General features: G+C 41.0%; 1 protein-coding gene across 5 annotated transcripts; it reads right to left on the reverse strand.

The window, feature by feature from the left end:
* Nucleotides 1-41,269: 41,269 nt before the first annotated feature.
* LOC107774589 (serine/threonine-protein kinase 52) lies at nt 41,270-46,379 on the reverse strand. Of its 5 annotated transcripts, none has more exons than XM_016594170.2 (7): nt 46,281-46,379; nt 45,126-45,543; nt 43,415-43,536; nt 43,069-43,274; nt 42,791-42,965; nt 42,460-42,594; nt 41,270-41,641 (listed from the first exon to the last, which is right to left on the reverse strand). In XM_016594170.2, the coding sequence occupies exons 2-7, from the start codon at nt 45,493-45,495 to the stop codon at nt 41,435-41,437; spliced, it is 1,215 nt and encodes a 404-aa protein (XP_016449656.1). In that variant the 5' UTR covers nt 45,496-45,543; nt 46,281-46,379; the 3' UTR covers nt 41,270-41,434. The 5 variants fall into 5 exon arrangements, with proteins under 5 accessions (XP_016449656.1, XP_016449660.1, XP_016449659.1 ...); XM_016594174.2 differs by having other exon boundaries at nt 46,093-46,307; XM_016594173.2 differs by having other exon boundaries at nt 46,017-46,296.
* Nucleotides 46,380-60,948: the final 14,569 nt, after the last annotated feature.

Here is a 60,948-nt window from a genome sequence, read left to right on the forward strand (position 1 = left end):
GGCGCCACCTCCAAATGCCACCAAAATCACACCCTATAGCCTCCTCACTCCCCTCTGTCCAAATCTCAACTTGGTTTTCTTCGAATCCCCCGGGAACTTCTCGAATCTTGATCTGAAGAGAATAACCCTAAATCCCAAAGTCCAAATCAACGGGCCCGTTTGAAGATTTAAGACCGTAATAGACGTTATTCATGTATTTTTGCATGGAAACACAAAGTTAGGGTCTATTCCGGTCAAGAAATCGAAGAGTCCTTCAAGGTTTATCAAGTCTGCTTCGGGCCGATTTTAGGTATCTTCCTTGTTTTTTTTATATTATTTAACTTTTCTTCTATTTTTCTGCTTCGTCTCCTCTTCTTGGATTATCTTAGTTGTACCGGAGTTTTGTTGTTCATGCATGGTTAATTTGGAATTTTTTCTTAATTAGTTAATTAGTTCGTCTAATAGTTTAGTTAATTCCCTTTACTTGTGTTAATTAGCAGTAATTTAGTTTAGATTTTTAATTATGAAAATTATTCTCGTACTTGGATTATGCTGCTTTTCAAAGGCTTATAGAATTTAGGGGTTTTAATGTATGATTTGGGCTTTTAGTTATTGCCGACCCATCTTGCAAATGTAGCCCGTTTAATTTGGTCTATATCCTTGGGTCAATTTGACCCGTTTGGATTTCTGAAGTAATTTACAGCAGGTTAAAGGGTAATTTAGGTAATTGGTTTAGGGAATCTTATGTAACAACCTTAGGAAGCTTCCAGGAAAGGGGTTTTGAGACTGGTTTTGAAATTCTGAAATTTGCATTAGGGGTATGGGAGCTAAAATCAAAATTGGAAAAGGGTTAAAATGCAAATCTTAATTCTTATAGGCTACCCTAATAGCTTGCCTATAAAGGCATCCTAACTTGACATTCAAGGCAGATTTTAAAAAAGGAGAAAAAGGGCTGAAAAGCACAAAGGGCTGGGGAATGATTCTGAAAATACCCTGAAATTTCTGTATCTCTTGGGGTGGGAATTGTTTCTGAATCTGCTCCCTAATCTTAAGTTTCAACTGGAATTTTAAAAGGCTTCAAAGAACTCTTGTTTTATCTGAGTAAAAATGGTTTAAAAGCTGAAATTGCTGGGTCTTTGGAAGCTGTTTGATTTGGTTTTACTGCTGATCTCTGCTGCTACACCTGCTAGCCTTGTATTGCTTTAAGCTGATTCTCAAGCATTTTGTTTATCTTTGTTGTAACCAGGTACTCATTCAACCTCAAATGACATGTTGAAATATGAATGAGAATGCTGATGGCACCATGTTTTGTGGCAATCTATTTCAGATTATTTGGTTTTGTATTTACGTGAGCATGTTGATTAACTTGTGTGTATTTTGATAGCTGATTCGAGTGGCTATAATACTCTACTGAAGCCACTAAGTGTTGTAGTTTTAATGCTGATTAGTAGTAAGTTCTGACTTTAGGATGCAGAAGATCGATTGTTCTTTGAGCATGAAGCGTGTTATGTTGCAATATAGGAAAGTCTCTTATTTGTTTTAAGCGAAATCAGCCAGTGACTGCTTTCTTTCCAAGGTCTGGAGCTGGGCAGTTCCAAGGTCATTGTTGATAAATGAAGTCTTTCTGAACTTTAAATTGTTTTCTTTATTGCTGAAAATTCGAATTGGTGACTCTAAATGGTGAAAACGACCTGCATATGAGTGGATAATAACCAAGAATCGTAACTTCATGTCAGTATGTATGTTAGCATCAAGAATGTGCTTTGCCTTGGCTCAAGGTCGTTGGCGTTTGTTTAAACTCTAAATCTTCTTAACAATGTAGTTTACTTCAGGTGTTAGTTTTAAATCTTAAAATTGGGCCGCTATCGTTGGCCCATTTGTGATGAGTTTCCCCTCCAGCAATTAGACCACCAATCTGGGCTCCATGTTGAACCCATCTGATTCTCGTGCTGGGCAGTCAGCTGATGGGCTCACGGCCAGCCTGAGCCCTCCCCAATCAAATATTGGTTTTGCTTGTTACTAGCTCATTGGCTATTAAAGTTTAGCTTAAACATTGGCTTAAAATAGTTAGAAATTCCCTCATGTCTTTTAATCAATTAATGATGCTCATTAATTAGTCTGGGGTAAGCTATATTATATGTTACAAGTGGCTGGCAGCCTTCATGAGTTAGTTCAAAACTTTTTTTACTACACCCCATAAAGGGTATAAGGATAAGGGAGTTTTTCCAATTAAAGGACAATCGAAATAGGATTTATTTTTTTAAAGATTTAGAGTCACCACTTGGGAGATTTATGGTGTCCCAAGTCACCGGTTCAAATTCCGAGTCGAGGAAAGGGTTGACTCTGCTTAACAGTTCACGAACCAGAAATCCGGGTAAGGAATTTTGTTAACCCGGGAGAAGGGGTTAGGCATTCCCGAATTCCGTGGTTCTAGCATGGTCGCTCAACTGTTATAATTGGCCTATTATCTGATTTTAGAACATTTTGTACCTATATGCATTTTAACTTTAAAACCGTTTTTAATTGATTTTTAAAAAAGATTGAATGTTGTTTAAAACGTGCCTTTGGATTGTGCCACATGAAATGCACCCGCGGTCCGGAACACATTTTATTCAATGTTTTTGAATTTGGGGTTGGTTCACATGAAATGCGCTCCCGAGTTTAGGAAGATAATATCATTAAAATACGCGCTTAAAGCAACTGGACGTTTCAACTTTGCGAGGTCCATGGAAATTTGCTAAATGGCGCGTCTTAAATTCTAAGGATTAAATCAAAATCAATTAAATGAGGGTCGTACATTTTACCATTTTTGTTTGTCACGGCGCATCTCGAATCATTTTATTAAAAAAAAAAAGTTTTGAACTAACTCATGAAGGCCGCTAGCCACTTGTAACATATAATATAGCTCACCCCAGACTAATTAATGTGCATCATTAATTGATTAAAGGACATGAGGGAATTTCTAACTATTTTAAGCCAATGTTTAAGCTAAACTTTAATAGCCAATGAGCTAGTAACAAGCAAAACCAATATTTGATTGGGGAGGGCTCAGGCTGGCCGTGAGCCCATTAGCTGACTGCCCAACACGAAAATCAGATGGGTTCAACATGGAGCCCAGATTGGTGGTCTAATTGTTAGAGGGAAAACTAATCACAAATGGGCCAACGATAGCGGCCCGATTTTAAGATTTAAAATTAACATCTGAAGTAAACTACATTGTTAAGAAGATTTAGAGTTTGAACAAACGCCAACGACCTTGAGCCAAGGCAAAGCACATTCTTGATGCTAACATACATACTGACATTAAGTTACGATTCTTGGTTATTATCAATTCATATGCAGGTCGTTTTCACCATTTAAAGTCACCAATTCGAATTTCCAGCAATAAAGAAAAAAATTTAAAGTTCAGAAAGACTTCATTTATCAACAATGGCCTTGGAACTACCCAGCACCAGACCTTGGAAAGAAAGCAGGCACTGGCTGATTTCACTTAAAACAAATAAGAGACTTTCCTATATTGCAACATAACACGCTTCATGCTCAAAGAACAATCGATCTTCTGCATCCTAAAGTGAGAACTTACTACTAAGCAGCATTAAAACTACAACACTTAGTGGCTTCAGTAGAGTATTATAGCCACTCGAATCAGCTATCAAAATAAACACAAGTTAATCAACATGCTCACATAAATACAGAACCAAATAATCTGAAATATATTGCTATAAAACATGGTGCCATCAACATTCTCATTCCTATTTCAACATGTCAGTTGAGGTCGAATGAGTACCCGGTTACAGCAAAGATAAACAAAAATCTTGAGAATCAACTTAGAGCAATACAAGGCTAACAGGTGTAGCAGCAGAGATCAACAGTAAAACCAAATCAAACAGCTTCCAAAGACCCAGCAATTTCAGCTTTTAAACCATTTTTATCCAGATAAATCAAGAGTTCTTTGAAGCCTTTTAAAATTCCAGTTGAAACTTAAGATTAGGGAGCAGATTCAGAACCAATTCCCACCCCAAGAGATACAGAAATTTCACGGTATTTTCAGAATCATTCCCCAGTCCTTTTTGCTTTTCAACCCTTTTTCTCCTTTTTTAAAATCTGCCTTGAATGTCAAGGTAGGATGCCTTTATAGGAAAGCTATTAGGGTAGCTCTGGCGACTCTGCTGGGGATCGAACCCAAAATCTCTGGTTCAGGGTTCAAGAATTCGAGCTTAGAATAATTGTTATAGTTGGCTTTATCCATTATCTGATTTTGTTACCTGATTTGAGCCTAATGTGCTAATTGATTGCTTTTACCGCATTGATATTTCGTGAACTGTATATAAATTGTTGCGAAATCCCTCTTCTCTCTAAGTCTTCTAAATCATGAAGAAGTGTGCACTTTGTGTGACTTCTTTTCTGTTAGAGTCATATTCCAAATTTAGAACGAGGTTCGGACAAGTTGCAAAGCCGGCGAAGCTTCTGTATTCCCGGTACGATGCCCCCCCCGGCTCGAGCTGTCCGCTCGGGTAAGCCAGGTCTAGAACAATAAACCCAGGTTTTAAATCTAGTATAACAAGACCTCATGTCGGATCCCTAGTAGGAACGTTTGTTGCATCATGTGCATTTGACTTTGGAGACTCAACACAGGGGTTGGGTCTGTCTAGGACAGGTGCACCCGAAACAAAAAGATTATCCTGATGCATCCTACTTGCTACTTGTGCATTTATTTGCTTCAGACTTGCATGCTGACCGACTTATGAATATTGGAAAGAGAAATAGCAGTATGAGGGTTGAAGAGAGTTAATCGCCTGTTCTGAAAAAAACCAATGTCCAAATAGTGCCGAAACTTTGCCGAATTTTCGAGAACATAAAAAGGGAAGAAAAAAAGGGGTTTTGTTTTCAAAATAGTTTGTTTTATTTACCAATGAAATGAAAAAAAAGAAGAAGAAGAAAAAAGTTGTTATTTTCAAAAATAGTTTTCTTTGCCAATGAAATGAAAAAAAGAAGAAGTCTTGTTTTCAAAAATAGTTTGTTTTGCTTGCCCGAACTATGCTAGTTTGATTCTCATTGGGTGTGAGATACGTAGGCAACCCCCATCGGGTCCAACTTCCTTTTGCGAAAGTAGCTAGGAAATTTTTTACTTTAATTTGAAAATAATCAGGGTGATGCCATTCTTGTCAGAAATAGCCGAATGTCCCTAAAAGGGCGCCGAAAGGCTATTTTTGCAAAAACGACCACTTTTGTCACTGTTAAAGGTTTTGGCTGGTTAGCTGGCACAGCCTTAAAATCTTTGTTTTTGAAGTGCTGAAAGGCCGTGTTGTCAAGGCCGGATATTTTGTGGAAATTTTGAAAATGGTCTTTTCTCTTAAGTCGAAATGAGTCATAGTTTTCTTTTGATTAAAATCACCTTAATAAATGTGCAGGATGAGCACAAATCAAAATGAACCTTTCTCAGTCCGTGAAGAGATCCCTTTGGAGCTACATATGTGGTGACATGATTTGGGGGACGACATCAGGAAAGTTGTGACAAAAGCACTCGGCGGTCTTATTGGGCTTTTGAAGGTCAAGCCCAGAAAAGACGTGATTGAGGCCTTGATGCCATTTTGGGGCCCAACACATAATGTGTTCCACTTTGCGGATTTCGAGTTAACTCCTACGCTAGAAGAGATAGCAGGCTATGCCGATTTCGAAGGGAATCTCAGAAGTCAATACCCGGTAGCACCAAGAACAGTGACCCCTCACAAATTTTTGGACTTGTTAAGCATCAGTCGGGACATCCGAGATGAAAATTTGGCCAAAGGATTTTTTACCTTCTACTTTCTGTACCGAAGATACGGGAATCCCCGTGGCTTCGAAACACCAGACACTGGTCTTACTCATGCTGGGAATTAAGACAAGTGGGAAGTTTGGAGAGGATTAGCTTTCATAGTGGCGTTCTTGGGTATTTTGGTTTGCCCAAGAAAAGACGGGAACATAGAGATGGGGCTAATAGGGATAGCTGACTTTATGATGAAAAAGGCAAATGGGACTATAGTGCCGATGATCTTGACAGAAATTTACCGAGCTCTTACTCATTGTCGAAAAAGAGCAAAGTTCTTTGAAGGGTGAAATATGCTGTTACAAATATGGATAGAGGAATACCTTTGCCACCGTCCCGGATACTTGAATTGCGGTATGAATGGCCTCTAGTGCATTGAAAAACATGAAAAACGAGTAGAGGGTTATGAGTTTCCAGATGGTACAGAAGCATGACATGCTCATCTGAGATCTTTGACCGCAAATAAGATCGAATGGACATTCGGTTGGCTTTCAGTCGACGAAGTAATCTATATGTCGGCTGAGGTGTGTTTTTTGCTATTAATGGGTCTTCGGAGTATCCAGCCTTATGCTCTGCACAGAGTCCTACGTCAGTTAGGCCGATACCATACTATCTCGCACAATGAGGATTTGAGTCAGCAAGTCATTGAGTTAATTCCAAAAGCGGCCTTCCCAGAAGAAAAAGTGCGTTGGGTTTGGCATCAGTGCATATTCTTAGGGCCCAACACTCAAGTACGAGACCTATCCAGAGGCGAGGTGGAGCCAAGTTATATTGCTTGGTATGGTAAAAGATCCTGAGTTCAACATGAGCCTGACAGGCCCGCAAAGAGACCCCATGTCCAACAATTCACCGACGGAGCTCAGGTGCAATGGGATTGGCTGACCAAAGAAAACGATTACAGGGCTACCATAAGCAAGTTGGAAAGGCAAGTCAGAGAACTGCAATTCGAGAATAGGTTGCAAGTGGTGACGGATAAAGGAGAAAAGAAAAAACTAGCCAAAGAAAATGAGGCCCTTCGAGCTCAAATTCAGAAATTGAAAGTAGCGGCAGAAAATTCAGTCCGAAGTGACAGAGATGAAAAAATCATAGCTAACCTGAGGCAGAAAGTAAATGACTACAGTTTTGATTTGAATAAAGTAGAAAGTGAATTAGCCAAGGGTCGAAAGCAATTGGCTAAAAACGCAGATGAACGAGTACGCTTGGTTAAGCAATTGAGAGAAAGGTACGATGATGAAGTCGCAGGGTTAAAGAAAAGGGTCATCGCCACGGAAAACAAAATGATCAAACAGGCCAAAGACTTCAAAGTTGAAAGGGAACATTGTTATACCACATTAGCGCAATTAGAAATAGATTTGCAACAACTTCAGGAGTAAAATAATACGGATGAGCAAACTTTGGAAGCCAAGGCCTAGCAGATTGGGTGTTTGTTACAAGAAAAGGGCGCCATAAGAGAGAGAATTAGAAGCATTGCCAACTACATCGTTATGAAGTGCCAGATTTGTGAGGATATGACCCACACTACCTTCTTTTCAGCAGTTATGACGTTTGTCAAACAGATAATGAATGACTTGGATCGACTTCAAAGGGAGCTTACATATAGTCCCGCGGTGAGACCGAATGATGTCCCGCAAGCACCAGGAGCATTGATGTATTCATGATTTTTTTAAGCGTCTGTCAGTCATGTTAAGCGTCTGTCAGTCATGTTGAGTTTTCCTTTCTGCTAGGGTCCGTCGAGTTGTTTTTGAGTCTGTGTTTTCGTGTGTTGGAGTATGAGGTCTATTTTCGGAGTCTGTATTTCATCTTTGCATCGCAATAGGTTAGTCTTTTGGAATTAATTTTGAGTTTGTGATAGAAGCATCCGTTGTTTTTTTTACTTTATTTTATGAAAACTGAAAATCCCAAAATGTTTTATTTTGCACTTATCTACAAGAACTACGCTTGGTCTGATTCATGCGGGGTCATGATACGTAAGCTATCTCCATAGGATTCAACCGTAACCAAATTAAAAAAAAGCCAAAAAAAGAGATAAGAAAAGAGGTAAAGAAATAAGAGGAAAAACAAGAGAGTAAAGAAGAGGAAAAAGCGGAAAAACAAGAAAGAAAAAGAGAAAATAAGAGAGAGTAAAAACAAAGAGAGAACAGAGGCCAGAATGAGAGGAAAGGAAAGAAAAGAAAAGAAAAGGGGATGCTTGCAATTAAAAGAAAAAAAAGGCCAGGATGACGCATGCAACCGACCAAATACATAATAGAGACGATTAACTGTTTAGGTGCATTCATGCCCAATGTGCGGTTACCAATCTGTTAAAGCCTAATCGCTAACAAGGTTGTTTGTTTGATGTATTAAGTCCAGGCAGGTGGTTAGTTGGTTGGCATTTTGGCAACTCACTCCTACAACACCTGATCGAAAGACAGGCTGAATATGGTCGACCAGGAACCGAAAACAAGTATTGTCGACCCATCGAAAGAGGTTGAAGAAATGGACGTTAATGCAATGAGGGAAGAAATGTATAAGCTGAAACAACAGATGGCTGAAATGTACAAAGCTTGGGCGAAGGGGCATCCACCACCGGCTTATCCCGCCAATCCTGCTTATATACCACCAGCAGCCCAACCTCTGGAGCCTCCCATTGTGAACTCATCTCCAGCCTTTCCCCTCTACCAACAATGTCGTGGCGCCACTTCCCATACTTCTCAAGATCCACCACCTAAACAAGTCTCATACCCTCCTCCACCAATTTCACCTGTTTTTGTGGCACCTCCATCTGCTACATTACACCGATCCTCCAGTGAACCTCTGTTCCAGACTCACGACAACCAGTATTATCCACGTGAACCCACATTCAAAGTTCTAGAACCATATCCTTACACTCCTCATCTTGATATCCCGGCAGAGACCGAGAAACCGCCCAAAAATCTCGAGCATGAAGAGATGATCAGAAAGGTCAAAAGCTTAGAGCAATCGTTCTGAGATATGAGGGGACTGGGAGGTAAAGTAAGTGTAGCCTATAAGGACTTATGTTTGTTCCCAGATGTTCAGTTGCCAGCAGGGTTCAAAATGCCCAAGTTTGATTTGTACGATGGGCATGGTGACCCGGTAGCACACTTAAGAGGATTCTGTAGCAAGATGAGAGGAGCAGGTGGAAGAGACAAATTGCTTATGGAATATTTCAGCCAAAGTTTGAGTGGGTCGGCGCTAGAATGGTACACCAGACAAGATCATAGCAGGTGGTACACATGGGACGATTTGGCCCAAGCCTTCGCCCGTCATTTTCAGTATAATCTTGAAATCATCCCAGACCGTCAGTCATTGACGAAGATTTTGAAGAAGCCCGGTGAGAGTTTCCGAGAATATGGGTTCCGTTGGAGAGATCAAGCAATGAGGGTTGACCCCCCGATGAAAGAGAGCGAGATGGTTGATTATTTCTTGCAGGCTTTGGAGCCCACTTATTTTGGTCATTTGGTGTCAGTAGTGGGCAAGTCCTTTAATGAAGTTGTGAAAATGGGAGGCATGGTTGAGGAGGGACTCAAGTCCAATAAGATCATGAGTTACTCATCAATCAAAGCAACCACCCAGGCCATTCAAAATGGTACTGGGGGTGTACTCGGAAAGAAGAAGAAAGAGGATGTTGCAACGATCGAGTTAGCAACTTGGGGTGGATCCAGGAACCTTCCACAGTTCTACAACCAGACTCGACCCTATCCCCAAACCTACCCCCACACTCCATATAGCCCGCCACAACATTACTACCCACCGCTAGACCCCCATTTTTCTGTCTATCACGCACAAACCTATACCCAACCTCCCTCTCACGCGCAATGGCGTGCGCTAGCTCCACAGAGTCCCTACCAAGCTCCACAAAGTAGCCATCCACCCCCAAAAGCCTACAAAAACCCTCCTGGAACAGGTTTTCAACCCAACCAAGCCTTTAGAATGAGAGGTTGTAGAAGCAGAAGACTTTCACTCCATTGGGAGAATCATATACCAGCCTATTCCACAGACTGAGACAGTTGGGTATGTTGAATCCGATCGAGGCCAAAATGCCGAATCCCCTTCCCAGAAATCTTGATCGCTCGGTGAGTTGTGAGTATTGTTCAGGGGCCCTGGGCCATGATACAGAGAAATGCTGGAAACTAAAAACAACTGTATAAGAGCTCATTGATACTCATCAGATCAAGGTTCAGGCCCCAGAAACACCAAATATCAACCAGAATCCGCTACCAGCTCACCATGAGACCCATATGATTGAGTTGATACACAAGGGAGGAGAGTCTAAGAAACCCTCGCAGATGGTGATGATGATCCGCTTTAGTGAAACCAGTTCAAAGGAAAAGGTAACTAATGGGAAATTAGTGGTCCAGTTGAAAGGGGTAGACAATAAGCCAGCTGTGGTAGCCGAGAAAGGGTCTTCAAGCACTGTTGCAGTGAAACCAAAGAAAGATAAAGTGGTGGTATCAGGGGTTACAAGTAAACCTGTTGTGATCGTGAAGGGTGCTCGCACAGAGCCTGTTATTATAAAACCAGTAACTTAGCTTCCAGTGATCAACAACAAGGCGGTCCCGTGGAATTATGAATGAATGACTGTAACTTACCAGGGGAAAAAGGTTAAAGAAAAAGTGTGTGAGACTCATGGTTTGACTCGATCGGGGAGATGCTTTGCCCCTGAAGAGTTGAGAAAAGCTAAGACCTCAAAAGATAATCCAGTGTTGGTGAAGAAAGCAGTAACTGAGGAAGAAGCAGAAGAATTTCTGTGAAAGATGAAAGCACAAGACTATTCCATTGTGGAACAGTTAAGGAAGACACCAGCTCAGATCTCGCTCTTGTCATTATTGATCCATTCAGACGAACACCGTCGTGCTTTGATGAAGATCTTGAACGAGGCTCACGTTCCTGACAAAATCTCAATAAACCACTTGGAAAAGATAGCTAACAAGATATTTGAGGTAAACCGATTCACTTTTTCCGATGATGAGTTACCCGTGGAGGGTACCGAGCACAATAGATCCCTTTATCTGATGGTGAAATGCGAAGACTCTATGGTTACTCGAGTACTGGTTGACAATGGGTCTAGCGCGAACATCTGTCCTCTCTCCACATTGAACAAGCTGCAAGTGGAGGATGAAAGAATTCACAAGAATAGTATTTGCATTCGGGGATTCGATGGTGGAGGGAAAGATTCAGTCAGGGACATAGTGCTTAAGCTCACAATAGGGCCAGTTGAATTTACTATGGAATTCCAGGTGCTCGATGTGGCTGTTTCATACAATCTGTTGTTGGGATGACCCTGGATCCATGCGGCCAAAGCAGTCCCGTCTACTCTACATCAAGTGGTCAAGTTTGAATGGGATCGACAGGAAATTTTTGTACACGATGAAGATAATTTGTGTGTGCCCAATGGTGCCATCGTTCCGTTCATAGAGGTTGACGATGACAAGGGACCATGGGTTTATCAGATTTTCGACACAGTATCGGTAGAGAAAATTCTGGAAGGAAAGTGCGTGCCAACTCCAAAGATGGATGTGGCATCAGTTATGGTAGCTGTTGAAATGTTGAAAAATGGTTTCGTACCGGGAAAGGGTTTAGGTGCATCTCTGCAAGGTATTGTGCAGGCAGTTTCTCTTCCAAAGAATCTGGATACCTTTGGTCTTGGGTTCAAGCCTATCGTTTCAGACATGAGAAGAGCTAGAAAAATGAAAAAGAAAGCATGGGGGTTGCTAAAGCCAATCCGACGTCTGTCTAGATCATTCGTCAGGCCGAGTATCAGAAAACAACTGCTGTCAAAGGTCCCTGGACCACTGATTGGTGCCGATGGAGATTTCGAGAAGGGGTTTGAAAGGTTATTCGTTGAGGTTAACATGGTTCAGGTTGGGGAAGGGTCCAGCAGGGCAGATGTGCAATTCGTGGGACCTCGTACAAAAGTCAACAACTGGGAAGCTACTCCTCTTCCTATCCGGAGGGAGTCTTTGTAGTGGGTTTTGATTTTCTTTTAGTTGTCTGGATTATTCTAGTGTCTATAATTCAGATATTATGTTCCCTCCAGTTGGATGTGTTAAAACCCTGTTATCTTTATATTCAATGAAATGCAATTGTTCCTTTTCCTTCATTTCTTCTAATTTTATTTTTGTTTTCTTCTTTGTACAGTTCTTTTTATGCTGATATCAATGACATGACATGCATGAGGAATCTTCGGCTCAGTTTTAAAAGCCAATCTAACTCTAAAATAATAATACGAGAAATCGAGTGTGATGACGAGTTGGAACTTGAGGAGGATGAGGCCTATGAAGAAATTAGTAAGGAACTAAGTCATTTTGAGGAAAAGCCTAAACCTAATTTGAACGATATAGAAGCAGTTAATCTAGGGGACCAAGAAAATGTCTGTAAAACTAAAATAAGTGTCCATTTGGAACCTTAACTCAGGGAAGATATAATTAAAGCACTGTTCGAATACAAAGACATTTTTGCATGGTCCTATGATGACATGCCGGGTCTAAGCACTGATTTAGTGGTTCACAAGTTGCTCACTGACCCGGCATTCCCTCCTGTCAAACAGAAGCTGAGAAAGTTCAAAACGGATATGAGTGTAAAGATCAAGGAAGAGGTCACCAAGCAGTTCGATGCCAAAGTCATTCGGGTTACCCGGTATCCCACCTAGTTAACTAATGTTGTGCCTGTACCGAAGAAGGATGGCAAGACCAGAGTGTGTGTTGACTATCGGGATCTCAACAAGGCAAGTTCAAAAGACAATTTCTCGTTGCCGAACATCCATATCTTGATTGATAATTGAGCCAAACATGAGATTGGTTCTTTTGTGGATTGTTACGCGGGTTATCATCAGATCTTAATGGACGAGGAAGATGCAGAAAAGACGACATTCATCACGCCGTGGGGAACGTACTGCTATCGGGTCATGCCATTTGGTTTGAAAAATGCTGGGGCAACCTCCATGAGGGCAATGACAATAATATTCCATGATATGATACACCAAGAAATCGAGGTGTACGTGGATGATGTGACCGTGAAGTCTAAAAAGTAGTCTGACCATGTTAGGGATCTGAAGAAGTTCTTCCGAAGGCTTTGCAGGTACAATCTCAAGCTTAATACTGCAAAGTGTGCTTTTGGGGTGCCGTCAGGAAAGTTGTTGGGATTCGTAGTCAGACGCCGAGGCATTGAATTGGACCCATTGAAAATCAAGGCCATCCAGGAATTGCCACCTCCGAAGAACAAGACCGAGGTGATGAGTTTGTTGGGGAGATTGAATTATATCAGCAGGTTCATTGCTCAGCTCACGACAACTTGTGAACCTATCTTCAAGCTATTAAAGAAAGACGTTGCGGTCAAGTGAACAGATGAATGTTAGGAGGCGTTTGATAAGATAAAGGGGTATTTGTCAAATCCACCCATGTTGGTCCCGCCAGAACTAGGGCGACCTTTGATTCTATATTTGACGGTATTGGACAATTCATTCGGCTGTGTATTGGGTCAACATGATAGCACTGGCAGGAAGGAGCAGGCCATATATTATCTCAGCAAGAAATTCACACCGTACGAGGTTAAGTACACTCATCTTGAGAGGACATGTTGCGCCCTAACCTAGGTGGCGCAGAAGCTGAAACATTATTTGTCATCTTACACTACCTATCTCATATCTCGTTTGGATCCATTGAAGTATATCTTTAAGAAGCCTATGCCCACAGGGAGGCTTGCAAAGTGGCATATCCTGCTCACAGAATTTGACATTGTCTATGTGACTCGAACTGCAATGAAAGCACAGGCCTTGGCGGACCATTTGGCCGAGAACCCGGTTGACGAAGATTACGAACCTTTGAAGACTTATTTCCCTGATGAAGAGGTGATGCACATTGATGATTTGGAACAAGTCGAGAAGCCTGGATGGAAACTTTTCTTTGATGGATCCGCAAACATGAAGGGCGTGGGGATAGGAGTAGTACTTATTTCTGAAACAGGGCAACACTACCCTGTTAAAGCTCAACTTCATTTTTATTGTACCAACAACATGGCTGAGTACGAGGCATGCATTCTGGGTTTGAGGTTAGCTGTGGATATGGGTGTCTAGGAAGTCTTGGTCTTGGGTGACTCGGACCTCCTGGTGCACCAGATTCAGGGAGAATAAGAAACACGGGATTTGAAACTCATACCGTATAGACAATGTTTGCATGATCTTTGTCAACAGTTTCAGTCGGTAGAATTCAAGCATATCCCAAGGATCCATAATGAAGTCGCTGATGCTTTGGCTACTCTGGCGTCAATGTTACATCATCCAGATAAGGCTTATGTGGACCCTTTTCAGATTCAGGTCCGTGATCAGCATGCTTACTGTAATATGGTGGAAGAAGAACTGGATGGGGAGCCATGGTTCCATGATATCAAAGAATACATTAGGATAGGGGTATATCCGGTACAGGCTACTGGTGATCAGAAAAGAACAATTCGACGATTGGCAAGTGGATTTTTCTTTAGTGGAGGGGTATTGTACAAAAGAACTCCAGATCTGGGATAGCTAAGATGCATAGATGCTAGACATGCCACAACTATCATGACTGAGGTACACTCCGGAGTTTGTGGACTGCATATGAGTGGGTACGTTCTGGCAAAGAAGATTCTCCGAGCAGGTTATTACTGGCTCACTATGGAACGAGATTGTATCAGTTTTGTGCGTAAATGTCATCAGTGCCAAGTGCATGGAGATTTGATTCATTCTGCACCATCTGAATTACATACAATGTCTGCACCATGGACTTTTGTTGCTTGGGGCATGGATGTCATTGGGCCAATCGAGCCATCAGCATCAAACGGACACAGATTTATTCTGGTAACCATCGATTATTTCACCAAGTGGGTTGAAGCGAAAACTTTCAAATCTGTGACCAAGAAAGCAGTGGTCGATTTTGTGCATTCAAATATCATCTGTCGGTTTGGGATTCTAAAGGTGATCATCACGGACAATGGTGCTAATCTCAACAGTCATCTGATGACAGAGACATGTTAGTAGTTTAATATTATACATTGCAATTCCACCCCATATCGCCCTAAAGTGAATGGAGCAGTCGAGGCAGCCAACAAGAATATAAAGAAGATACTTCGAAAAATGGTGGAAGATTCTAGGCAGTGGCACGAGAAGCTGCCATTTGCATTGCTGGACTATCGCACTACTATCCGTACTTCAGTAAGAGCCACCCCTTATTTGTTGGTATATGGCACGGAGACAGTAATACCCGTAGAAATGGAAATCACATCCCTTCGGATTGTCGCTGAGGCAGAAATTGATGACGTTGAATGGGTTAAAACCCGCTTGGAGCAATTAAGTCTGATTGATGAAAAGAGATTGGTAGCAGTGTGTCACGGCCAATTGTACCAACAGAGAATGGCGAGAGCATATAACAAGAAGGTACGTCCACAGAAGTTCGAAGTGGGTCAGTTAGTGTGAGACGTATCTTGCCTCATCAGGCTGAAGCAAAAGGAAAGTTCGCCCCAAACTGGCACGGGCTATTTGTTGTAACTAGAGTGTTGTCCAACGGCGCATTGTATTTGACAGATATAGAGGGCAAATGTGTAGAAATGGCTATCAATTCCGATGCAGTTAAAAGATATTATGTATGATTTCTTTCTTTGATTGTACTTGTTTGTATTTGGCATATTTTGAAGATTGAAATGACGAAGGCATTTTGTTCTGCTATCTAAACACTTTATCCCTTGTCATCCCTTTTGAGCCTTATTTATTTTCTTTCATACCCCTCTTTCGGGATCAACGACACAATTCAGAAACGCAAGTGCGGAGGATAAGTAAGTGAAAAGAAAAAGAAAGAATCAACAAGAAAGGAAAAGGAGAAAAAAAATGAAAAGAGAAAAGAAAGAGAAAGAAAAGAAAAGAAAAGAGAAAAGCAAAAAGAAAAAAAAAGGAAAGAAAAAAAGAAGAAGAACAACACGAGAAAAAAAAGAGAAAGAAAAGAAAGAGAGAAAATAAAAATCACAACAACAAAGTAATTTCTATGATATGAACTACGTTCGACCTGATTCCTTTTAAGGATACGTAGGCAGCCTCACGGTTCGGTCTCATCAAAATAAAAATCCAAAAATCCCCATGCAAGAAACTGGGGTAGAAGTTGTGGTTATTGTAAGAAACCTGATTCCGAAAGTTGTAATTTTAACCCATTTGTATTGTTTGAGCCTTTTATACCCTTTCTTTTTAACCCTGTCCAGAAGCCTACATTACGGTCCAAAGAAAGACCTTCTGACTAGTCTTTGAGAAATGCCAAGTCGAGCAGGTAAATGTAATTCATGTCAGGGGCAACACTCTGGTTCAAGCAGGAAAAATAAAAATGAGAGAGTCTTATTGGTGAAAACCTTCACATGCACCGTAAGGCGACGGGAGTTAAGAGAAATAAAATATGAGAGTCTTATTGATGAAAATCCTCACGGGCACCGTAAGGCTAAAGTGAGTTGAGAGATGAACGAATGGAAGAGGTCTGTTGGTGAAAAACTTTCAAGGCGCTGCACGATGAACAAGGTCAAGGTTTGGGTAAAGCAATCAGGTCATGGAAATTCTGGGGCAATGAAGTACGGCAACTGAAAGTTGATTGGTTGGACGGATTGGGCCGATTAATCCAAAATGCATGTCATGATCAGTGATACCAGCTGTTCCACTCAGATGAGTTTCTTTTTCTTTTTCCTTTTGTATTAGTCATCTGGTTTTGGATTCTTCTTATCCTTAACCCGCAAAGTCATTGCATTTCATTTTATTTTGGATATTTATCTAAAGATGTTTCAATGTCAGTCTTGTTCAAATCAAGTGAAAAGGATTTCAAAGCTCACTACCAACTTCCAAAATTGTAAAGCACGGAATGGTCAAAGCATACTAAGGATAACATGATGTAAGAGAGGGCTACAAGGAATCACCGGAAGTTTCATCGGTGGAATGGATTGGTAATGTCAAGGGAGATGCAAAGGTTCAGATAAAAAGGTCAGAGGTAAAACAACATCATGGGTATAGAACACTCGGTTCGTCAAAGGTCATGGGGTGTGAGAGTCAATCAGAAAGTCAAAGCGGTTCAGGGCTAGTTCGGAGAAGCCAACCAGAACAAAACATTGCAGCAGAAGGATCTTCAGCAAGAATGCCATCAGCTAACCACCACTTTAAACTGATAAAATTTTCTTTGATTGAAACAGGGGCAGAAAATGCGTTGTTTCGGAGAAACCCTCCATAAAGAAAGGCAGTCACCAAACAGGTTTGACCGTAAATCTTTCAGGACCCTCCTGGAAAATGGGACCTAGTTTAAATGTTCAGAAATAGCATAATCTAGCATAAATGCATCCCAAAGGAATATAAGTTGGCTTAGAAGTGTGCATGTTTGAGATAGGATTCAATTAGGAGTTTCCAGGACCTTCCTGAATAATGGCTTAACATATAGTCTGATGTAGGGTAGTATAATTCAGCCATAAAAGTTGTCACTCTTAAGATAAAATTGGACTTTTGATTTTCAGGACCCTCCTGGATAATGGGGAGTAGTTTAAAGATCCTCTTAGATAGCAAAATTTAGCAGAAGTCACACCTGTAGAAGATATAACTTAGCATTTAAATTGTCGTTTAGTTAAGAGTTGTCAGGACCCCCCCTGAATAATGGGACCTAGCTTGCAAATCCTTAGTAATACTTGGTAATATGATTTAGTTTTACAATCACATCTGTCCCCGGCCACCAAACTGGGGCAGAAAATTTTCTTTGTTTTTGTCTGTTTTGTTGAAGTGAGGAGCCCGCCTGGAGAGCAGGGAATACTTTCAAGTGCAGCAGTCAGGAGCCCGCCTGGAGAACAAGGGAGTACAATTTAAATTTTAGCTTTCAAATTCTTTGTTTTTTCTATCTTGAAGTCAGGAGCCCGCCTGGAGAGTAGGGAATACATTTCAAGTCAACAGTCAGGAGCCCGTCTGGAGAGCAGGGAATACTTTCAAGCGCAACAGTCAGGAGCCCTCCTGGAGAACAAGGGAATATAATTTAAATTTTAGCTTTCAAATTCTCTATTTTGTCTATGTTGAAGTCAGGAGTCCGCCTGAAAAGCAGGGAATACATTTCAAGTTGAAGTCAGGAGCCCGCTTGGAGAGCAGGGAATACTTTCAAGCGCAGCAGTAAGGAACCCGCCTGGAGAACAAGGGAATACAATTTGAATTTTAACTTTCAAATTCTTTGTTTTGTCTATGTCGAAGTCAGGAGCCCGCCTGGAGTGCAGGGAATACATTTCAAGTTGAAGTCAGGAGCCCGCCTGGAGAGCAGGGAATACTTTCAAATGCAGCAGTCAGGAGCCCGTCTGGAGAACAAGGGAGTACCATTTAAGTTTAGCTTTCAAATTCTTTGCTTTGTTTATGTTGAAGTCAGGAGCCCTCCTGAAGAGCAGGAAATGCATTTCAAGTCAGCAGTCAGGAGCCTACCTGAATAGCATGGGAATACATTCACGATTTGAAGTCAGGAGCCCGCCTGGATAGCATGGGAATACATATCAAGTTCAGCAGTCAGGCACCCACCTGAAGAAGGGAAAACATCTCAGTTTTCAATTCAAGTTGGCAACAAACGGATGTCCCTGAGAGAATGGAGAACAACAAGGCAACAAGAAACACAAGAGTAAGTTTGAAGATATAGATAGGACTTTTGTAATTCATAGATCATAGTCTAGTCTAGCTTTTATTTTGTTTTGACATGGTGTAATAAGGAGGTTCAGTAAGCAGTAGTAGCAGCAGTAGCAACAGTAGAAGCCCAGCTTCATGGTAGTCCCAATTACCAAACATTCCTGAACTACACTGACCTAATTCCTTTTTAGCCAAGGATATGTAGGCAACCTCGGAAGCAAGGTACGGTCAAATCGTTCAAAGATGCATCCCACGGAGTATTCAGACGGGCAAAAATCGCTCGTATCTGCTCACTTTATCTTTGCACGAAAACTCTCCGTGTTTCCGCGCAAAGAGGTAGTAGTTGTGAGCACGTGATTTTTGCCCTATATGAATTACTCCCATAAATTCAAAACAAAACAATTTCTTTCAGTGTTTGCAATTTTGGGGATTTTCGTGGCATTTTCTGGTAATTATTTTCATTTGTCTGTGCATTTTTAATTTATTTAATTAATGAAAATTGCAAAAAATACGTTGCATTTGCATTTAGGATTTAATTTTATATTTTAGGATAAATTGACAAATTAGTTATTTTATAAAATGGGAAAAATCATAAAAATAGTTTATTTTGCACTTTTAATTTTTATTTTTAATTTTGGTAGTTTTTCCTTTAATTTGGTTTTTAATTATTTGTAGTAACAATTATTAGGGTTAATTAATTTAATTTGGTAGGATAATTTGGTTTAGGATTTAATTTAGGTTTAATTTTAATTTTGGAAAAAAGAAAAAGATTTTTAAAATAAAATGAATTGAAAATTAATGGAAAATTGGAAAAAAGAATTGAAGAGATAGAATTGGGCTGCCTTCAGTTAAAAGTGCCTAGGCCGAAAGCCATTTTACCCGTAACCGTTCGTTTGACCTAGGCCCAGACCGTCCAACCCGGTCCAAACCCCCCAGTACCATACGACGCCGTTTCAGCAAGCTTGATCTGGGTCGTTGATACTGCCTAATCCAACGGATCAGAACTGGGGGGGGGGGGGTTAATATATATATGTCCAAATGCACCCTACCCCCCTCATTTCATCGTTCCAACACCCCCGGCTTCAGAGACCTGCCCTCAAACCCTAGGGACCGCCTCCCCCTTTTCCACCACCGTCCGGTGGCGGCGCCACCTCCAAATGCCACCAAAATCACACCCTATAGCCTCCTCACTCCCCTCTGTCCAAATCTCAACTTGGTTTTCTTCGAATCCCCCGGGAACTTCTCGAATCTTGATTTGAAGAGAAGAACCCTAAATCCCAAAGTCCAAATCAACGAGCCCGTTTGAAGATTTAAGACCGTAATAGACGTTATTCGTGTGTTTTTGCATGGAAACACATGGTTAGGGTCTATTCCGGTCAAGAAATCGAAGAGTCTTTCAAGGTTTATCAAGTGTGCTTCGGGCCGGTTTTAGGTATCTTCCTTGTTTTCTTATATTATTTAACTTTTCTTCTATTTTTTTGCTTCGTCTCCTCGTCTTGGATTATCTTAGTTGTTCCGTAGTTTTGTTGTTCATGCATGGTTAATTCGAAATGTTTTCTTAATTAGTTAATTAGTTCGTCTAATAGTTTAGTTAATTCCCTTTACTTGTGTTAATTAGCAGTAATTTAGTTTAGGTTTTTAATTATGAAAATTATTCTCGTACTTGGATTATGCTGCTTTTCAAAGGCTTATAGAATTTAGGGGGTTTAATGTATGATTTGGGCTTTTAGTTGTTTCTGAACCATCTTGTAAATGTAGCCTGTTTAATTTGGTCTATATCCTTGGGTCAATTTGACCCGTTTGGATTTCTGAAGTAATTTTCAGCGGGTTAAAGGGTAATTTAGGTAATTGGTTTAGGGAATCTTATGTAACAACCTTAGGAAGCTTCCAGGAAAGGGGTTTTGAGACTGGTTTTGAAATTCTGAAATTTGCATTAGGGGTATGGGAGCTAAAATCAAAATTGGAAAAGGGTTAAAATGCAAATCTGAATTCTTCTAGGCTATCCTAATAGCTTGCCTATAAAGGCATCCTAACTTGACATTCAAGGAAGATTTTAAAAAAGGAGAAAAGGGGCTGAAAAGCACAAAGGGCTGGGGAATGATTCTAAAAATACCCTGAAATTTCTGTATCTCTTGGGGTGGGAATTGGTTCTGAATCTGCTCCCTAATCTTAAGTTTCAACTGGAATTTTAAAAGGCTTCAAAGAACTCTTGTTTTATCTGGGTAAAAATGGTTTAAAAGCTAAAATTGTTGGGTCTTTAGAAGCTGTTTGATTTGGTTTTACTGCTGATCTCTGCTGCTACACCTGCTAGCCTTGTATTGCTCTAAGCTGATTCTCAAGCTTTTTGTTTATCTTTGCTGTAACCAGGTACTCATTCGACCTCAAATGACATGTTGAAATAGGAATGAGAATGTTGATGGCACCATATTTTATGGCAATCTATTTCAGATTATTTGGTTCTGTATTTACGTGAGCCTGTTGATTAACTTATGTGTATTTTGATAGCTGATTCGAGTGGCTATAATACTCTACTGAAGCCACTAAGTGTTGTAGTTTTAATGCTGATTAGTAGTAAGTTCTGACTTTAGGATGCATAAGATCGATTGTTCTTTTAGCATGAAGCGTGTTATGTTGCAATATAGGAAAGTCTCTTATTTGTTTTAAGCGAAATCAGCCAGTGCCTGCTTTGTTTCCAAGGTTTGGAGCTGGGCAGTTCCAAGGCCATTGTTGATAAATGAAGTCTTTCTGAATTTAAATTGTTTTCTTTATTGCTGGAAATTCGAATTGGTGACTTTAAATGGTGAAAACGACATGCATATGAGTTGATAATAACCAAGAATCGTAACTTCATGTCAGTATGTATGTTAGCATCAAGAATGTGCTTTGCCTTGGATCAAGGTCATTGGCGTTTGTTCAAACTCTAAATCTTCTTAACAATGTAGTTTACTTCAGGTGTTAGTTTTAAATCTTAAAATCGGGCCGCTATCGTTGGCCCATTTGTGATCAGTTTCCCCTCCAGCAATTAGACCACCAATTTGGGCTCCATGTTGAACCCATCTGATTCTCGTGCTGGGCAGTCAGCTGATGGGCTCACGGCCAGCCTGAGCCCTCCCCAATCAAATATTGGTTTTGCTTGTTACTAGCTCATTGGCTATTAAAGTTTAGCTTAAACATTGGCTTAAAATAGTTAGAAATTCCCTCATGTCTTTTAATCAATTAATGATGCTCATTAATTAGTCTAGGGTGAGCTATATTATATGTTACAAGTGGCTCGCGGCCTTCATGAGTTAGTTCAAAACCTTTTTTTAATAAGATGATTCGAGATGCGTCGTGCCAAACAAAAATGGTAAAATGTACGGCCCTCGTTTAATTGATTTTGATTTAATCCTTAGAATTCGAGACGCGTCCTTTAGCAAATTTCCATGGCCCTCGCAAAGCTGAAACGTCTAGTTGCTTTAAGAGCGTATTTTAATGATATTATCTTCCTAAACTCGGGTGCGCATTTCATGTGACCCAACCCCAAATCCTAAAACGTTGAATAAAATGTGTTCCGGACCGGGGGTACATTTCATGTGGCGCGATCCAAAGGCACGTTTTAAACGATGTTCAATCTTCTTTAAAAATCAATTAAAAGCGGTTTTAAAGTTAAAATTAACACATAGGTTCAAAATGTTCTAAAATTAGATAATTAAGCCGATTATAACAGTTGAGCGACTATGCTAGAACCACGGAACTCGGGAATGCCTAATACCTTCTCCTGGGTTAACAGAATTCCTTACCCGGATTTCTGGTTCGCAGACTGTTAAATAGAGTCAATGTTTTCCTCGATTCGGGATTCAACTGGTGACTTAGGACACCATAAATCTCCCAAGTGGCGACTCTAAATTCCTTAATAAATTCCGTTTCGATTGTCCATTAATTGGGAAAACTCCTTTATACCCTCCTCCGTGGGTGTAAGTAAACAAGGAGGTGTGACAACTCATTTTGATTTAATCCTTAGAATTCGAGACGTGTCATTTAGCAAATTTTCATGACCCTCGCAAAGCTGAAACGTCTAGTTGCTTTAAGCGCGTATTTTAATGATATTATCTTCCTAAACTCGGGTGCGCATTTCATGTGACCCAACCCCAAATCCGAAAACATTGAATAAAATGTGTTCCGGACCGCGGGTGCATTTCATGTGGCGTGATCCAAAGGCACGTTTTAAATGGTGTTCAATCTTCTTTAAAAATCAATTAAAAGCGTTTTTAAAGTTAAAATGCATATAGGTTCAAAATGTTCTAATATCAGATAATAGGCCAATTATAACAGTTGAGCGACCGTGCTAGAACTACGAAACTCGGGAATGCCTAACCCCTTCTCCCGGGTTAACAGAATTCCTTACCCGGATTTCTGGTTCGCGGACTGTTAAACAGAGTCAACCTTTTCCTCGACTCGGGATTTGAACCGGTGACTTGGGACACCATAATTCTCCCAAGTGGCGACTCTGAATCTTTAAACAAATAAATCCCGATTCGATTGTCCATTAATGGAAAAACTCCCTTATCCTTATACCATTTACGGGGTGTAGTTAAAAAGGAGGTGTGCCAGCTCTGACGACTCTGTTGGGGATCGAACCCAGAATCTCTGGTTCAGGGTTCAAGAATTCGAGCTTAGAATAAATGTTATAGTTGGATTTATCCATTATCTGATTTTGTTACCTGATTTGAGCCTAATATGCTAATTGATTGCTTTTACCGCTTTGATATTCCGTGAACTATATATAAATTGTTGCGAAATCCCTCTTCCCTCTGAGTCTTCTAAATCATGAAGAAGTGTGCACTTCGTGTGACTTTTTTCTGTTAGAGTCATATTCCAAATTTAGAACGAGGTTCGGACAAGTTGCAAAGCCGGCGAAGCTTCTGTATTCCTGGTACGCTGCCCCCCCTCGGCTCGAGCTGTCCGCTCGGGTAAGCCAGGTCTAGAACAATAAACCCAGGTATTAAATCTAGTATAACAAGACCTCATGTCGGATCCCTAGTAGGAACGTTTGTTGCATCATGTGCACTTGACTTTGGAGACTCAAAACAGGGGTTAGATCTGTCTAGGACAGGTGCACCCAAAACAAAAAGACCATCCTGATGCATCCTACTTGCTACTTGTGCATTTATTTGCTTCAGACTTGCATGCTGACTAGCTTATGAATATTGGAAAGAGAAATAGCAGTATTAGGGTTGAAGAGAGTTAATCGCCTGCTCTGAAAAAAACCAATGTCCAAATAGTGCCGAAACTCTGCCGAATTTTTGAGAACATAAAAAGGGAAGAAAAAAGGGGTTTTGTTTTCAAAATAGTTTGTTTTATTTACCAATGAAATGAAAAAAAAAAGAAGAAAAGAGTTGTTTTCAAAAAATAGTTTTCTTTGCCAATGAAATGAAAAAAAGAAGAAGTCTTGCTTTCAAAAATAGTTTGTTTTGCTTGCCCGAACTATGCTAGTTTGATTCTCACAGGGTGTGAGATACGTAGGCAACCCCCATCGGGTCCAACTTCCTTTTGCGAAAGTAGCCAGGAAAATTTTTACTTTAATTTGAAAATAATCAGGGTGATGCCATTCTTGTCAGAAATAGCCGAATGTCCCTAAAAGGGCGCCGGAAGGCTGTTTTTGTAAGAACAGCCACTTTTGTCACTGTTAAAGGTTTTGGCTGGTTAGCTGACATAGCCTTAAAATCTTCGTTTTTGAAGTGCTGAAAGGCCGTGTTGTCAAGGCCGGATGTTTTGTGGAAATTTTGAAAACGTTCTTTTCTCTTAAGTCGAAATGAGTTATAGTTTTCTTTTGATTAAAATCACCTTAATAAATGTGCAGGATGAGCACAAATCAAAATGAACCTTTCTCAGTCCGTGAAGAGATCCCTTTGGAGCTACATATGTGGTGGCATGATTTGGGGGACGACAGTAGGAAAGTTGTGACAAAAGAACTGGGCAGTCTTATTGGGCTTTTGAAGGTCAAGCCCAAAAAAGACGTGATTGAGGCCTTGATGCTGTTTTGGGGCCCAACACATAATGTGTTCCACTTTGTGGATTTCGAGTTAACTCCTACGCTAGAAGAGATAGCAGGCTATGCCGATTTCGAAGGGAATCTCAGAAGTCAATACCCGGTAGCACCAAGAACAGTGACCCCTCACAAATATTTGGACTTGTTAAGCATCAGTCGGGACATCCGAGATGGAAATTTGGCCAAAGGATTTTGTACCTTCTACTTTTTGTACCGATGATACGGGAATCCCCGTGGCTTCGAAACACCAGACACTGGTCTTACTCATGCTGGGAATCAAGACAAGTGGGAATCTCGGAGAGGATTAGCTTTCATAGTGGCATTCTTGGGTATTTTGGTTTGCCCTAGAAAAGACGGGAACATAGAGATGGGGCTAGTAGGTATAGATGACTTTATGATGAAAAAGGCAAATGGGACTATAGTGCCGATGATCTTGGCAGAAATTTACCGAGCTCTTACTCGTTGTCGAGAAGGAGCAAAGTTCTTTGAAGGGTGCAATATGCTGTTACAAATATGGATGGAGGAACACCTTTGCCACCGTCCTGGATACTTGAATTGTGGTATGACTGGCCTTGAGTGCATTGAAAAACATGAAAAGCGAGTAGAGGGTTATAAGTTTTCAGATGGTACGAAAGCATGGCATGCTCATTTGAGATCTTTGACCGCAAATAAAATCGAATGGACATTCGGTTGGCTTTCAGTCGACGAAGTAATCTATATGTCGGCTGAGATGTGTTTTTTGCTATTAATGGGTCTTCGGAGTATCCAGCCTTATGCTCCGCACAGAGTCCTACGTCAGTTAGGCCGATACCAGACCATCCCGAACAATGAGGATTTGAATCAGCAAGTCATTGAGTTAATGCCAAAAGCGGCCTTCCCAGAAGAAAAAAGTGTGTCGGGTTTGGCATCAGTGCAGATTCTTAGGGCCCAACACTCAAGTACGAGACCTATCCAGAGGTGAGGTGGAGCCCAGTTATATTGCTTGGTATGGTAAAAGATCCCGAGTTCAACATGAGCCTGACATGCCCGCAAAGAGACCCCATGTCCAATAATTCACCGACGGAGCTCAAGTGCAATGGGATTGGCTGACCAAAGAAAACGATTACAGGGCTACCATAAGCAAGTTGGAAAGGCAAGTCAGAGAACTTCAATTCGAGAATAGCTTGCAAGTGGCGGCGGATGAAGGAGAAAAGAAAAAACTAGCCAAAGAAAATGAGTCCCTTCGAGCTCAAATTCAGAAATTGAAAGTAGCGGCAGAAAATCCAGTCCGAAGTGACAGAGATGAAAAAATCATAGTTAACCTGAGGCAGAAAGTAAATGACTACAGTTTTGATTTGAATAAAGCAGAAAGTGAATTAGCCAAGGCTCGAAAGCAATTGGCTAAAAACGTAGATGAATGAGTACGCTTGGTTAAGCAATTGAGAGAAAGGTACAACGATGAGGTCGCAGGGTTAAAGAAAAGGGTCATCGCCATGGAAAACAAAATGATCAAATAGGCCAAAGACTTCAAAGTTGAAAGGGAACATTGTTATACCGCATTGGCGCAATTAGAAATAGATTTGCAACAACTTCAGGAGCAAAATCATGGGGCTGAGCAAACTTTGGAAGCTAGGGCCCAGCAGATTGGGCGTTTGTTACAAGAAAAGGGCGCCATAAGAGAGAGAATTAGAAGCATTGCCGACTACATCTTTATGAAGTGCCAGATTTGTGAGGATATGACCCGCACTACCTTCTTTGCAGCAGTAATGACGTTTGTCAAACAGATAATGAATGAATTGGATCGACTTCAAAGGGAGCTTGCATATAGGCCCGCGGCGAGACCGAATGATGTCCCGCAGGCACCAGGAGCATTGATGTATTCATGATTTTTTTTGCTTGAGTCTGCATTTCCCTTTTGTTAAGCGTCTGTCAGTTATGTTGAGTTTTCCTTTCTGCTAGGGTCCGTCGAGTTGTTTTTGAGTCTGTGTTTTCGTCTGTTGGAGTATGAGGTCTATTTTCGGAGTCTGTATTTCATCTTTGCGTCGCAATCGATTAGTCTTTTGGAATTAATTTTGAGTTTGTAATAGAAGCATCCGTTGTTTTTTTTACTTTATTTTATGAAAACTGAAAATCCCAAAATGTTTTATTTCTCACTTATCTACAAGAACTACGCTTGGTCTGATTCATGCGGGGTCATGATACGTAGGCAATCTCCATAGGATTCGACCGTAACCAAATAAAAAAATCCAAAAAAAGAGAGAAGAAAAGAGGGAAAGAAATAAGAGGAAAAACAAGAGAGTAAAGAATAGGAAAGAGCGGAAAACAAGAAAGAAAAAGAGAAAATAAGAGAGAACAGAGGTCAGAATGAGAGGAAAGGAAAGAAAAGAAAAGAAAAGGGGATGTTTGCAATTAAAAGAAAGAAAAGGCCGGGATGACGCATGCAACCGATCAAATACATAATAGAGACGGTTAATTGTTTAGGTGCATTCATGCCCAATGTGCGGCTACCAATCTGTTAAAGCCTAATTGCTAACAAGGTTGTTTGTTTGATGTATTAAGTCCAGGTAGGTGGTTAGTTGGCTGGCATTCTGGCAACTCACTCCTACAACACCCGATCGAAAGACAGGCTAAATATGGTCAACCAGGAACCGGAAACAAGTATTGTCGACCCATCGAAAGAGGTAGAAGAAATGGACGTTAATGCAATGAGGGAAGAAATGTATAAGCTGAAACAGCAGATGGCTGAAATGTACCAAGCTTGGGCGAAGGGGCATCCACCACCGGCTTATCCCGCCAATTCTGCTTATATCCCACCATCAGCCTAACCTCTGGAGCCTCCCACTGTGAACTCATCTCCAGCCTTTCCCCTCTACCAACAATGCCGTGGTGCCACTTCCCATACTTCTTGAGCTCCACCACCCAAACAAGTCTCATACCCTCCTCCACCAATTACACCTATTTTTGTGGCACCTCCACCTGCTACATTACACCGATCCTCCAGTGAACCTCTGTTCCAAACTCACGACAACCAGTATTATCCCCCTGAATCCACCTTCAAAGTTCCAAAACCATATCCTTACACTCCTCATCTTGATATCCCGGTGGAGACCGAGAAACCGCCCAAAACTCTCGAGCATGAAGAGATGATCAGAAAGGTCAAAAGCTTAGAGCAATCATTCTGAGATATGAGGGGGCTGGGAGGTCAAGTAAGTGTAGCCTATAAGGACTTATGTTTGTTCCCAGATGTTCAGTTGCCAACAGGGTTCAAAATGCCCAAGTTTGATCTGTACGATGGGCATGGTGACCCGGTAGCACACTTAAGAGGATTCTGTAGCAAGATGAGAGGAACAGGTGGAAGAGACGAATTGCTAATTGAATATTTCAGCCAAAGTTTGAGTGGGTCGGCGCTAGAATGGTATACCAGACAAGATCATAGAAGGTGGTACACATGGGACGATTTGGCCCAAGCCTTCACCTGTCATTTTCAGTATAATCTTGAAATCATCCTAGACCATCTATCATTGACGAAGATTGAGAAGAAGCCTGGTGAGAGTTTTCGAGAATATGGGTTCCGTTGGAGAGAGCAAGCAGCGAGAGTTGACCCCCCGATGAAAGAGAGCGAGATGGTTGATTATTTCTTGCAGGCTTTGGAGCCCACTTATTTTGGTCATTTGGTGTCAGCAATGGGCAAGTCCTTTAATGAAGTTGTGAAAATGGGAGGCATGGTTGAGGAGGGACTCAAGTTCAATAAGATCATGAATTACTCAGTAATCAAAGCAACCACCCAGTCCATTCAAAACGGTACTGGGGGTGTACTCGGAAAGAAGAAGAAAGAGGATGTTGCAACGATCGAGTCGGCAGCTTAGGGTGGATCCAGGAACCTTCCACAGTTCTACAACCAGCCTCGACCCTATCCCGAAACCTACCCCCACACTCCATATATCCCGCCACAACATTACTACCTACCGCCAAACCCCCATTTTTCTGTCTATCACGCACAAACCTATACCCAACCTCCCACTCACGCGCAATGGCATGAGCCAGCTCCATAGAGTCCCTACCAAGCTCCACAAAATACCCATCCACCCCCAAAAGCCTACAAAAACCCTCTTGGAATAGGTTTTCGACCCAATCAAGCCTTTAAGAATGAGAGGTTGCAGAAGCAGAAGACTTTCACTCCATTGGGAGAATCATATACCAGCCTATTCCATAGACTGAGACAGTTGGGTATGTTGAATCCGATCGAGGCCAAAAATGCTGAATCTCCTTCCTAGAAATCTTGATCGCTCAGTGAGTTGTGAGTATGGTTCAAGGGCCCTGGTCCATGACACAGAGAAATGCTGGAAATTAAAAATAGTTGTATAAGAGCTCATTGATACTCATCGGATCGAGGTTCAGGCCCTAGAAACACCAAATATCAATCAGAATCCATTACCAGCTCACTATGAGACCCATATGATTGAGTTGATACACAAGGTAGGGGAGGCTAAGAAACCCTTGCAGATGGTGATGATGATCCGCTCCAGTGAAACCAGTTCAAAGGAAAAGGTAACTAGTGGGAAATCAGTGGTCCAGTTGAAAGGGGTAGACAATAAGCCAGTTGTGGTAGCAGAGAAAGAGTCTTCAAGCACTGTTGCAGTGAAACCAGAGAAAGCTAAAGTGGTGGTATAAGGGGTTACAAGTAAACCTATTGTGATCGTGAAGGTGCTCGCACAGAGCCTGTTATTATAAAACTAGTAACTCAGCTTCCAGTGATCAACAGCAAGGCGGACCCGTGGAATTATGAATGAATGACAGTAACTTACCAGGGGAAAGAGGTTAAAGAAGAAGTGTGTGAGACTCATGGTTTGACTCGATCGGGGAGATGCTTTACCCCCGAAGAGTTGAGAAAAGCTACAACCTCAAAAGATAATCCAGTGTTGGTGAAGAAAGCAGTAACTGAGGAAGAAGCAGAAGAATTTCTGAGAAAGATGAAAGCACAAGACTATTCTATTGTGGAACAGTTAAGGAAGACACCAGCTCAGATCTCACTCTTATCATTATTGATCCATTCAGAAGAACACCATCATGCTTTGATGAAGATCTTGAACGAGGCTCATGTTCCTGACAAAATCTCAGTAAACCACTTGGAAAAGATAGCTAACAAGATATTTGAGGTAAACCGAGTCACTTTTTCCGATGATGAGTTGCCCGTGGAGGGTACCGAGCACAATAGAGCCCTCTATCTAACGGTGAAATGCGAAGAGTCCGTGGTTACTCGAGTACTGGTTGAAAATGGGTCTAGCGCGAACATATGCCCTCTCTCCACATTGAACAAGCTGCAAGTGGAGGATGAAAAAATTCACAAGAACAGTTTTTGCGTTCGGGGATTCGATGGTGGAGGGAAAGATTCAGTCGGGGACATAGTGCTTGAGCTCACAATAGGGCCAGTTGAATTTACTATGGAATTCCAGGTACTCGATGTGGCTGTTTCGTACAATCCGCTGTTGGGACGATCCTGGATCTATGCAGCCAAAGCAGTCCCGTCTACTCTACATCAAGTGGTCAAGTTTGAATGGGATCGACAGGAATGTTTTGTACACGGCGAAGATAATTTGTGTGTGCCCAATGGTGCCATCGTTCTGTTCATAGAGGTTGACTATGACAAGGGACCATGGGATTATTAGGTTTCCGACACAGTATCGGTAGAGAAATTTCCAGAAGTAAAGTGCGTGCCAACTCCAAAGAAGGCTGCGGCATCAGTTATGGTAGCTGTTGAAATCATGAAAAATGGTATCGTAGTGGGCAAGGGTTTAGGTGCATCTCTGCAAGGTATTGTGCAGCCAGTTTCTCTTCCAAAGAATCTGGATACCTTTGGTCTTGGGTTCAAGCCTACTGTTGCAGACGGGAGAAGAGCTAGAAAAATGAAAAAGAAAGCATGGGCATTGCCAAAGACAATCCCGCGTCTGTCTAGATCATTCGTCAGGCCGAGTATCAGAAAGCTACTGCTGTCAAAGGTTCCTGGACCACTGATTGGTGCCGATGGAGATTTGGAGAAAGGGTTTGAAAGGTTATTCGCCGAGGTTAACATGGTTCAGGTTGGGGAAGGGTCCAGCAGGGCAGATGTGCAATTCGTGGGACCACGTACAAAAGTCAACAACTGCGAAGCTACTGCTCTTCCTATCCGGAGGGAGTCTTGGTAGTGGGTTTTGATTTTCTTTTAGTTATCTGGATTATTCCAGGGTCCGTAATTCAGATATTATGTTCCGTCTAGTTGGATGTGTTAAAACCCTGTTATCTTTATATTCAATGAAATGCAATTGTTCCTTTTCCTTCATTTCTTCTAATTTTATTTTTGTTTTCTTCTTTGTACAGTTCTTTTTATGCTTATATCAATGACATGACATGCATGAGGAATCTTCGGCCCAGTTTTAAAAGTTAATCTAACTCTGAAATAATAATACGAGAAATCGAGTGTGATGACGAGTTGGAACTTGAGGAGGATGAGGCCTATGAAGAAATTAGTAAGAAACTAAGTCATTTTGAGGAAAAGCCCAAACCTAATTTGAACGATACAGAAGCAGTTAATCTAGGGGACCAAGAAAATGTTCGTGACACTAAAATAAGTGTCCATCTGGAACCTCAACTCAGGGAAGAGATAATTAAAGCACTGTTCGAATACAAAGACGTTTTTGCATGGTCCTATGATGACATGCCGGGTCTAAGAATTGATTTAGTGGTTCACAAGTTGCCTACTGACCCGGCATTCCCTCCTGTCAAACAGAAGCTGAGAAAGTTCAAAACGGATATGAGTGTAAAGATCAAGGAAGAGGTCACCAAGCAGTTTGATGACAAAGTCATTCGGGTCACCCGGTATCCCCCCTGGTTAGCCAATGTTGTGCCTGTACCGAAGAAGGATGGCAAGACCAGGGTGTGTGTTGACTATCGGGATCTCAACAAGGCAAGTCCAAAAGACAATTTCCCGTTGCCGAACATCCATATCTTGATTGATAATTGCACCAAACATGAGATTGGTTCTTTTGTGGATTGTTACGCAGGTTATCATCAGATCTTAATGGACAAGGAAGATGCATAAAAGATGGCATTCATCACGCCATAGGGAACGTACTGCTATCGGGTCATGCCATTTGGTTTGAAAAATGCTGGGGCAACCGACATGAGGGCAATGACAACAATATTCCATGATATGATACACCAGGAAATCGAGGTGTACGTGGATGATGTGATCGTGAAGTCTAGAAAGCAGTCTGACCATGTCAGGGATCTGAAGAAGTTCTTCCGAAGGCTTCGCAGGTACAATCTCAAGCTTAATCCTGTAAATTGTGCTTTTTGGGTGCCGTCTGGAAAGTTGTTGGGATTCGTAGTCAGCCGTCGGGGCATTGAATTGGACCCATCGAAAATCAAGGCCATCCAGGAATTGCCACCTTCGAAGAACAAAACCAAGGTGATGAGTTTGTTGGGGAGATTGAATTATATCAGCAGGTTCATCGCTCAGCTCACGACAACTTGCGAGCCAATCTTCAAATTGTTAAAAAAGGATGTTGCGGTCAAGTAGACAGATGAATGTGAGGAGGCATTTGATAAGATAAAAGGGTATTTGTCAAATCCACCCGTGTTGGTCCCGGCAGAACCAGGGTGACCTTTGATTCTATATTTGACGGTATTGGACAATTCATTCGGCTGTGTATTGGGTCAACATGATATCACTAGCAGGAAGGAGAAGGCCATATATTATCTCAGCAAGAAGTTCACACCATACGAGGTCAAGTACACTCATCTTGAGAGAACATGTTGTTCCCTAACCTGGGTGGCGCAGAAGCTGAAACATTATTTGTCATCTTACACTACCTATCTCATATCTCGCTTGGATCCATTGAAGTATATATTTTAGAAGCCTATGCCCACATGGAGGCTTGCAAAGTGGCAGATCCTGCTCACAGAATTTGACATTGTCTACGTGACTCGAACTGCAATGAAAGCGCAGGCCTTGGCGGACCATTTGGCCGAGAACCCGGTTGATGAAGATTACGAACCTTTGAAGACTTATTTCCCTGATGAAGAGGTGATGCACATTGATGAGTTGGAACAAGTCGAGAAGCCTGGATGGAAACTTTTCTTTGATGGAGCCACAAACATGAAGGGCGTGGGGATAGGAGCAGTACTTATTTCTGAAACAGGGCAGCACTACCCTGTTATGGCTCGGCTTCATTTTTATTGTACCAACAACATGGCTGAGTACGAGGCATGTATTCTAGGTTTGAGGTTAGCTGTGGATATGGGTGTCCAGGAAGTCTTGATCTTGGGTGACTCGGACCTCCTGGTGCACCAGATTCAGGGAGAATGGGAAACACGGGATTTGAAACTCATACCGTACAGACAATGTTTGCATGATCTTTGTCAACAGTTTCAGTTGGTAGAATTCAAGCATATCCCAAGGATCCATAATGAAGTCGTCGATGCTTTGGCTACTCTAGCATCAATGTTACATCATCCAGATAAGGCTTATGTGGACCCTTTACAGATTCAGATCCGTGATCAACATGCTTACTGTAATATGGTGGAAGAAGAACTGGATGGGGAGCCATGGTTCCATGATATCAAATAATATATTAGGATGGGGGTATATCCGGTACAGGCCACTGGTGATCAGAAAAGAACAATTCGACGATTGGCAAGTGGATTTTTCTTTAGTGGAGGGGTATTGTACAAAAGAACTCCAGATTTGGGATTGCTAAGATGCATAGATGCTAGACAGGCCACAACTATCATGACTGAGGTACACTCCAGAATTTGTGGACCGCATATGAGTGGGTACGTTCTGGCAAAGAAGATTCTCCGAGCAGTTTATTACTGGCTCACTATGGAACGGGATTGCATCAGTTTTGTGCGTAAATGTCATCAGTACCAAGTGCATGGAGATTTGATTCATTCTCCACCATCTGAATTACATACAATGTCTGCACCATGGCCTTTTATTGCTTGGGGCATGGATGTAATTGGGCCAATCGAGCCAGCAGCATCAAACGGACACAGATTTATTCTGGTAGCCATCGATTATTTCACCAAGTGGGTTGAAGCGAAAACTTTCAAATCTGTGACCAAGAAAGCAGTGGTCGATTTTGTGCATTCAAATATCATCTGTCGGTTTGGGATTCCGAAGGTGATCATCACAGACAATGGTGCTAATCTCAACAGTCATCTAATGACGGATACATGTCAGCAGTTTAAGATTATACATCGCAATTCTACCCCATATCGCACTAAAGCGAATGGAGCAGTTAGGAGCCCGCCTGGAGAACAAAGGAGTACTATTTAAGATTTAGTTTTCAAATTCTTTGCTTTGTTCATTTTGAAGTCAGGAGCCCGCCTGGAGAACAAGGGAATACATTTCAAGTTGAAGTCAGGAGCTCACCTGAAGAGCAGGAAATACATTTCAAGTTGAAGTCAGGAGCCCGCCTGGAGAGCAGGGAATACTTTCAAGTCAGCAATCAGGAGCCCGCCTGGAGAATAAGGGAGTACAATTTAAGTTTTAGTTTTCAAATTCTTTGCTTTGTTTATTTTGAAGTCAGGAGCCCGCGTGGAGAACAAAGGAATATATTTCAAGTTGAAGTCAGGAGCCCGCCTGGAGAGCAGGGAATACATTTCAAATGCAGCAGTCAGGAGCCCGCCTTGAGAGTAGGGAATACTTTCAAGCCAGCAATCAGGATCCCTCTTGGAGAACAAGGGAGTACAATTCAAATTTTAGCTTTCAAGTTCTTATCGATATTTGGTAATGTGGTCCATTTTACACGTACATCTGTGCCCAGCCACCAAACTGGGGCAGAAATTTTTTCCTTGTTTTGTCTATGTTAAAGTCAGGAGCCCGCCTGGATAGTAGGGAATACATTTCAAGTTAGCAGTCAGGAGCCCGCCTGGAAAGCAGGGAATACATATCAAGTTCAGCAGTCAGGAACCCACCTGAAGAAGGGGAAAACATCTCAGTTTACAATTCAAGATGGCAACAAACGGATGTTTCCGAGAGAATGGAGGATAACAAGGCAATAAGAAACTCAAGAGCAAGCTTGAAGATATAGATAGGACTTTTGTAATCCATAGACCATAGTCTAGTCTAGCTTCTTGTTTTATTTTGACATGGTGTAATAAGGGGGTTCAGTAAGCAGTAGCAGCAACAACAACAACAGTGGAAGCCCAGCTTCGTGGTAGTCCCAGCTACCAAAACTTCTCGAACTACACTGACCTGATTCCTTTTTAGCCAAGGATATGTAGGCAATCTCGGAAGCAAGGTGCGGTCAAATCTTTCAAAGATGCTTCCCACGGAGTATTCAGACGGGCAAAAATCGCTCGTATCCGCTTACTTTATCTTTGCACGAAAACTCTCCGTGTTTCCGCGCAAAGAGGGGCAACTGTGAGCACGTGATTTTTGCTCTATATGTATTACTCCAACAAATTCAAAACAAAATAATTTCTGTCAGTGTGTGCAATTTTGGGGATTTTCGTGGCATTTTCTGGTAATTGTTTGCATTTGTCAGTGCATTTTTATTTTTATTTAATTAATAAAAATTGCAAAAAATATGTTGCATTTGCATTTAGGATTTAATTTTACAATTTAGGATTAATTGATAAATTAGTTATTTTATAAAATGGGAAAAATCATAAAAATAGTTTATTTTGCACTTTAAATTTTTATTTTGAATTTTGGTAGTTTTTACTTTAATTTGGTTTTTAATTATTTGTAGTAACAATTATTAGGGTTAATTAATTTAGTTTGGTAGGATAATTTGGTTTAGGATTTAATTTAGGTTTTAATTTTAATTTTGGAAAAAAGAAAAAGATTTTTAAAAGAAAATGAATTGAAAATTAATGGAAAATTGGAAAAAAGAATTGAAGAGATAGAATTGGGCAACCTTCAGTTAAAAGTGACCAGGCCTAAAGCCATTTTCCCCGTACCCGTCCGTTTGACCCAGGCCCAGACCGTCCAACCCGGTCCAAACCCCCCAGTACCATACGATGCCGTTTCAGCAAGCTTGATCTGGGCCGTTGATATTGCCTAATCCAACGGATCAGAACTGGGGGGGGGGGGTTTAATATATATATGTCCAAACGCATCGTACCGCCCCTCATTTCATCATTCCAACACCCCTGTCTTCAGAGACCTGCCCTCAAACCCTAGGGACCGCCGCCCCTTTTTCCACCACCGTCCGGTGGTGGAGCCACCTCCAAATGCCACCAAAATCACACCCTATAGCCTCTTCACTCCCCTCTGTCCAAATCTCAACTTGGTTTTCTTCGAATCCCCCGGGAACTTCTCGAATCTTGATCTGAAGAGAATAACCCTAAATCCCAAAGTCCAAATCAATGGGCCCGTTTGAAGATTTAAGACCGTAATAGACGTTATTCATGTATTTTTGCATGAAAACACACAGTTAGGGTCTATTCCGGTCAAGAAATCGAAGAGTCCTTCAAGGTTTATCAAGTCTGCTTCGGGCCAATTTTAGGTATCTTCCTTGTTTTTTTTTATATTATTTAACTTTTCTTCTATTTTTCTGCTTCGTCTCCTCTTCTTGGATTATCTTAGTTGTACCAGAGTTTTGTTGTTCATGCATGGTTAATTCAGAATTTTTTCTTAATTAGTTAATTAGTTCGTCTAATAGTTTAGTTAATTCCCTTTACTTGTGTTAATTAGCAGTTAGTTTAGATTTTTAATTATGAAAATTATTCTCGTACTTGGATTATGCTGCCTTTCAAAGGCTTATAGAATTTAGGGGTTTTAATGTATGATTTGGGCTTTTAGTTGTTGCCGACCCATCTTACAAATGTAGCCCGTTTAATTTGGTCTATATCCTTGGGTCAATTTGACCCGTTTGGATTTCTGAAGTAATTTTCAGCGGGTTAAAGGGTAATTTAGGTAATTGGTTTAGGGAATCTTATGTAACAACCTTAGGAAGCTTCCAGGAAAGGGGTTTTGAGACTGGTTTTGAAATTCTGAAAATTGCATTAGGGGTATGGGAGCTAAAATCAAAATTGGAAAAGGGTTAAAATGCAAATCTGAATTCTTCTAGGCTACCCTAATAGCTTGCCTATAAAGGCATCCTAACTTGACATTCAAGGCAGATTTTAAAAAAGGAGAAAAAGGGCTGAAAAGCACAAAGGGCTGGGGAATGATTCTGAAAATACCCTGAAATTTCTGTATCTCTTGGGGTGGGAATTGGTTCTGAATCTGCTCCCTAATCTTAAGTTTCAACTGGAATTTTAAAAGGCTTCAAAGAACTCTTGTTTTATCTGGGTAAAAATGGTTTAAAAGCTGAAATTGTTGGGTCTTTTAAGCTGTTTGATTTGGTTTTACTGTTGATCTCTGCTGCTACACCTGCTAGCCTTGTATTGCTCTAAGCTAATTCTCAAGCCTTTTGTTTATCTTTGTTGTAACCAGGTACTCATTCGACCTCAAATGACATGTTGAAATAGGAATGAGAATGATGATGACACCATGTTTTATGGCAATCTATTTTAGATTATTTTTTGTATTTACGTGAGCCTGTTGATTAACTTGTGTGTATTTTGATAGCTGATTCGAGTGGCTATAATACTCTACTGAAGCCGCTAAGTGTTGTAGTTTTAATGCTAATTAGTAGTAAGTTCTGACTTTAGGATGCATAAGATCGATTGTTCTTTGAGCATGAAGCGTGTTATGTTGCAATATAGGAAAGTCTCTTATTTGTTTTAAGCGATATCAGCCAGTGCCTGCTTTCTTTCCAAGGTCTGGAGCTGGGCAGTTCCAAGGCCATTGTTGATAAATGAAGTCTTTCTAAACTTTAAATTGTTTTCTTTATTGCTGGAAATTCGAATTGGTGACTTTAAATGGTGAAAACAACCTGCATATGAGTTGATAATAACCAAGAATCGTAACTTCATGTTAGTATGTATGTTAGCATCAAGAATGTGCTTTGCCTTGGCTCAAGGTCGTTGGCGTTTGTTCAAACTCTAAATCTTCTTAACAATGTAGTTTACTTCAGGTGTTAGTTTTAAATCTTAAAATCGGGCCGCTATCGTTGGCCCATTTGTGATTAGTTTCCCCTCCAGCAATTAGACCACCAATCTGGGCTCCATGTTGAACCCATCTGATTCTCGTGCTGGGCAGTCAGCTGATGGGCTCACGGCCAGCCTGAGCCCTCCCCAATCAAATATTGGTTTTGCTTGTTACTAGCTCATTGGCTATTAAAGTTTAGCTTAAACATTGGCTTAAAATAGTTAGAAATTCCCTCATGTCTTTTAATCAATTAATGATGCTCATTAATTAGTCTGGGGTGAGCTATATTATATGTTACAAGTGGCTCGCAGCCTTCATGAGTTAGTTCAAAACTATTTTTTAATAAAATGATTCGAGATGAGCCGTGCCAAACAAAAATGGTAAAATGTACGACCCTCATTTAATTGATTTTGATTTAATCCTTAGAATTCGAGAAGGGCCATTTAGCAAATTTCCATGGTCCTCGCAAAGCTGAAACGTCTAATTGCTTTAAGCGCGTATTTTAATGATATTATCTTCCTAAACTCGGGTGTGCATTTCATGTGACCCAACCCCAAATCCGAAAACGTTGAATAAAATGTGTTCTGGACCGCGGGTGCATTTCATGTGGCGCGATCCAAAGGCACGTTTTAAACGACGTTCAATCTTCTTTAAAAATCAATTAAAAGCGGATTTAAAGTTAAAATGCATATAGGTTCAAAATGTTCTAAAATCAGATAATAGGCCAATTATAACAGTTGAGCGACCGTGCAAGGACCACGAAACTCAGGAATGCCTAACCCCTTCTCCCGGGTTAACAGAATTTCTTACCCGGATTTCTAGTTCGCGGACTGTTAAACAGAGTCAACCCTTTGCTCGACTCGGGATTTGAACCGGTGACTTGGGACACCATAAATCTCCCAAGTGGCGATTCTGAATCTTTAAACAAATAAATCCCGTTTTGATTGTCCTTTAATTGGAAAAACTCCCTTATCCTTATACCCTTTACGGAGTGTAGTAAAAAAGGAGGTGTGACAGTAGGGCGACGAAAGGCTACTTCAATGACGAAAACAGCCGGAAACTCGAGAGGGTCACCTTTGGAGAAGCGTTTGCTGGTAACCAAAGCCTCACTCTGATTATGTCGTGAGGCTGACTGAATCCAATCCATAAACCCGGAAATGAAAGGTTATTCGTTCCCTTTCGTCAAGTAGGCATACGAACCACGTATATATATATATATATATATATATATACAAAAATATATACAAATTTTATACATTTTTCGGCTATTATTTTTACAGCGGCTATACAGTGTCATTTTTTCATAACTTTAAGCAAGTACCACCAAAAGATATGGTGCGGCGGATGAGATTGTTCTTCCTTTAGCCAGAGGTCTCAGGTTCGAGCCTTGGGTATGAAAAAATGAAAAAACCTTTGGTAGAGAGCGCTCCCCCCTCCCTCCAACGGGCAAATCTACATTGCCTATAATGGGTGCTTAAGCACCCATTGGTTTTGGACACAACACTATTACTTTATATATATATTAAAAAAACTAATAAATTCATATAGATACATATTAGTTGAGCACCCAATCTAAGTAGTAATTTTTTTCAAAAATTAAAAATAGTTAAGCACCCATAATTTATAAACTCTGAATCTTCCACTGCCTCTCTCCCCTCCCTCCCCCCCCTCCCCTCCCCCGAATGGGTTCCTACACAGAGCGAATTAATCTGGATATAGTCAGGTTCCAATGTGAGTATCGGATATTAGGTGGAAAAAGAAACTCTAAGCAAGTAACATGACATTTTTAATGATCAAATTTATTCTCTTATGTAGTTTTTTCTCTCTATAGTTGATACATGCTGGTTTTGGACAAAATTTTTATCAACAATCAAGAGAGCTTATAATATTTTTAGTTTTGTATTTGTGAGTACCTTAGTTAAGAATATTACAGTCTATGACTTTATGCACTAGGTAGTATTAGAGTCGAACAAACTGAAGTTACCGAACCGAATAAATCGAAACAAAAAAAAAATGCATATCACACTGAATTTAATTAAGTATGATATTGGTGTAGCAATTTAAGAAATCGAATATCGAAAATGTTTAAATATTATACCGTACTGACTCACAGCACGATGAAGTAGGGCGGTTGCAATTGAATCAACATCAACTACTATAAAAATGCAATTGATGTCTTAAGGTTTATCTAATAAAAATCAATTAGTAACACTTGGCATAATAAAAGGTCCTATTGCGTGCACGAGTCCTATATTATCATTACGTCCAAGACCGTCTGATTATGAAACTATTGTATAGTCCTTGTATATGACAGGGTAGAATGACAACGTATATCATTAAGTCTGGACCATGTTTGATTATGAAGCTACTATAGTAATCCTCTATGACAGGGTAGAAAATGACAGTTTCTTTAAAACTTGCGCACCTCGGACTAACTATTTTACTAGGTGTCTATCACCTCCAACAAATAGTTCTGTCCACCAAAAATTAGAAAGATGGAAGGAAATCACTTAATATTTTTTTATCGGACTCAAATCCTTATCTGCCGTAGTTTCATCCCACTTTATTGATTATTAGACGACGAAGGTTGATTTTACTTGTGTTGGATAAAGTCTCTTATGCAGTAATGGATCTACATGGATACTTATGGGTGCTCAAGCACCATTACCTTTTACCAGATTTAGTAAATTTGTATAGACAAGTATAAAAATATTTAGATAAATATTGAGCGAACACCAAAAACTAAACTCATTTTTACTTTTTTTTTGGAATTTTAATTACTGAGCGCCCATGATTTCAAAATCGTGAATCCGACACTGCTCTTATGTCCTCATATGAAATAGGATTACTAGCTATTCACCTTGATTACCTAACTTATTCACAGTGATCAGTCAAGAAATTCCTCACACTAAGTAGTATTATTTTCTCGGTATGTACAAAAAGAATTCTCCTATTGACATTGATATTTAAAGATAAAAGCTATTTCGAGTATTAAATATGGATAGACCAACCTCTATGGAAGATGTGGTAGGATCAAGAGAATTGTGTCATGTCTCAATGGTTTTATGTGTTGGAATCCACTTAACAATGCTCCTACTCCAAAAGGACCAAAACAGATGCTCAATGTTGGGGGATAATGCCACTCATGGTAAGAAAGATTTGGCAAGCACAACCACTTGATGGACAGACAACATATCCCACGGCCCAAATGGAGAAGAAAAGCCACAAGCTTAGATTAGGTTCCTTTCTATCTCTCTTTCATGACGGTGACGATTCAACCCAACTATTTCATCTATTACCTGTATGATAACTCTGCCCGCCAAAGCTTAAACAAATAAGAAAAGATTGCCTAAGTTTTAAAGCCTATTCTCCAAGGTTTGAATCCATTTCATTGGATTCCTTACTTTTTCGGATAGAAAATATGCCACAACAAGAAGCTAGCACCATAATTTGTACTATTTTTATAGGAATACGGAGGGGGAAATGGCCATAGATAGCATTGTCCCAAAATTATGAAATCTCATGTTCAACTAAAACAAACTCTGGTCTTACCATTGCCTCCTAGCACAACAAATATTTAGGCAGACTCTGGTAGGTATCCGAAATTAGTTCCTACATAGTAGTTCAAAGAGAACTCATAACTGGGAAATTCTTGACAATACCTAAAAGCAGGTATATACATTCCCAAAATTATTCAGTAAAAGATGTAGCCAACAATATAGAAGTACAATTGCAGTGCATCCATATCAAGGAAGAACAATGAGAGGTTTTCATCGATGCAAACTATCCCGACAAACAGATAAATCTTTGTGAAAAGATCAAATATAAAACTCTTGAACTTTTCACCAGCTATGTTCATTCGCAAACAATTGGAAAAGAGTTTCCAACATTCATGCTCAAAAACCTTTCAAGCAATCCAATGAATTAACAGTACAATTTTTCATCAATTTAACCAACCAACGGGGCTAAAGAAAAATATAGGAAGAAAGATTATGGACCCCTGGTAGGAGCAAAGCAGAAACAGCCACCAGCTTGGTCTTCGGGTATCATTCCTCCTCCTTTGCTCGTGTCAATTGCTTCCAACAATTTCACTACCTCATCCATTTCAGGTCGTTTGTCTGGATTCGCGTCCCAGCATTTCTTCATGATATGTGATAGAGAACTTGGACAACATCGGGGAATATCTGGTCGCAAATTCTGCAAAAATTGTGAATAATTTAGGACCGGATTGTCTTTTTTACCCATAAAGGAATGATTTAGGCTGGATTGTCTTTTTCACCCATAAAAAACCTGGAAGATAACAGTTTCTAAATGACCAGCATTAACTCATGAATCATGATATAAGCAACGAGTGAACAAATGCTCTAGTACTTAAGTGCATGACTACTCAAAGGCATAATAGCATCAAAGGTATTTTGACATGGATCGAATAATAGCAAAGATAAACAACCCATCAACTCCTCAGTAATGATATAGTGTTAGCCGTAATACTCCATAAGGTTGATTTGCATCAGAAAAGAGCTAGGTTCTACGACATCTATTTTCTCATCCGATTACTTAATATATGTGAATCAATGAATGCATACTTGAGTACAAGTAAATCCATATCTCATAACATGATTAGTTTCAACAAGCGAGTCAATAAGAAACTGGTTGGTACGAGTCAGAAAACTTAACAGATTATAAACCAAATGTGAGAATATGCACCTTGCAAAGGGTGACAGGAATGGAGAAATTATTTTCTTGCACGTAAAATGGGAACTTATTACTGGTTTTTATCCACATCCGATGGTTGCATAAGAGAAAAGCTACCTCGAAATTATAGTAACGCGATGGAAATAATTATACATGTACAGAAAAGGAAGGGCGACTGCATATATAGGTTTCCACCCTTTAATATATAATGAAGATTATATTTTTACTAGTAATTCAGAGGAAGCAAGGATGATTTGATTTCCCAAGAACAAGCAAAAACATGGTGTGAATGACAGCATAAACTTTTAAATCAGACAAACCTGTCTAACAACTGCAGAAGAAACTTCAGCAAAGCTTAGATCTGGATATGGGAGATCACAGCAATAAATTTCCCATAAGCAAATACCAAAGCTGTATACATCACATTTTCTGTTGTAGGGCTTGCCATCAAGTACCTACACATTGCATTTAATCATAGTACAGAAAAATTAGATTGATGTGACATAGAAATTACATTAAAGCAAATATAAGAAGGATTTTCTTGAAATATATCGCACGGATGTGAGATAGGAAGAGGGTAGACAGGTGATGATATCATGCTGACATGATATGACAAAGCCAACCCAACAGCTCCAGTAAAAGTGAGAATACCTCTGGGGCCATGTACCCAAGGGTTCCAGTTTCCCCAGTCATGTCCTTGGGATTTTGTGCTTCAACTCGAGCAACTCCAAAATCAGCAATTTTTAGAGTTCTATTAGTATCTAACAACATGTTTTCAGCTTTCACATCACGATGTACAATCTTTTTTGAGTGCAAATAGCTCAGCCTGCACAATTTCAAGAAGAAAATAAACATTATTTTCTTTTGATACATAAGATCAAATTAAACATAATTGGGCATAATTATGAATAAATATTAGATAGACTTACCCCCTGGACAGATCAAGAGCAAGCTGAATGACAATCTTAAAGGCAAGTTTCTTTTTCCTGTTTTTGTACAAGTAGTTCTTTAATGTTCCACCAGGGAGGAATTCCACAAGAACACAACAAGCCCGAGAAGGAAGGGTGGTATAACCCTCGGAAGGATTCTTCGAAGGGATCTTGAGATTTGAAGTTCCCATAGAAGCACCAACAAACTGAAAGCAAGAATAATAATCAAATAAAAGTTCGGAACATTGAGTTATTTAATAGGATGCTGCATGCCCACATGTTTATAGCAGGATACTAATAATTTAAAGCTAAAAAGGGAGGAACCAATTCAGGAAAAAAAATATACTTTTGTAACATTTGGATGGTCAAGCTTGTGCCATACAGCAACCTCCTGCCGAAATGATGACCGCAGAGCGGCAGTTTCAGCAGCTGTGGCCATGCCATCCTCTCCCCAGTCCAACAGTTTCACTACAAAAATAACAGTACTTAAGAAACTCTTACCGGTGGTTGATGAAATTACTGAACACTTTGAGAATACCGTTGAATACTTTCATTAATTGGTAGCATTCCCCTTTCATGTAAACTTTATTCAACATACTGTTAGAAAATTTCTAGAGCTCACTGGGCTCAAGTTAGTGTAATCATGACTCTTCGAAGTGAATGATGTAATGTCATACCCAAATGTCCTCTTCATGTCCTCCACTGAATTTGTCAAGAAGCTGAACTTTCTGCCCATCTTAGGCCAATTTCGTTTACAGCATCAATATTTCCATTACCACGAAGATGCCATTATAGTGCTCACAATTCACAAGGATGTTCAAATTCCACTTTACTTTCCAAATTTACAGCTTGTGGCTATAAGTTCAAAGATTTTATATTGCACTATATCAATCTCTTTTTACTTTTCTTTTTTTTTTTTTTTTTTTGGGGGGGGGGGGGGGGGTGGGAGAAAGGGAAGGGAGCAAGCTGACTTAATCAAACCATATAATTAGTAGATCTGTTTCATTGAAGCACTGAAATATTATACCATCCTTTGGAAGTGTGCAAACTTTAGAGCATAAAGTAAGTAAATTGTATAATTAACAGTTCCACTCTAAGAAATTGCTGTAAATTTCATTGAGATACACAACTTCTTTGAAGAAGTTGGCTGCAAAAGTAGAAAATTACTGGCCTAAATAGCTTGATTGAGAAAAAATCCCCTTATAAAATCCTAAAAATCTGGATGCATATGGAGAACTTTTAACAGGTCCACTGGCCTTGCCGTTAAACCACTATTTACGCGTATATTTTCAGCCTGGACTCTGGTGAAGAAATAGGCCTTTCAGTAATAACACAATTCTGGATTGAAATAAGAGATTTACTTCTCCGTGTCTTCTTTCTTCAAGTATTAAATGCTTATGCACAACCTGGAAAAGGAACATAAGCTCACCAAGCTGTGCTACTTTTTGCCTAACTGTCAACTGTATGTTATCCTAAAAGCAGTGTTTTAAGTAATTATAATATAAGGCAAAAGTCACGTAATGCATACTGCAATGCCAATAATCCAGTTCAGTGCTTCAAACCCTTGCAGTAAATATTAATAAATCCATTTCAAACAAGTAGTAAAGGTCAACAGAACATCAACCAAGAAAACAAACTTTTATTACTAATGAAGGCCATTTATTATGAATATTCCTATAACAAAAGAAAAGATAAGGGACTTTGACTTAATTTTCTGGACATCCAAATTTGTTACAGAAAGGTTTAAAGTGTATATGGTCAATAGCCATATCAAAATTTACAGGAATCACTAAGATCAAATTCAGTACACATGCAGATGGTACCACTACAACTACAGTTCAATGACAAAAAACATACAGCTCAACTTATTTTATCGGTGATCACAATGAATATTATTTACAGTCTGTTTTACTTGTCGGTATTAAAGGGAATGCATGGTACCAAAATATACACAACAATATCAACATAAAAATAAAAAAGCGTCCCAATTAGATGCATCAATCAAGATTTGCATGAGACAAAACATATCCTGCAAGAAAGAGAGAAAGTAATGTTACCTGCAACATCTTGATTGTCATAGGTACCGCGATAAACAGTACCATAGGTGCCCTTAGCTACAAGATACCTTATTTCCAACTTTAGAGGATCAATCTCCCATACTTCCTTGGGTCTATGATTGTTTTTCTCTAAGTTGCTCGACCAAACACGGCTCAAGTGCTTTTCCAATTGAACATCCAAGCTTTTCAGATCAATTTTGTCAGCCCTGAAAATCATATCTTTGCTACTTATGCTTCCAGGACTCTTTGCTTCCATATTGTTGTCACTAAGGGTACCTACCCCTTTCAATTTCGACACAACTTCCCCTTCTTCTTCATCATTATCCAACTTAAGGACCTTCTCTTCACCTTCCTCACTTTTCAAATCCATCTTTAAATTATCGGATTAATACACACAAAGATTCAGGAAATTTCTGATCTGGAAAAAACAATTAATATCAGAAATTAGATCCACAAAAGAGCTTCAAATAGCTGTAATAAAAATAAGAGTATCTCTAATGAGCATGCAAAATATGCTTCCCAAGGCCAAAAGACATATCTAAAAGGAAAGGAAAGGAAGGAAACAATTAGAGAAACCAAACAAATAACAACTTCCCAGCCCCAATTCCAAAGTCTTTTCAAACTCTAATTCCCTTCCAAATTTGACCAAATAATCAATCAAAATTATTGTTAAAAGGAAAGTATGAACAATTCAAAGCAAATAAAAAAAGAAAACTGACTTTTAAGATCTTCAAAGACCCAACCTCTTGTTCATCACCAACCATGCCATTGGTTTTCACAAATAAGGACCACTTAAATTAAAAGAAAACAAAAAAGTAAACCCTAAGAAAACGACCCCCAGAAAAATAAAAAGTCAAGAACTAATTTTGAGGGACAAAGAAGAATACCCACAATCTGAAATCAAAAACCCATATGCAGAAATAGATAAATTAGCCATAAACAAAGACAGACGCGAAGTTTGACCAACCCCTTTTTTCTCTGCTCTGAATTTTCTTTTCTTTTTATCTTTAAAGAAAAGGTCAAAGAATTTCCTCAAAAAAATGAGAAAAGATAGAATTTTGTGGTGATTGAGGGAGGAATTGCGAGGGAGTATAAGAAAAGAGAAATAGAAGAAAGAGAGAAAAAGATGCCTATAAAAAAGGTTCCATCTTTTACCATTAACAATGTTTATGCGACAGCTTCAAGATACGAGAATAATTGTGTACTCTTTCCGTGCAAATCCTTCCAACGAAATTACCTGTAACACATTAATTCTTCTTTTTATATATTAAAACAACTTTCGAATTTACCAAATTGTCCTCCTCCGTTCTCACCTTTTAGGTTATCTTTGTTTTTCCCCCTTTATATTCGGATTTCGACTAATTCAATTCTTATTAAAAACAATTATTATCAGAACTCAATCTTCATTGACTTTTAAATTCCTTTTTTTTTTTGGTAATACATTTTGGTTCTCTTTGATATAACATAAAAGAAATTTCTCTACAGAATTATCTATTAGTATTTAGTTACATTAAATTGTCAAAAAAAATTATTTTTATCACTTTATAACCGACATCAGTTTTCTTTCAATGTAGCTAACTATAACTATATTATACACTTATTGCAATTAATGCCTACACATTGTGATCAATCCTTTTTATCATTAAACACATTATCCTCTATTTTATCATCCACCTTATATTAAGAGCGAATCTATTTCTAACTAAACCAAAAAAAAAAAAACTAGATAATCTGGAAAATGATTGTCCAATGTAAACATTTTCTACTAAATGCATTGTGTATGTGAAGTATATTGTGTTGTGCTAAGCACAGAGCTTTCGCCTTTTATGATTCTTTTTTTCCCATTATTTTGTGGGGAAAACAATAAAGAAGTGGTACTCAATCTTGGTTTTGTTGTTTTGTCTACATTTGATTGTCTTTTTCCATTTTGTCGAATGGATTGCCTCGACTATGTTTCAGAGCAATCTATATGTTTTTGTAGTTGTCTATTGGAAAATCAGGTTTCCTACATTAAATTACTCCAATTTGGAAATATGTTTTCTTTTCTTTATTTGAAGTTGGAACAAGGTCTAAGCTTCATTAATTAGAAAATAAATACTAGATTGGATTAATTATTAGATTTTTTTAGAAAAAATATCATTTATCTTCGGTAAGTATATATCAAAGAAAAAATTAATTTTCTCCGTTTGATATGAAAAATTACTACAGTATATATGGATGAAATATTCAATCTTTGAAAAACCATGAGAGAGAAAAAAAGAGGAAGAGTACTTTATGTGTGTTTCATCTTATTAATTTTTTCAACTGAAGAAGATATTGTATACGGTAAAATATATTCATATTAAATGCTCACATAATAAAGCGACACGTGGGGTCGAAGGCAGATGGAAAGCAAGGCAAATGGCAATTAGATCCGAAGGTAGCAATCCCGTTTGTTCCCGAAGGGAATGATGTTCATAAAGACAAAATAAATGACTGTCATCCGATAGCATTTAATGGAGAATATTTTATAGTATTAAGTACGTAGTCCGTTACAGAGAACATGACATTCATTGTCTACTGTTACACATTCCTCAATGGCCCCCATAATTGTCATTTAAGAGGGGCTTGATCCTAGGAACAACTATAAATAGTAAGCTCAACAGCCATTGTTAGGAGAGAATTTTCTGATAAGCTTAGGCTATATACTGTTCAAAGCTCAATAATATTTTATATTCTTGCTTATTAATATCGTTACTATTGTTTTCGGAAGCTCTGCTCCCGGAACCAATATTTTTGCTGTCATATCTCGATTTCAACGCTAAGTCTTACATTCTTGTTTAATTTATTTATCATTTTGGAATCAAATCGATTCACTTGTCTATAAACCACGTATAAGTTCAACTGTACCGTTTTACAGGTAAATAGTTTGGTGCCACCGTGGGGCTTAGACAGTTGTGTAATTGAGTTGATCCTTGCATCTATTACTAATTTATTTGATTTATTGTTCTTAGAAAAAATCATAGAAAATGATAGATAACGATGTCAACATTGCACACAACGCTGAGGCGCAAGAAAATCAACCTCAGCACGAAAATTCGATCAGTAATACCCCCAACAAGGGGGATGAGGCCACGCCAGTCCATGGCGAGCAATATCCATGGCATGTTCGAGAGGCAACTCCTGATGATGCTGAAGACAAGCACATCGCTGAAACAGTAAGGATCTCGAGGGAGCAACAAAAGGCCATTATGGGCCACCTCTCACGACAGGATCGAGTCATGACGGAGTTGAGGCAGGCGTTATCGGGTGCTTCCAACAACGTGAATGGACGAGGTCTAGTTCCTCCCGGTGCTCCCGCAAACCAGGCAACGTAGAGGGTCGACAACAATAGTCTGAGGGGAGAAATCGGCTTCGACAGGGCCCGGGGGAACTGTAGCGGATCCGGTAACAACAATGAGAATGATCACTTTAAAATCAAACTCATACGGTTTATGAGGGAAATAAACTCCCGAATGGATCAAATTTCGGGTGCACCACTAGTGTTGAAAGGTTCGGACTCAAAGAAATATACCCAGTTGCCATTTAAACCAAGCGCGACACCAGAATTGACCCAAAGCAGTTCAAATGCTAGACGTATGAAGTATGATGGGACTTCGGATCCTCAAGAACATATCACCACCTATACAACAGCGATGAAAGGGAATGATTTAGCTCCGCACGAGATTGAGTTAGTCTTACTGAAAAAATTTGGGGAGACCCTCACGAAGGGGGCCCTCACATGGTATTCGTTCTTACCCGAGCACTCAATTTCCTTTGAGATGCTTGCAGATTTTTTTATTAAAGCCCATGTTGGGTCCAGAAAGGTATAGGCCCGAAAGGCCAATATATTTAGGATTGCACAAGGAGAGTCCGAATTGTTGTGGGAGTTCGTGACCAGATTCCAGAAAGAAAGAAATATTGCTACCGGTCGTACCGAACGAATGGGCAACGAAAGCGTTTACTAAAGGACTAAACCCGAGAAGTTCTTACGCTTTCCAAAAATTGAAAGAAAGTCTGCTTGAGTTTTAGGCAACAACATGGGCAGATGTTCACAACCGGTACGAGTCAAAGATAAGAATTGAGGATAATCAGCTCGGTTATCCGGCATCAACCAAGGGTCGGGACCAGAAGAAGAATAAGGAGAAATCGAAGGATGATTTCGACACAGATCGACGATCTTCAAGAGGTCGGTTTTTTCCCTATGAAAGGGCCGAAGGATGCGATAAAGATTTCCGATCGACGAATAGATTTGATGTCGCGACCGGAATAACAAATCATTGCAGGACAAGGAGATATCGGGTTCTCTAGATTCTTCCTACCCCAGGCTATCCAAATACAACTTCAACGTCAATGTAGTGGAACTAGTCTAGGCTATGAGGAATATTAAGGAAGCACGGTTCTCGAAACCAATGAGATTTGATCCCAGTGAAAGGGATCCTAATTTATGGTGCGAATACCATGGGACCAATGGTCACCGAAATGGGTACTGCAAGCATTTGCGCGAGGAGGTGGCGACATTGCTGAAAAATGACCATCTTAGAGAATTCTTAAGTGACTGGGCTAAAAACAACTATAGCCGCAATCGTGATAACGCGGAACCGTCGAAACAGGAGAAGACGACCCTTTTTGAAGTAGTAGACGGTGATATGGGCTAAAATATTATCCTAGGAAGACCGTGGTTTTACGAGATGAAGGTTGTGCCATCAACATATCATCAATTACTGAAATTCTCAAATCCCGAGTGAATTAAACAAATATGGGGTGACCAACCAGTAGCAAGGGAGATGAATGCAATCTTAGTTTCTAGTAGCAAAGGGAATTAGCATGCAACATAGCAATTATAGGAACCGACGCCTGTGTTCGAGACGAGTGAAGTCAACCAGGGGGAGAAGTCATCGAAATCCTATCAGGTACTAGGATATTTCCAGGTACCAGAAGAAACGGACATAATAAAGTCCATAACGGAGGAACTTGAGCAAGTCGCATTATTCAAAAAGTTCTTGGAGAGGAAGTTCCACTTGGGGACAGGACTAAACCCTAAGCTCAAGTCTGGATTTATCGAATTTCTTAAATTTAACATTGACTATTTTGAGTGGTCGCATGCGGATATGACAGGTATCCCGCCAGAAGTGGTCATGCACAAACTAAGCCTAGATCCTAACTTCCCTCTAGTAAGGTAGAAAAAACATCCTATTGTCGAGGTCAGAAACAAATTCGTCAAAGAAGAGGTAACACATTTGCTTGATATCAGTTCAATCTGAGAGGTAAAGTATCATGACTAGCTAGCTAACGTAATAGTAGTTCCAAAGAAGAATAATAAATTTTGCATGTGCATAGACTATAAGGATCTAAATAAAGCATGCCCAAAAGACTCGTTCTCATTGCCGAACATTGATCAAATGATTGATGCGATGGCCGAGCACAAGTTAATGATTTTCACCGATGCTTACTCTGGGTACAATCAAATCAAAATGAACCCGGAGGATCAGGAAAAAACATCATTCATAATTAACTTCGACACATATTGCCAAAATGTGATGCCTCTCGGGCTAAAAAAAATTGGAGTTACTTATCAACGGCTCATAAACAAAATGTTTGAAAAGAAAATAGGGAAAACTATGGAAGTTTACATAGATGAGTATGCTGGTTAAGTCTTTGAACGCAAATGATCATCCTAAATACCTGCAAGAAACCTTTGACATCCTAAGGAAGCACAACATGAAGCTTAACCCTGAGAAGTGTGCATTCAGAGTCAGCTCTGGTAATTCTTGGGATTCTTGGTGTCGCAAAGGGGGATCAAAGTTAATCCCGATAAAATTAAAACCATCGAAAACATCCCTAACTAGCTATCAAGCGTAAAATAGGTTCAAAGGTTAACCAGAATACTGGCTGCTTTAAGCAGGTTCATTTCCCGATTTTCAAAAAAATGTCATCACTTCTTTTCACTCCTCAAAAAGAAGAACAACTCCGGAATGACAGCAGGCTTTGAAGTATTTGAAAAGGTATTTATCGAGTCCTCCATTACTATTCAAAATCGAAAGAAGGCGAATAACTGCTGATTTACTTAGCGGTCTCAGAGGTAACAGTAAGTGCTGTTTTAGTCCATGAGGATGAAGGTACACAATGTAATTTTAACGGGGCAGAAACTAGCTACCCGCATCTGGAAAAATTGGCCTTAGCTCTCGTGGTCGCCGCTCGGAAGCTTAGGCCTTATTTCTAATGTCATCCGATAGCCATGGTGACAACCTTTTCCGTGCGGAATATCCTTCATAAACCAGAACTTTCAGGTCGGCTAACCAAGTGCGTAGTCGAAATGAGTGGATTTGACATAGAATATAAACATAGGACTGTGATTAAGTCACAAGTTTTGGTTGACTTTGTGGCCGATTTCAGTCTAGGACTGTTACCTTTGGCTACTAAAGAAGTAGTGATGGTGTCAAAATCGACATAAGGAGTTTGGACCTTGTTTACGGACGGAGCTACCAACGTGAAAGGGTCCGGGCTCGGCGTGGTACTAATCACGCCTTCGGGGGAAACCCTGAGCTAGGCCATAAGAATTGTTCCTCTGACTAACAATGAAGCAGAGTATGAAGCTTTAGTTGCAGGACTCGAGTTTGCCCAGGGACTGGACTCAGAGGTCATAGAAATCAAATACGATTCCCAATTGGTATTAAATCAGCTCTACGGGATCTTCGAAGCCAAAGAGGAACGTGTTTACCGTGAAAATGGTAATAACAATTAAATTTATTGATGGGACTCTAAAAATACATGATCTATTTTTATGCTAGTTGTTAAGCAATTGATGCTAGGTATGTGAAGTTTAAAAGACGAAATATGAGCTTAAATGGAATTATAATCGAACTGGGGGGTTTACTATTCGGGCCTCAGACTGACTGATGAGTGGCCTCGAGGTCGATGCCTGGGCTCGGGCTCGAGCTATCGGGGATAATCAGGAAAGGGCTAACAGTTAGGATATGATTAAGGGAGGTTCTTTATGGCCAATGACAAGCAATAAATGAAAAACAAGTATGACGACAATAAATATGAGCAAGAATATCGGGAGAATATGTTAGAGAGAAACGAGAGAGAGAGAGAGTTATTATTTATCTCGTGTAGAATAGTTAGAGCAACAGCAAGAGAGATTTACAAAATGGCAAGGATCTCCTTTATATAGAAGGGGAATCCCAACATAGTACATAATGCATTAATTGTAAAGGTATGGAGATGAGACGGTTAGACGTGACACTAGACTCTGTCAGTGCTATCTGCTCGCCTTGGGAACTCCCTATCCCCGACATCGTCATTGGGTCGGGCGTAAATGGACTTCAAGGGAGAGAACTCAACTGCAACTCTGCAGCCTCGAGATGACTTCTCGAAACACCTTAATGATGAGGAATTGGACCCTCTGATTTCACCGTATACAGATAGTCTCTGCATTTCCTGGAACGAAGTAATAGGAAATGATTTTGAGCCGCTGTTTCGAGGTCATCATTGCCATGACGTCAACCTATAAGAGCATTAAATGCCATGACCCAAAAAATCGTGCAAGGGTCGCCGTCAAATGCGATTATCGAGGAACCCACGAACTGCTATTGGCTCGTCCTTTCCGTTGCCCAAGCGGTTCTTATAAATATATCAACTATTTGATAATCATTATCTTTGTAGCATCTTCAAATTCACAAGTCCATACCCATCTTCTTTTACACTCTACTATCTTGCTTTCTAAGAGAAAATTTTACCATTGCTATGGCCAGGACTTCTAGAATGGTTCCTCAGCAGAATGAAGCTGCATCTTCATCTCGATCGTCTAAGAGAGAGCCAAAGCGATACCCACTTTGGAACAATGCACTCCCTCCAAGCTTGATATGTCAAAAGATTTTACCATCTATACCATTTCATCCACACCATGTTGATGTGAACATGTATCCTAATACATTAGCGTCATGATTGACATAGAAGTGTGAGGACAGACTGCCGTTGGAGCGAGGCAGTGGAGGTGGAGATTCCCGGTCCTGATGAAAATATAACGAACTACAAGGTCGGCTTCCTTAATGTGTATACCTACCCGTTCACCTTAGGTCCTGCTGATTCCTCTGAATCCTCCCCCCGAAAATAGATCCGATTATCCTTAATTTTTGTGACAAATATCAAGTGATGCTTGGTCAGATCTATCCTTCTGTTTAGAGAATAGTATTGATGCTCCGTTATTTTACTGAAGGGGTTATGGGCGAGACTTTTACCCTCAGCCATTTGATTAGGTTGTACAGTCCTTGATTTTATCGAGGTTTGATCAGGCTCCATAATTGATCCAAAAAATCATTTTTCTCGAGCACCGACGAAGGGAAGGATCGAGGATGGATGAGCAGGTTCGTCCGGGTAAGGACCTTAGACATTATTCCGGCCCGGAGGATGCCTTTCCCGGAGAGATGGAACATACATTGTAAGCGGTTTTCCCTTAACCATGTTTTGTAATTTTCTTCCCTTTCCCCTGGAATGATGACCTCTTTGTCATTTCACGCAGCCGTCGCTTGGTACCCCGAGACGATTTTGAATTTTCCGGGGTGGATCAAGCTGTTGGACACCGCATTCCCGTATCATGTTCGGTCTTGGACCGACCTAGCCAAGGAGCGATAGGTGGCCAAGAATCATGGTGGAGCTTCTTTGTTGTCTATGTCTTAGATTTCTGTTTCTCCCTGCGTCCCTTGTGCTGACAAATTATAATTATTGTTCTTGTGCAGGCCTTGGCGAGAATATGGAGATGAGGCTGCCCTCTGGTCGTGAAAAGGAGGCATCAGAGCCCGGCAAGGGCAAGAAAAGGTAAAATAAGGTGGTTGTTGACCCTCCTATGGCAAAGAAACCCAGGTCACTCGAGTATCAAGCCGCTACTAGGACCTCTGCTTCAACTTTAGGGGCAAATCCCGACACCGAGAATGAGGATGGCGATGAATGTCAGTTAGCACGGAGGATGAGGTCGAGTGCGGGAGCCTCGTAGCTGTCTCGATCGAAGGTTGTTGAGTCTAGAACGGCCGACTCAGGTCGGTCCTGTAGACCGGAGACCCTTGAGGAGAGTGTTAATATGGCCTCATATCGCATGACCAGGTTTGGTGCAGTTTCCGTTGGGGGACCGTTGCTATCGATCCTAAAGGGTCGGGGCCTGGAGATTTTCAGGAGAAGGGGTTGCTTTTGGGGAAATCAGCAACATGAATGATTTCAACTCATGCTTTCAGGTCTCATCCGAGGAACTGAGGGATGCTCAAGAAGCGAACGCTGTCAAAGCGGGGATTCCTCCCAAAGGGGGAGGCTCACTTGCCAACATCTTTGAGGGTGTTAGTGATAGCGTCGGTCTTGATGTTCCTAGCACCGTCAAGGAGGCAAAGAGATTCAGCAGGTGATAGCTATCTTTCGTATATTTCTTTTAGTCTTCGAGCATCATTCTTCATTTTTCTAACTCTTCCACTATACCGCAGTGCAAGGATATATATGATCATGCCCTCTTTCGGCTCCACGAGGAGCTTTCTTACCGTGAAAATGAGTGTATGAAGCTTACCTCGATGCTGCGGGATTCAGAGGCTCACTCTGCCCGAGTAGAGAAAGAATTAGAAGAACTTCGAGCTGCTTTGGAGAAAGCATTCAGGGAAAAGGCTGATCTCGCTGTGCATGTATTTCGCCCTGCTTGTTCCCAACCTTTGCTCCCATATTTTGACACAAATTGTTTACTTTTATTTTGTATGTCGAGCAAAATGGTTTGCAAATTAGTCGACTGAACGCGGAGATCCTCGGGCTGAGGAAACAAAGCGAGGTAGCGACTGCGGATTTGGCATCATCCCATGATCTTCTCATGAATGCTCGCAAGGAGATTGTTTCCTTGGCCGCGGCCAAGTCCGAGATTGAAAGAAATGCTGCCACTTATTTGGATGATGCAGCCACGACACATAAAATAGCTCATGACATATCGATAACAATTGAGCAGAAGCTAGCTCGGGCTATTAAACATGCTAAGGCAGAGGCTAGGAGAGAAACCTTGGAGGAGATCAGAGCCAGGGGCGTCGATCTGTCAGTTGATCTCGAGGAGGCCCGTGAATTGGAGGGAGAATTGGCACTTTTGATTGCCCCAGATAAGGGCGAAGATAGCGGTGATGAAGAGTAGTCCCCACGTCGTTTTGCATCCTTTCTTTTTCCTTTTTTATGTAATCCTGGGGGTATGGATCTTGTAAAGATGCCTCTTGTGGATACATTTTTGGCAATGTAAAAAGAGGGATTTTTCTTCTTTCAGTTTTTTGCTCCTTTGCTTTTGCTGATTTGACCTTTCGACTTTTGACGTTAGCCTTTCAAAATCCGTTCTTGGAGCAACCGGGACCCTCAAGTCGGGCCATGCCCTGGGGTTAAATCGACAGCTTCTAACAGGCTGGTATCGGTGATATCGAGGAGCCCTCAAGGCCTCGTAGTTTCTCAAATTCTACGGGGTAGTAGCACTTTCTCAATCTGGTAAAGGGCCCCAGAGCGATTCTATCAGTACGTTTCCCTAGGAGAGGGTGATATTAACGTGGCCAGAATTAATTGGCCTTTTGGGTAGGCGGGTAGTTGCTGCTTTGCCCTTATATATTCATTCACTTGCCTTTCCAATGGTGATTCTGCTACTTTAAGGGACTACCTCTTCCACAGAGCCTGGCGTTTTATGCTAGTTCTTCTGTTGCTTTAACTCAAAAGTTTTGCTCAAATCCACATCTTTCTCCTCCTATTCTATCGTAGCCATGACTGCTACGTCGACGTGACCGCCAAGGAGAGGGGAGTTCTTCCTACGCTCCGCATTCGGTTGGTGATAGTGACGCATTGCCGGTGCCCGATGAGTGGGACTCAAGGTGCCATGCCTTGAGGAGAACCATTATGTTGGGGAGGCCTCCCAATGTTTCGGTTCATCGGGAGCACGTGTCGAGGATCATCTCATCAGTGGGAGAGGAAAATCTCGAAATGATCAGAAAAGATTGCGGATGGGGAGAAGGTGCGGTATTACAAGTACCTTCTTCTGAGGAGAGCATCATGACATACGTTGAGGAGTTTTTGAGTGTATACACACATATTTTTGCGTCGGGTCTCCCCGACCAGGTCGTGCTTGATTTCTGTTAGAGAATCAGGTTACCTTGGTGCAGGCTCACCCCTTCCTTTGGAAAATAGTGCAGACGATGAGATATTTTGCTGATAAGGCCGGGATAGAGTTTACCCTCATCCATCTCGTGAGGTTATATCGGCCACTACGTTATCGGGGTCTGATCGCTCTGCAGCATTGATCCACCCGAGCTTCTGTCGTCGATAGCGAAGAGGACGAGGATCGTGGATGGATGACTCGGTTTGTTTGGATTCAAACGACCGATGTAATCCCTAGAGAATTTTTGCCATTTCCCAAAAAATGGAACTTCACACATAAGTGTCTCACCTGAACTATCATTGTTTTGACCGGAGGCGGGCTCCGTAATGATATCTTTCCGTTCCATATTTGTAGATACTCATTGGTCGCCGAACGAGGTCCCCAATTTAGCCGAGTGGTCTCGTAAGTTGGAAGCTTGCTTGATTTATGATAAGCACTGGTGGCGAGATCTGTCCAAAGGGAGATGGGAGGCGAAGCATCATGGTAGGTGTCCGGTGTTTTGTTTCCTGAAAAATGGCGCTTTTGTTGTCAGCTTATTAACTCAACTGCCGCAGGTACCGGAGATTTTTCTGAGATGAGGCCGTGTCTTCTGAGAGAGGAGGAGAGATTACCGGCCTTGGGATCGAGGATCGATGACAAGCGGAAAGGGGCTTGCAGTGGGGCAACTCCTTCTTAGCGGTTAAGAAGAGGCGATTCGATCGATTGGCTATCTTCTGAAGGTAGTAAGTCATTGAATATTGGCTCGGCCTTTGGCGAGGCTCAGCGGCTTAGCCTCATGGTGAGTTTCTGATCACTGTAAGATTATTCCGGTCCCGCGCTCTTCTTTTTTTATATATATTTATTTTGTTTCATAGGCCTTTGATAGGCTCAAATCCGAGCTGCTTCGATGTGAGGCCCCTTGCAGGAGGCTTTGGATAGGGAAAAATCCCAAAAGCTCCTTTGTGCGGAAAAGGAAAGCGAGTTGGTTTCCCTGCGGCGTGAGGTGGATCGGAGCCAGAGCCGTGAGAGTTGCCTGGAAAGACAGGTACCCTGCATTTCATGTTGGCTTGCACTCCCATTTTCATCTTGGTGGATTAATGTTTTGATATTTCAGTTGGAAAACAAGGCGGAGGAGCTGGGACAGCTCTGGGGCGCTATTGGTCGAGCCAAACACAAATTTAATGAGCTGCAGGCGCATGTAAGTACCCATTTTGTGGCCAAAGAGAGTGCTCTAGCCATGGTTTCTGCTCTTGAGTTGCAAATTCGGACCGTTCGTGCGAATGGTTCTGTACGGGCGAATATGATTGCAAGACTTTCGTCCGAGCTTTCGAAGGCAAAGGCGGAGGTGGTGAATGTCCGGGCCGAGGTTGTGATGAGAAGTTCCAGGGCAGGACAGAAAGAGGCGGCCTATTTGAAGAGTGCTACCGTTGCTAAAGCTGGACTGAAGAGAGCCCTCGATCGTACAAGTAGTAGAAAGGAGTATGCGAAATGCAAATCTCGGAGGGAAATTCTCGAGGAGATTCATGCCAGGGGCTTTGATCTCTCAGAAGAGATCGAGCAAGCCAAGAGGGAGGAGTATGATGCCAAGTTCCTTCTGTCTGATGCTGAAGATGGCAAGGAAGGGGCCGCCGGGCCATACTCACCGAGGGGGGACGTTTATTTCCTGCCTTGTTCTTGTGTATATAGCTTTCACAGTATGTTGTAAACGGAGCTTGTATTTTATCACCTGTAGGTATAAGGGGGAAACCGCACAATTTGTGTTTTCTATGTTTTTGTTTGTCAAGATTTTAACCAGGTCGATTTGACCTTCGAGCTAGTAAAAATCTTTAAATTCGTGATACAACCCTGAGGCTCGTTAGGCTGGCGACAACGGCTCTTATAATTTGCCCTTGGGCATATATATTTTAACTATTTTAGGTTCAGTCTCCGAGTCGAGTTTTGACTCGAGCTCAGTCGACCCTCAAGTTTTGGATTTATGCGGGCTGGCAACAATGGCTCTTACGCCTTGGGTCGAAGTGACCTTTTTTTGTGTGTGTCCCTGAGGCTCGTTAAGCTGGCAACAATGGATCTCACGCTTTTCCCTTAGGCATGTATAGTTAACTATTTTGGTGCATTCTCCGAATTAGGTTACGACTCGAGCTCATTTTGACCCTCAAGCTTTCAAATTTTAAGCTGGCGACAGTGGCTCTTACGCTTTTGGTCGTTGCGACCTTTTAGTATGTGTGACCCTGGGGCTCATTAGGCTTGCGACAATGGCTCTTACGCGCTTGGTCGATGTGACCTTTTATGTAGGCTTTATTTTCCTCTCATTAAGTACTTTTGAAATGATTTTGCTTGGCCCGTCGTCGGTTCGGGAAGAACCTTGATTTCAAGTCGTTTGCGGCGATGTTTGAGCACCTTGGAAGGTTTGGCTCGTAGGCTGAGTAGCTCGAAGCCTTGTAATTATGAGCTGACATGGTCGAAGCTCTTTTTCCTGTCGAGGGTAGCCTGTTTAACCGATTTTTTTCGAAGTGGATTCAAAGTAATGGCCTATGATTTTGTAGCAACGGTCGGGCATCCCCGAGTCGCGTTAATTTGGCTAGTACAGCCGTATGACCGTAGTCATTTGTGTTTGGCAAGAGCCATTTTTGGTCCTGAGTGTAGTAGGTTAGGCGTCTGTATCGAGGGTATGCCCTTTCGGGAGTCTTACAAATGCGATATATAGCCTAAAATTCGGGATTGAGTTTATGCTTGTAGTAAGGTCTTACAAAATTTTCATGCCTTTTGAGGTCTTACAGTTTTTGTTCATACTTGGTACAAGTATGATCCATGCCTTGCTTGTGGTCTTACAGTTTTCGTTGTTGCCTTGTGTAGGCCTTACAAGATCGAGTTTGCCCGCTCGGGGTCTTACGGCCTTGGGTTTTTTGATGAATGGCGATTGGCAAAAGTCTCCGAGTCATCGATTTTGTTTAGGCTCGGGAGCCATTTCTCGTAAGCTCGGAATTGCCTCGTTGAGGGCTTACGATTTTGGAGATTCCGACCCTGAGGTCATGACGCTAGTCTCCGAGTGTTCGGGACGTTTTTCTTCCCTGGAGATGTTTCGTACTTTCTGTGCTACCTCATTGAGGGCTTATGAGTTTGGAGTTTTGATCCTAAGGTTATGGGGGTGCCAAGTTGTTGACGTCAGTCTCCGAGTATTTCGGGGCGTTCTTGGTGGAGGGATCTTTGTTATAAAAATGTTGAGTTTCCTTTGGAGTACGATATGCTTTGGCGAAAGATATTCTTTGATTGCTTGGCATAAGTACATGCTGTTTTGTTGTCGTGGGTCCGGCTTATGCGAAAATGGTTCATTTGATTATTCGGCCTGGTACATCGTTTCCTATTGGAACCTTGTTCGGCGTTCCTTGGTTTTTCTAAGTGGATGACCTCCAGTGTTCAGGGTCGATTTCAAAAGAAGCCTTGTACGCTTGTTGGATCCTCCTTAGGTAGCATGCAGATGTTGCCTCATTAAAAACCTTTCCGGTAAAACCCTTTATCAAGATAAAAACTCGGTCAAAGGGAAAGAGTGCAATGGATGCTTTAAAACCTTAAGGTCTTCGAGCTGGATTACCGTTCTGACCACTTCGATCGGGCGCCTGCATAAAGGTTAGTCTGAGATACGAAATGAAAAGGGAGATGGTCGTACCTTAATATGAGATGCGCCGACGATGTTTTGAGGATCGATATGTTCCAATCACTCGAGATGAGGACGCGATACGGTCCTTTATTTCGTTTAATTGGGATTGATCGAGGGTGTGGCTCGGTTACCTTTTGGCTCTTTTGTGGGCGGAGGTGCGAGCGCCGGTGCCACGTCGTGCACTGCGAACATTTCCCTTGCCACATGTTGTTCCCCGTAGACTGTTTTAATTTTGTCCTTTGTTGGGAATTTCATCATTTGGTAAAGAGTCTATGGTACCACTCTCATGCAGTGTATCCACGACCGTCCGAATAAGGTGTTTTACCTCATGTCTCCTTCGATGACATGAAATTTGGCGTTTTGGGTCGTACCAGCCACGGTGATCGGGAGGATGATTTCTCCTTTCGTTGTTTCACTTGCCATGTTGAATCCGTTGAGTACTGAGTGGCAGGCACGATTTGGTCGAGAAGTTCGAGCTGCTCTATCACCCTTGACCTGATAATGTTGGCCGAACTACCTGGATCCACGAGTACATGTTTTATTTGAAAAGAATTTACAAGGAAAGAGATTACCAGTACGTCATTGTGAGGTTGAGACAAAGCCTCAGTGTCCTCTACGCTGAATGTGAGGGCGTCCTCAGAAATATATCCATGGGTCCACTTTTCTCTAGTGATGGATATTTTTGTCCTTCTCATTACGAGTTCCTGTGGGGCATCAACGCCTCCCATGATCATGTAGATGACATGTTATGGCTCGTTTTCCTCGTTCTTCTTGGTCGCCTCTCTTTCCTGGAACTGATTTTTGGCTCGATCGCTAAGGAATTCCCAGAGATGCTCTTTGTTAAGTAGTCGAGCTACCTCTTCTCGTAGTTGGTGGCAATCCTCACTCCTGTGGTCGTGCGTGTTGTGAAAGTCGCACACTAAGTTGTGATTCCTTTGTGAAGGATCCGATTGTATAGGCTTTGGCCACTTGGCATCTCTGATTTTACTGATGGCGAACACGATGTCCAATATATCGACGTTGAA

Source organism: Nicotiana tabacum, chromosome 7, assembly GCF_000715075.1.
Source record: "Nicotiana tabacum cultivar K326 chromosome 7, ASM71507v2, whole genome shotgun sequence".
Classification (NCBI taxonomy): Eukaryota; Viridiplantae; Streptophyta; class Magnoliopsida; order Solanales; family Solanaceae; genus Nicotiana; species Nicotiana tabacum.

Coding starts and splice junctions, on each gene's coding strand:
- LOC107774589 (XM_016594170.2), bottom strand. CDS start 45,495: ATGGATTTGAAAAGTGAGGAAGGTGAAGAGAAGGTCCTTAAGTTGGAT. Junction 42,595..42,790: donor TTGGGTACATGGCCCCAGAG/GTATTCTCACTT, acceptor TGCAATGTGTAG/GTACTTGATGGCAAGCCCTA. Junction 41,642..42,459: donor CTTCTGCAGTTGTTAGACAG/GTTTGTCTGATT, acceptor CAATTTTTGCAG/AATTTGCGACCAGATATTCC.